Source organism: Pimephales promelas, chromosome 1, assembly GCF_988280905.1.
Source record: "Pimephales promelas chromosome 1, fPimPro1.hap1.1, whole genome shotgun sequence".
NCBI lineage: Eukaryota > Metazoa > Chordata > Actinopteri > Cypriniformes > Leuciscidae > Pimephales > Pimephales promelas.
Genome location: NC_142769.1, coordinates 11,182,168 through 11,243,115, shown reverse-complemented (window position 1 = coordinate 11,243,115; position 60,948 = coordinate 11,182,168). Strand labels below are relative to the sequence as shown.

The 60,948-nt window shown below is 42.2% G+C and overlaps 1 protein-coding gene across 1 annotated transcript; it reads right to left on the bottom strand.

Annotated features, from left to right (window-relative positions):
* Positions 1-1,793: 1,793 nt before the first annotated feature.
* On the bottom strand, positions 1,794-20,805 carry btr12 (bloodthirsty-related gene family, member 12). Its single transcript, XM_039652641.2, has 7 exons — positions 20,759-20,805; positions 14,267-14,907; positions 13,575-13,670; positions 4,003-4,236; positions 3,650-3,797; positions 3,523-3,549; positions 1,794-2,569 (listed from the first exon to the last, which is right to left on the bottom strand). The coding sequence occupies exons 1-7, from the start codon at positions 20,763-20,765 to the stop codon at positions 2,025-2,027; spliced, it is 1,698 nt and encodes a 565-aa protein (XP_039508575.2). The 5' UTR covers positions 20,766-20,805; the 3' UTR covers positions 1,794-2,024.
* Positions 20,806-60,948: the final 40,143 nt, after the last annotated feature.

The window sequence follows — 60,948 nt, the reverse complement described above, 5'->3', positions numbered from 1 at the left end:
AGCAACATGCAGTGGTCTTTGACACAGAAAGACTTCAGGAATTTGTAAAGCCTGGCTATTCATAGAAGATTATCATCACTCCAAAAATACTAGGCTTCCCAGACTCTTGCTTCTGGTCCTATCTCATAAACAACACCTGCATGCGATTTTTGGATCTACATCACCATTTTGTCTTCAGTTTTTAATAGCTGTTTTTTAAACACATTTTTGCAGATAAATTATTATTCATTATTAGTAGTTGGACATGTTCCAAGTTGATTTCAGCATTTTATTAGCAAATGTGTCCTTTTCTATACATCTTGGCTATGCATTTGATGAAATGACATGCAGAACATGCAGTTTCCTCAATCATCTTCATTCATCCAAGTGTTTTGAAAGGAGACTCACCGGCTGTCTGTTGCAGCTGAATGCCACTGACCACAATGACCGTCCTGGACTGGACAGCAGTGACATGTGGCACAGCTGACAGCCTCCGTTACCCTGAAATATCCCCCCTTACCCCTCCCCCTTAGCCCAGTTTCACTTTTACACCTTAGACTACATGGGATCTCAGGAAATATTAACCATTCACTGTCTGTAGAGTTGTTTGTCTTGTATAGCAATTAGGGTATCCCCCAACCATTCAGTGATGTTTCTTTTTTTCTTTTTCTTTTTTAAATGTCCCATAACATTTAAACGCATTAAGCCCATTTTTTATTCAACCACCTAGTTAGATTACATTTGATGGAATAACAAAAGATGTGTTATTCAGACCATGGCAACTACACTAAAGTGGCAAGCGATTCCTCCTGGAGGCGTTTTACCCCACAGACTAGGTTTGAAAAAATCTGTCACTCTAAAAATATAATTATACTTTCCTTAAATAACATGTACTCCATTACTACAGGCCTTTTCATATCATATATAACTGTGATGTTTTGAAAAACAACAAGCTTTAAAAAGGTTTTCTGAGGTACATGATCACCATTGTAAGCGTCATAGTGGATACTTTTACATCACCACTCTGATTCACATAGAGAATGTATAACTATTATCTACTAATTAAAGACGAAGCAAATTAATGTTATTTATTAATTTTATTCAAAAGTTCTGGAAAACTCATAGAAAACCTTTATCCAAACATTATTACACCCAAAGATTTACACAGGAAAATACAAATGATCTGATCTGTAAAGTTGATATATTCTTCATTTAGCTTATGTAAATTGTAATATTATCCATCTGTTTTAAAGTAAAACAAATCTAGATGTTTAAACATTTGGGATATAATCTGGACTGTAGCAAGTTATTACAATTAATATCTATTCATAATAAGTGGAATGGTCACATACTGTAGCCATACCAAACATGAATCAAAGATCACTACCGTTCAAAAGTTTAGGGTGAGTGAGATTGTTTTTTTTAATGTTTTGAAGTGTCTAATGCTCAGCTGCATTGATTTGATGAAAAATACAGTGAAATCTTTAATATTGTGAAATAAACCATTTTTTTATTTTAATAGTGTGATTTATTCCTGCGAAGTCAAAACCATTACTCCAGTCTCCAGTGTCACATGATTCTTCAGATATAATTCCAATATGCTGAATTGTTGCTCAAGAAACATGTCTTATCAATGTTGAAACTTATTTCAGGATTCAAAATAACAGCATTTATTTGAAATACAAATATTTTGTAACAAAGTATTTCTACTTTATCTTTTGGTTTAATTGAATGTGTCCTTGAGGAATAAGATTTATTTATTTATTTATTTTTATTATTTTTTTACTGACCTGAAACTTTTGAATGGTAGTATATTGTTTTTTTGTAACTATCTTCATCTTTGAAAGTAACTTACAGTCTTTTTACACAAAATGCATGTGTTCTAAGATCACACTCCTCTGCATACATTTACAGAGTGAACTCTTATAAACAAAACAAAAAAGAGTATTATTTTTCCAGGAAAGTCTTCATTTTTTGTGAAAATCAGCAAAGTATTCTGTCCAACCCTGAAACCGTAAGAAAGGCCCTGAAGTGAGTATGCTGTCTCAGCTGTGTTTGACGGTGGAGATGACCAGTGCTTCTTGGTTCTTTCCATCTTGGTTTATGCAAGGGCTGAAGATAGGGTAGACACTCTCAGTGAAAGCATCGCTAAACGTGTAGAGATGAGAGCGCATCTTCACGTCATAGAAGGACACCTGGCCAGCTTCATAGTCCAGAAAAATGCCCAACTTCTGAGGCAGAGTGGTGATATGAAGAGGAACTCTGTGCCCAGCAAGGGCTTTCACTTCTCCGTTTTTCAGCCATAAACACCAGAAGCCGCCCTCTGGACTGAGGCGGATCTCTCCTTTGCGTCGTGCCGTCCCTCGGGCCACTCCTACGGTCCAGGCTGTCTTGTGTCCGATGTCTACCTCCCAGTAGTGTCTTCCAGTGGAAAGACCCTCGCGTGCCAGCACAAACAGTGCTGGGCTGAAGCGGCGCGGTGTGTCGGAATATGTGGAGCTCTTGCGCTGCTCTTCATAGTGCACCTGCCTTCCGTCCTCAGAAAGACAAAGGTCACGCTGAGCTGTGGCAGGATCCAAGATCACCTCACCTACAGAGAAAACCAAAATCATGTGTGTTGAACACAAAAATAGACACACAGAAGTGTTTCAGTTGATTTGATAAAATACTGTATACAAATACATGAATGAAGCAGTCAATGGAATCCACTGCAGTGTAAAATGAAGGGCGTCTCAACAGCTACAAAAGCTGCATCCTTGATATCAAGAACATATTTGAACACTTTCCTGAATGGAATTTAACTTCTATGGTTGATGATGTTTGGTTCTTTTCAATGGTAAATTTCCAATTATACATTTGTGAAACGTTTGGTGCAAAATTAAAATCAGAATTTAATTAAATAATTTACATTTGCCATTTCACACACTAGTTTTAATATGTAAATTGAATCCATATATTAACCCTTTATTAGTTGCAAAATTAAAATGAAAATGTATTACAGAAATTATTAATTCGTTTAACATGTTAACAAGCAAAAACTATAGCAAAATTATAATTTAATGTTATTTTTCTTAATTTCATTTACACTCACAGTTACAGTAAGACACTTGCAGTTGCATTTCCATTAAGTGTCCAAAATGAATGTAGCAAAAATCAATAAGAAATTTGAAAATACATTCTAAGCCGATTAGGTGCCCGTCCCGTCCCCCTATCACTCACATGATTAAAGTTGAAAAAGTGAATTAACTAGATATGAGGGCATGACTTGTCTTGTTAGCTGGGTATAATGGGAACCAATATTTTTAGAGTTTTTAAGTCATGATGACCTGTGAAATCTGTTATTTTGTAAAGAAGATGTGAGCTCTGCTTGTTAATTAATGGTTCATATTGTGCTGGTATGGGTTTGCTTAGTATTTTTGGGTGGTTTCTGGACAAAAACCTTTGATATTCTGATTTGAAGATATTGCTCGACTGCATATTTGTCAAAACACCACTGAAAAAAAATGTATCTTCAAAACTAATGCTTATATAAATAGCACTTACTTGCATAGTTTTGCAGCTTTCTGAGCTCTGCAAGGGAAATAAACAATGCATGATTACTGAGATCATGTAAATTAGTTGATAAATGTTTAAAGTACAGTGCATGGAAGAACTAGACATGGTTCTTCACCTTTCCCATAAAGCTGTTTGACCTCTTGCTGGAATTTGTCAACCAGAGAGCAGACTGACTTCCTGATGGTACTGAGGTACAGATCTGTGTTTACAGACACCATCGACCAATCAGATGGCTCCGGTGGAGGAGGGAGAGATGGGAGGAACTATGAGGGATGAAATATTAGGTGAAATATTAGAGAATACAGCTCAAATGCACACACTTGTTTGTGTCATGCTAGGGACTTTCCATTGACCTTATCCTCATGCTATTTTTAATATTACGACCAATCAAACATTTTGGGTCAGGAAGCTTGTATAATGTTTTAAAAAAATTATTTTCTTTCAAAGAAAAAAAAATAAAATACTGACCTGTAGAAAGAGAACACTGTCCTGTGTTTGAGCCAGTGCATCCAGCTCACTGCTCCTCTTCCTTAGTGTGCTGAGCTCATGTTCCAGGCCACTGGCGAGATCTCTGGACTGCTGCTCCACTTGTTTCTGCCGTGCCGTGATGAGCTCCAGCAGCTCAACTTGCGACTGCTCTAACAGCCGCTGCAGCTCTGCGTAAACAGTCCAGCTCTCCTCTATCTCCTTCTGACTGTTCTCCTGAATGCAGACAGGATGCCATGCTTTATGAATTATCATACCACAATTTATTCTGATTGCATCTGACTGACAAGCTACCGCTCTCAAATAATCTACCAATTGTTTAATAATCAAACTCTCTTTTACAATTAAACGTTCCTGGTGAAGACGTGTTGCGTGAGCATTGACCTCAGTGATGCTGAAGACAAATTAAAGTATGTGGGACTGAGAATGAGATTAGAGAGCTACAGCAAATGTTCAGTAAATAGCACCATACATTTTGCCACTGTCTAGCCTGAGTGATAAAAAAAGCATGTTTGCCACCCCCTGGCAGTACAAAGCCTCTCCATCACCAAGATTGCTTTTGTGCCTGGAAACTGGACATCCTGCTGCTCCAGCCTAAATAACAGTGGATCTCGAAGTTGCTGAATCCAGGTCTATTTGAGGGTTAAAGTTTTGGCTTTGGTGTGAATAATAGGCCATTGCTCAAAGATTGAAACTCTGGGTAATGCTTTAGTATTGGGAACACAAATTCACTATTAACTATGGCTTTTGCCTCAATAAACCACAGTTAATAGTAGTAAGGTCGTTTTTGTAGGCTTAAATTTAGGTATTGAGTTGGATTAAAGGGATAGTTCACTTTGAAATTATTTTTTGATATGTTTTAGCTTACCTCAAGGGCATCCAAGATGTAGGTGTCTTTGTTTCCACAGTATTTTCAATTTTGACATTTTTCAGTCAAACCGTTGTCGTCTATCAGTCATACACTGGAGGCTAAGGGGGTCCACCAAAAAGCATGCACAGAGAAGTTCAAATTAAACATGATTTAATGACTCGTAAATGTAAGTACACATTGATGGCCTAAGACACGAAACGAGCGGTTTTTGTGAGAAAACGAACAGTATTTATATAGTTTTTACCTCGTGTAATCACAGTGACGTCCAAGTGATCTGAATCAGTTGTGCAATGTCCAACTGAACCGAACTGAATCAGTTCAATGTTACGCCGGAAGTAATCGCTTGCGTGTGACGTCACTCAATATTTACACAGAGATTTCGGAAGTTTTACCTTTTACTAAACAAGTAAACATATTTACATACTCTTCCGGCGCATGCTCAGACCGAAGTGCCCGTGCCGTCAGATCATTTTGTCATGGCTATGAATACAAGAGGTAAAAACGATATAAATACTGTTCGTTTTCTCACACAAACCGCGCGTTTCGTGTCTTAGGCCATCAATGTGTACTTACATTTATGAGTCATTAAATCATGTTTAATTTTGACATCTCTGTGCATGCTTTTTGGTGGACCCCCTTAGCCTCCAGTGTATGACTGATAGACAACAACGGTTTGACTGAAAAATGTCAAAATTGAAAATACTGTGGAAACAAAGACACCTACATCTTGGATGCCCTTGAGGTAAGCTAAAACATATCAAAAATTAATTTCAAAGTGAACTATCCCTTTAAGGGATGTAGAAGATGGTCATATAGAATACGGCGTTAGTATGTGCTTTATAAGTACCAATAAACAGGCAAAATCCAAGTAATATGCATGCTAATAAGCAAAGTTAATAGCGTGAATTGAACCCTTGTAATGAGAATGCGACTAATTCCGTTGAGTGCAAAACTGTAATGCTTTACTCAAACAATCACGTCCTGTCATTTACTGCTAGTCTGTAAACCTTCATTAACAACAGCGCCCTCTTGTGTCATGGGGATCTTATATCATTACATCTCCCCTTTTCTAAAGAGATTTAACAGAACTATAGGGCAACCGTACTGCATAACATGGAACCTAAAATGTCAGCATTTCAAATCAGGATATTCTGGTAACTTATTCCTTTAAATGAACAACGTTTACAAATGAAAGGTTAAACAAAAGAAAACATTACGTAAGGACGTTCACATGAACCTGTAAGGGAATAACAATGTTAAGGGATAACTGTTCTAGGGTATCAGAAATTCAGTTGGGTTCATTCTCTCTGTTATAAGTTCAGTCTTTCTTTGGGTTTGGGTTTTCTGAATGGGTATCGTCTTTCTTTTCTCTCAGTGTTCTCTCTTTTCTCCTCTGTACCTGCAGGTGTGTCTTCCTCTGTTTTGATGATCTCTCTTCTATTTCGCCTGTACTGTTGTCCGTTTGCTTCCACTAGGTATGACCGTGGCTCGGGTGTTGATTTTATTACTTTAGCTGGTCTCCACTGCTTGCCGTCCCTTAACCTCACTGTGTCTCCTGGGCTGAGGGCTGGCAGCATGCGTGATCCTCTGTCATAGTAGTGTTTCTCTCTGTCTTGGTTGACCTTCATTCTATCCTGCACTCTTTCCATTGTTTCTGGTTGCAACAGGTTTTGTGTTGTGGGCAGTCTTGTCTTAGTTCTGCGGCCCATAAGAAGTTGTGCAGGTGAGGGTAGTCCATCCAGGGGGGTATTCCGATAGTCCAACAGGGCGAGGTGAGGGTCTTGTTTGTCAGCTTTGGCTTTCTTGAGTAAGCTTTTTGCTATCTGTACTCCCTTTTCAGCTTTCCCGTTGGATTGGTGGTGCGTGGGAGATGATGTGGTATGTTTGAATCCGTACTCCTCGCTAAACATCCTGAATTCGGCGGAGGAATACTGTGTGCCGTTGTCAGAGCAGACTTCATCGGGTATACCATGTCGGGAGAATTGCTGCTTACAGATATTGATGACTGCCTGGCTTGTTATGGTGTTTAGTTTATTTACTTCGACGAAGTTCGAATAGTAGTCCACCAAAACGAGATAGTGTTCTCCATCAAGTTCGAAAATATCAGTAGCTACTTTTTGCCATGGCCTCTTTGGTATTTCATGCCCAATCATGGGCTCCTTTCTGTTCTGTCGTCTGTAAGTGTTGCATATGGCACATCTTGAGACTGTGTCAGCTATCTGTGCTTGCATTCCCGGCCAGAATATGACATCCCTTGCTAGTCTCCTCGTTTTTTCGATTCCTTGGTGACTGGAGTGCACTTTTTTTAGCATCATCCTTCTCAGAGTGCTTGGTATCACTAGTTTGTTGCCTCTGAATATCAACCCATCTTCTACAGTCATTTCACTCTTGTAGTCCCAGTACACTTTGGCCTCGTCTGGTGTTTCTGATCTTTTATCTGGCCAGCCCTGGAGGATGAACTTTTTTACTGCTGTGAGGGTTGGATCCTTCTCCGTTTCTGTGAGTATTTCCTGGAGTCTGGCGGGTGCTATGGGTAAGCACATCACTGCACACACTTGTACATCATCCATGTTTTCATTTTCATCTGTGTCTTTTAGAAAGTTCCTGCTCAGGGCATCAGCCACGTAAAGTTCTTTTCCTTTTTTGTATTTCACTGTCATATTGTATTTCTGGAGTCTGAGGAGCATTTTCTGGAGTCTTAGCGGGGTCTCTGCCAATGGTTTTTTCATTATGGTTTCCAAGGGTTTGTGGTCTGTTTCAACTTCGAACGCCCGTCCGAACAGATATTGGTAGAACTTGTCGCATCCAAACATGATTGCGGCCAACTCCTTTTCTATTTGAGCATATCTTTTTTGTGTGTCGGTAAAAGCCTTTAATGCGTAAGCTATGGGACACTCATCTTGAAAAAGTACAGCTCCTATTCCGCAACTCGAAGCATCTGTGCTCAGTTTGACTGGTTTTGATGCGTCGTAGTATTTTAGTACTGGAGCTTCTGTGACCATCTTTTGCAGCTTCTCAAAACTTTTGTCTTGTTCCTCCATCCAGCTCCATTCTGCAGTCTTCTCTAGCAGGATTCGAAGTGGGGCAGTTACAGTAGATAGCTGGGGTGTGAACTTCCCCAAATATGTTACCATCCCTAAATATATCTGTAACTCAGTCTTGTTAGTGGGTTTTTGCATTTTCCTGACTGCCTCTACTTTCTTGGGGTCTGGCTTAAGTCCATCAGCTGTTAGTATGTGTCCCATGTATTTGACTTCTTGTGTATTGAATGTGCATTTTTCTGAGTTGAGTTTTATGTTCTTTTCTCTCACTCGCTCCAACACCCTTCTCAACCTCTGGTTGTGCTGCTCTTCGTTTTCTCCCCATATGAGGATGTCATCAACAATTACCTCTACTCCTTCCATGTCTTCGAACATTTCCGTCATGCGTCTTTGAAATATTTCTCCAGCTGTATTTATTCCAAAGGGTAGCCTTTTGTATGCGTAGCGGCCGAAGGGGGTGTTAAAAGTGCACAGCGCTGAGCTTTCTTTATCCAACTTGACCTGCCAGTATCCACATTGAGCATCTAACGTGCTGAACACTTTAGCTCCTGCCATCCGAGCCATCACTTCTTCGATCGTCCTCATTGGGTAGTGTTCCCTTTCAATAACGGCGTTCAAGTCCTTTGGGTCCATGCATATTCGGATCTTCTGTTTTTCCGGTTTCCATACAGTGACCATGCTGCTTACCCACTGCCTGGGTTCTGTTACTTTTTCAATGACGTCCAGATTTTCCATTCTTCTAAGTTCTGCCTTTACTTTGTCTCTCAGGGCCACGGGGACCTTCCTTGGAGCATGTATAATGGGTTGTGCGTCTGCTCTGATCTTGATGTGCTGATTTCCTTCCAAACAGCCCAGTCCATCAAACACGTCTGCATACTCCTCCTGTATATCTTGACTTGGCCATGTCTTTACCTCACTGATGCGTTTTATGAGGCCGAGGCGTACGCAGGTTGTTAGTCCTAGTAGTGGTGTCGCACTCTGATTTAAAACCTGGAATTCGACGTCGTGGAATTTTTTTTTGTATTCTGTCAGCAACAGGCATTTTCCTATTGGCTTTAAACATTGCCCTCCATAAGTCACTAACTTTGCTCTCGACTTCCCAAGTTGTGCACGAGTCTGTCTGTGGATTGATTCCGGTATGATATTGCATTGAGCTCCTGTGTCTATTTTAAATCTTATTTTCCTGTCATTTATTTTGAGGTCTACTTCCCAGTCTTCACCATTTTTTGATTTTACCATGTCAATAAACATTTCCTCCGAATCTGAGTCAGACTGTTCTTCTACCCTGTGTACTGGCTTTTTTGATGCATATGACAACGCTTTGGACATGCACTTGCTTGAAAAATGATTCATTTTTCCGCATTTTTTGCATTTTTCTCCATAGGCGGGACATTTCCCTTTCTGGTGGTGTCTGCCACAGTATTTACAGTCCTGTATCATGTTTTGCCTGCGTGACGTGACAGATGACGTTTGACATTCTTTTGCGCGCTCCCTTTTGACTTCATTTACGACGCACTCGGCTTGTGTGGTTTGCAATTTGTCCATTTGCATGCGGCTCGCCTCGGCAGCGCGACATATTGATATAGCCTTGGGTAGATCTAGATCCTTTGTTCTCAATAACTTGGCTCTTATTTGATCATCCCTTATTCCCACGACTATTCTGTCTTTTATTAGACTGTCACATAACTGTCCGTATTCACATGATCTTGCCTTTGTTCTTAAGTCAGTAACAAACTGGTCTATGTTCTCACCGGGGGCCTGAACACGAGTGTTGAACACATGTCTCTCAAACGTTACATTTCTATGGGGGGTAAAATGTTCATCAAATTTATCCAGCAATACCTTGAGCTTTATTCTGTCCTCCTGCTGCGTGAATTCAAAGGTGTTGTAAATTTCAAGGGCATCGTCCCCAATGATGTGCAGTAACGTGCTGCTTTGTACCTTTTGAGCTTTTCGTTCAATGCCTGTAGCGGTCATGTAAAGTTCGAATTTTTGTTTCCATTTCTTCCAGTTGTCTGCGATATTTCCTTCCAATCTCAGAGGGTCTGGTGCTTTTAGTGCTTCCATTTTGGCGAAGATTTGTCCGTTCTGACACCATGTAATGAGAATGCGACTAATTCCGTTGAGTGCAAAACTGTAATGCTTTACTCAAACAATCACGTCCTGTCATTTACTGCTAGTCTGTAAACCTTCATTAACAACAGCGCCCTCTTGTGTCATGGGGATCTTATATCATTACAACCCTAAAATAAAGTGTTACCAAATTTTCTAGCAATGCATCTGTAATTTTCTTGAACCAAAACTCAACCCTAACTCACATGGTACAGGTGATATTTGCAGGGTCATCCATTCAGAAATGACAGGATGGGGAATTATTTTGAGACCAGTATGAGGCAGAATTTTCCATTTTATTGTTGTGGAAATGCACAGAATATTACCTGGACATTGCCCAGAGAGGAGCCCTGATGCAAACACATGCAGTATGACTCATGAGATTACATGTTAACAGCAGCATGAAGCATTTCACTGTGTTTTAACAGGGCAGACCGGTTGAACCGGTAATACTTATACTGAAGAACTGTGTTGTTTCACCATCAGTTTAGCTCATCTGCCATCATATAATACCTATCACCTACTATCTGCTCAGACATCTTTACCTCTGTATAAAGTACATACTGTAATGATTAAGGTTCTAATAAGTCTAATCTGAGTTATTTCTGCCTGCAGATCTTTGTATTGTCTCTTTCTCTCCCCCCCTACTCTCTAACCACTATGTAATTGGACCCAATTGTATTTTTAAATGTGACTCATGGTGGCCCTGTGCTCTGTTTACAGTTATTGAACAAGCAAAACAGTGACATGCTGATATACTGTAAATACAGTTCCAGGACAGAGACCAGATAGTTTATTTAATTTTATCCTGAAGTGCTTGTGCTGTTCTGCATTTGCTGGAAAGTTGTCTCGTATCATAATGTGGGTTTTGTGTCTTGTCAGTCATGTTCAGTGGTTCCATGTTTCTCATTTCCCACACCCCCTTGTTATTCTTTTAGCTCGTTTGTACTTGATTATTTAAGCCCTGTGTTTCTGCTCTAAGTTTGTGAGTTGTTGAATGTTTGATGTCAAAGTTGATCGTTCATGATTCTGAGTCTTTGTCTAAGTTTGTCTAAATAAAGCCTGCACACTGCGTTTGGATCCAGCCTCCTTCCCGTGCTTCTACCGCACCACATTATCTATGTTACATCTCGGTTAAAGTAGGGTACTACTGTTTGTGTTGTTTAGCATTTGCTGGAAAGTTGTCTCCAGAGGGGTGTGACAGCATGGGCAAATATTTGCAGTGTTCTTACTGGTTTTGTCAGATTAACCAAACAGATATTCTCAACAAAATAAGCTGAAGCATTTACCAGCATGTGTGTGTAGTGGGAATTTTTCAATTGTTTAGTTTACTGGATAAGGATTTAAAAAAAATAATCATTTTAAAGAAACATAGATTGCAAATAGCGCTTTCTTACCTATGGACTTTAAAGAGCTATGCATAACTGTGTAAAAAAACAACAACAAAAAAAAGTCACTAACCAGACAGCAAACTGACATTGAATCAACGTGGAAACGACGTCTCTCATGACATTGAAACAACGTTGATTTTGCTCATCGAATTAACGGTGAACCAACGTCAGACGCGGCATTCTTCAAAGCTTAATGAAAATCGAAAATTGGTTTGCTTTCATAACGTTGAAACAACGCGTTGATTTCAAGTTGATTTTCCGTTAGTTTTGAAAGAATGACGCGTCTGACGTTGGTTCAACGTTAATTCGATGAGCAAAACAATGTCAGATCAACGTTGTTTCGATGTCATATTTCCACGTTGATTCAATGTCAGTTTGCTATCTGGGTATGATTTTTCCCTACCTACTACTTTTTCCCCCCAAACCATCCCAGGCCTAGAAATCACAACTTTTACAAAAACGGAAAACACAAATTCGTAATTTCCAGGCTTTGCATGACTATAGGAGCCCTGCTGAACTCATTAGCCTGTACCATTACAGGGGATTGACATGAAGGTGTAAAGATTGGTCTGCATATGGAGACGAAAGGTTCAATTTCACTGGCTTGTCATGTTAGTGAAATAATATTGTGGCGAGTAGGGTGAGGCCGAGGGACAGGGACATGAGAGCGGCGCAAGGCCCTTGGCTTGAGTGATTAATGAACGACACCTGTGAGACACAACGGTGTTGTGATTTTATGTTCTGCTTTGTGTGGCAGCAGTCATCCGTGAGGGGCTGCTGGCTTATACTTTCATTTTGTGTTTATTTATTATTAAACTTGTTGAACGTTCGCCAGTTCACCGCCTCCTTCTTCACATAACAACTGAACACTGTTACAAATGTAATGATTTGAGGACCAATTTTGTAGTCAAAGTATGGGCAGGCCTTAGTCAATGTAAAGCATATTAAACAAGCACAACTTACAGGTCCCACCCTCTTGCTCTCTCTCTGCTGTACTACAGCCCTCCCTCCACAGCTCCTCCCCCACAGCGGAGCCTGCCATGAATGCGCAGGCAAGTAAGCAGGGCCATTGATGGCACATTCTAGTTGGGACGAAACAACATACTTTGACTACAAACTTGGTCCTCAGATAATTACGTATTTTGCAGCTGGTGCTCAAAGAACCATATAGACCCAGAGTCATGTGGAATATCAGTGGTTCTCTCATACTGGAGCTGTTGGATGCGGGCCATTCCCCGTCCATGCTCAAAGTGTATGTGGCAGCTATTGCAGCACACCATGGCATGTTTTGGTGGCTGGCGAATCACTAGGAAGTTGACCCCTCCAGACCTCCCTCTGTGCCACCACGGTCCTGGGGGACTTTGAGGGTCCACCATTTGAACCGCTCGAGTCAGTTTATCTCTTAAACTTATCTCACTGAAGACCGCTTTCCTGTTGGCATTGGCATCTACTGTATCAAGCAAGTGGGGGATCTGCAGGCTCTCTCTGTGAGCCTGGCAGGTCTGGAGTTTGTTCAGGATAACTCAAAGGTCATCCTCAAGCCCAGACATGGGTATTTGTCCAAAGTTCTCCCAACACTGTTCAGAGCACAGGAGGTGACGTTATTGGCTCTTCCCCCCTTCTACAGAGGATAGGGAGGTCAATCTTCTCTGCCCTGTTAGGGCACTGAGAATTTATCTCAGAGAATTTAGCCCATGGAGCGCCCAGACACTCAATGGGCTAGCTGTGCAGCTGCAAATGCGTTTTACATATAGGTTTCAGTAAATCAAGAAAAAGGAGTTTTCCCACTGCTAAGTACGTAACCTCAGGGAACTGAGGTTACCTGAGTAACCAAGTAGTTCTTACTTTGAGTTTTCTGCGTACAGATTGTTAAAACGATCCCCTTTCACATGGATCCGAAACCCTATATTCTGTTGCCAGGCCATTAGACGGTGATGAAACACTGTAGATTTAACATGTAATACGCATGTGCATGATGTCATTGCCTTCAAAGATTCGCCTTTTTTGTTGTTTACACACAGACCGTTTTCAAAAACGTAAACTTTGAAACTGTCATATACAGCTGAAAAAATAAAAGAAATACGATCAAAGACCATCCTTCGAGAAAAGAAGCACCACAAAGTATAAATATAGACTCACTTTCACGACTTTGATAGACTGCTTGATCTCCTCGAGTTTCTTTTCTCGCTCCTTAATCAGATGTTTTAATTCTGACCTTTTCTTTCCCAGTTGACTCTGTGAATCAAACAAGATCCAGTCACATTTCCAGAATTGTCAAGCTCAGTAATAATACTGCCATTCAATTTGACCCATTTTGAATTTTGAGATGTCTGAAGTACTTCAAAACAAGTGATGTTCACCATGACTATTCCTCATTTGGGTCATGAGCATGCACTGTTTTGCAATGCGCATACATAATTCATAAAGCAACTTACATTACATTAAATGCATTTTTTTTTTCCCAGTTCACACATTCCCCCCTTGGTATGTTTAGTGCTATTCACTACAATTTGAGATAAGGTTTATGAAAAAAAAAATGTGTATATATAAATATAGCACTAATATCACAAAAAAATCTTAAAGTGTGTTCTTTTTTCAAACATTTCAGCATGCTTTATATTGAGAAAAATAACTGAGAAATTATTGAGAAATGTATTGAGAAACGTGTCCTAGAGACTGTAAAAAAAATAATAATAATAACAGGAAATTTACTGTTTTACCTGATTCTTCAATAGTCTGACTTTTGATGAACTGTACTGAATCCAGTTATGGTCAGAACCATTAAGAGCGTATACGTTTAAAAAAACAACATAATACAAGTGTTAACTCACCATTTTTTTCTTCCACTCTCGTTCGGTGGAGACAACATCATGCGCTTTGTGTGAGGACTCTGCGCACTCCTTACACACGCACACATGTTCGTTTCGGCAGTAGGCATCCAGTAGACGTTTGTGTACCTTGCACATCTTGTCCTTCAGGTTGTGAATGGGCTCCACCAGCTTGTGTGAGGTCATCGCCTTTCCCTTCCTATGGTGCCGCAGGTGAGCTTCACAAAATGAACCAGGGCAATTCAGGCATGACTTCTTGGCCTTCATCTTCCTGCCAATGCAGGCATCACAGGGCACCTCTCCCGCTTTAGCAAAATCTCCCCAGTCGTCTTCTTTCTGTAAGCTTGGGGAATGTGTTAAATCAACGTTCCCCTTGTCACTTTTGTTGGAGGACATTGTGGATAGACCCTGGAACTGCTGGGCAATCTCAGCTAGCACACAGTTGATGCTGAGCTCTGGTTTTCTGGAGAAAGCTTTCTTGCACATGGGGCACACAAACTTCTTGCTGTGATTCCAGAAGCCCTGCAGACATGCCTTGCAGAAAGTGTGACCACATGGAGTTGAGACAGGCTCGACGAATACCTCCAGACAGATGGAGCAGGAGAACTGCTCCTCTGACAGGATTTGTCCGGGAGATTGTGGGCCTGCAAAGGTTAGGGTGAAGGAGATGGAATTAGATGGGTGGCAGTAAAAAGTGGAAGAGGAAAGTGCAGGGAGATGGAACATGGAAGGCCATGGTATCAAGACACAATTATGTCTTAATATAGTAGGCATGTTTCGTGTAATAATTTCCCCCGATTGGAATGAATCGATTTTATATTCTGCAGGGTTTTTTTTATGTGAACCCTAAACATTGCAGTCTGATTCATATTAGTTTACATCTGCATTACATATTCCAAACAAAACCTTACGGTTTGCTCATTCAGAACCGAAGAAAGTGACTTGCAAATATAATTGTTATTTTTGTTGAGATGTCTAAAAAGAAAACATGCACATTACAGCACTGCTCATGCAAGTTTTTATCCAATTGAAAAGATAGTTTACATGCTTTATTATTTTCCTGTTGATCAGAATATTTCAGATCTACACCACCCCTTGCAAATCCTTTCAAATTGAATTCATATCCAACTCAATTAGATCAATGTTTACATGAAGGTTTTGAGTCCAATAAAGCCATAATTCTGATTACTAACGGATTATTTAGATGCATGTTGTAAACGTAGCGTTACTCAATACTTTTTCCATGAATCCCATCACTATGGAAATACATGAAGCCTCAGTCTTTCTGAGCCATTAATCTGATTACTAACATATTATTTGGGGGTATGTTCCCCATCCCTGTCAAAGTACATGCTTTCAGTTCATTGTATACATATGCAAATTTAGACACTGCCTTTGATTTTGAAACTTCCAGGTAAACAATATTATTTCAGTCTAATTTACATTTGCTTTTACAACATCTCTATTAGATTTTCAGCTATGTTTCCATCTAAAGGTGTGAACTGTGAAAGATAAGGGAAATCGTCTCTGGTTACGTATGTAACCTTAGTTCCCTGAAGGGAACGAGACGCTGCGTGTAACCGCTATGGGAACGCCCCTGCGTGATGAGTCATGAAGCACGTATGAAATCAGTCCAATGGCGAGACGGAACGTCATAGGCGGGGTGACGTATCGACCAGGAAACTATAAAGCACCCTAGAAACACAAGCGCAACAGCTTCTGATAAGACTGAAGCAAGTGCTCACGGGCATGCTGGGAGTATGGCATGGACACCCAGCATCTCGTTCCCTTCAGGGAACTAAGGTTACATACGTAACCAGAGACGTTCCCATTCAGGGAACTTCGAGCTGCGTGTAACCGCTATGGGAACGCTAATACCAACACCGCCATGCGAGCAGGTGTCCGTCGTATGAAATCAGAGCGCACATTCTGACGAAAGAACCTGCGCCCCCGGAGTGGAGCTGAAGTCAAGATGATACAATTTTACAAATGTGTGCGGTGATGACCATCCTGCCGCATCACAGATGTCATTCATAGGAACTCCTGATAACAACGCCTTAGAGGCGGCCATAAGGGGAAGGCGTCCAAAGGGGAAGGCTGACCGGCGGACTCATAAGCAAGTGAGATGGCCTCGACCACCCACTTACTCAACCTCTGCTTAAACGCGGGAGAACCTCTCTTAGGAGGCCCAAAACAGACGAATAATTGTTCCGATTTCCTCCACAGGGCAGCTCTGTGGACGTAAGTGTCTAAAGCTCTCACAGGGCAAAGCAGATTTAGCTTCTCCTGGTCTGATGTTAGAAACGGAGGAGGACAGAAGGCCTGTAGCACGATAGGTCTGACAACGCTAGTTGGAACCTTAGGAACGTATCCCGGTCTAGGGAGGATGAAAGCCTTCGCCATACCAGGAGCAAATTCCAAACACGAGGGGGAAACCGACAGCACCTGAATATCTCCAATTCTCTTTAAAGAAGATATGGCTAGAAGGAAGATAGTCTTAAGAGTGACAAATTTCTCAGGCACCTCTTCAATGGGCTCGAAAGGAGCTAGACAGAGCCCCTCCAACACAACCGCTAGGTCCCACCCTCGTTTGCATTACTGGCCTCAGCCTCAGGATACCACGAAGGAAACGAGCCACGACCTCAGTCGAAAGACCTGATTCTACGAGCTGGGCCCCCTCAGAGGCCAAGCCCACAGCCTCCACAGCTCTGGGCGGGGATGAAATACCGCCCCGCCTGCTTGAGACAGAAGGTCCCTCCTGACTGGAATCTCAAGAGGAGGACCCTCGAGAAGAGAAATCAGGTCCGCAAACCATACTCGGGTCGGCCAATACGGGACTACCAGCAGTACACTGACCCCTTCCCGGCGAACCCTTTCCAGAACCCCTGGGAGCAGAGCAATCGGGGGAAATGCATACAGGGTGACCTCGGCCACTCCTGTACCATCGCATCCAGCCCCAATGGAGCTGGTGGGCTCAGGGAAAACCACAGCGGGCAGTGTGAAGTTTCCCTGGATGCAAAAAGGTCCACTTCGCCACGACCGAAATGCCTCCAAAGGAGCTCCACCACCTCGGGGTGAAGTCTCCGCTCCCCGGGCCTCGGCCCCTGCCTTGACAGGATGTCTGCCCCCTGATTTAAGTATCCCGAGATATAAATCGCCCTCAATGACAGAAGTCTCCCCTGGGACCACAAAAGGATCTGGCGCGCCAGCTTGTATAATGGACGTGAGCGCAGACTTGTCTGACCGGACAAGAACATGGTCACCTCTGAGGTCTGGGAGAAAATGTTTCAGAGCCTGAAACACCGCCATCATCTCTAGACAATTTATGTGCCAAAGAAGATGATGGTCTTGCCACAGCCCGCGGGCCGAGCGACCACTCATGAACGCTCCCCAACCCGTGAGAGAGGCGTCCGTCGTTACTGTTACCCGACGACACTGAGCTCCCAGCGCAGGTCCCAGGGACAGGAACCAAGGTTCTTTCCACATAGCCAGGGCACGGAGACCAAGTCGCGTGACCCTGATCTTGTGGAGTGGGTTTCCCCTCGGGGAGAACCCCTTGGTCCTGAGCCACCACTGTAGCGGTCTCATGTACTGCAGGCCGCACGGTAACACGTTGGACGCTGCTGCCATCAGACCCAGAATTTTCTGGAACTCTTTTACATTGAGTGACTGGCCTAGCTTCACTTGTTTGACGGCTGAGAGAATCGAAGCTATACGAGCCGGCGACAGACGTGCCTGCATCGTCGTCGAATCCCATACCACGCCTAGAAAAGTCATACACTGAGCTGGCGAAAGCACACTCTTCTTGGCGTTGAGTCTCAACCCCAACCCTCTGATATGGGCGAGGACGACATCTCGATGCCGAATCGCCTGATGCTCCGATTGAGCTAAAATCAACCAATCGTCGATATAATTTAGAATGCGAAGGTCCACTGTCCATGCATTTTGTAAAGGTTTAAAAATTTTTGCACAAAAATTAAGTGCAAATTTTATTTTCACCTTAAAGTTTCGACCCAGTGTTTTTTCAGGATTTTTTTCCCCATAAAAATACTAAATGGAAATTGCTAAATGGCTATTGAACCCAAGACTTTCAGGTTCCTCCAACTATTCAAAGGACTTTCAGGGACAAACCAACACAGTCTCATGAAGATGCGTATATATACCACGAATGTCATTTCTCGTGGCATTTATACGGCAAAAATGGTTTTTGCGTGCTTAAGCTACGCACTAAAAAACAATGGAGTAGGTTTGGGGGGGGGGGGGGGGGTGGTAGTTCATGCATATTATACACCGAAAAGTGCGTATCATATGCACGCGAAAAACGGGTACCATATAGACGCAAAAACTGTTTTTGCCGTATAAATGCCACGAGAAATGACATTCGTGATATAGATACGAACTTTCATGAGATCGTTCTCAGACAAACATATTGATGAAAGCAAACAAAATTTAAACAACAGAAAAACAGTGAAGAAAATGCAGTATATTATTATAACATTCACAAAAACAAACAAAAAGGTAACACTTTACAATACGGGTACACTAATAAGCATTAATTCGTGCTTAACTAATGCACAGATAATACTGAATTAATGTCTAACTAATGATTATTTAAGCTACAGTAATGATTACCACATTAGGAACTAATTAAGAGTCTGTAAGGTTAATGTATTAGTTCATACATACATTTTTATTAACTAAATATGTGATTGTGGATTAATTCCATAATAACTTTTTTTTTTAACTAATAGTGTTAATTAATATGTTAATTACCAGAATGAGCCAAAGTCTTGTATTTAAACTTCCAGATAATATGACAGGTACACTAATATGCATTAATACATGATTAATTATTACATTGTTAGTGCAAATTCATGTGCAAATTACTACAATTACTAAATGAATACTTAATAATGATGTGTCCCAACAAGTAAAGTCATAACATAATGATACCTTTGCACATCATTAGCTAATGATTAATAAAAAGCAGATAACTGGAAGTTGAAGTGCATAGCTTTGACTAATTGTGGTAATTAACACATTAATTTACACTTTTAGTTAATAAAATATGTTATTAATGAATTAATACACAATAACACATTGAATTAATAGCAATTCATGTATTACGTAATCTATTAATCATATAGACTCTTTATTAATTCCTGATGCAGTTATCATTAATTAATGGTTTAGTTCTTCATGAGTTATACATTAACTCATGATTATCTGTGCATTAGTTAAGTATGAATTAATGCATATTAGTGCACCCGTATTGTAAAGTGTTACCAACAAAGACATACATAATAATACTGACTATTGAATGAAAAAAAAAGTGAATAGAAACAGCTCGAAATGTTGACAGTATCAGAGGAAAGGCCTGGCATTAAACAGGGTGTGTTAGTGTAGACGTTAAGCATGTGAGCTTTTAACACAAAGGTCACATGTTTAGTTTCAGGCAAAGGTGGCCAATTATTCGAAGAGTTACTGAAGCCCTTGGTCCGCATTGTGTTCTTGAGCAAAGTACTTTAGCTTTCAAATGGTGAGAAGATTTTAGCAATTGCTGTGTAGGAATAAAGACTGAAACAATGAAACAAGGGTCTTTAATGGAAGGGGAAATGCAACATTTTAGGAACCAGCCACTGACAACCCCATATTGTTTTCTAATGAATTAGCCAAGCACAAGCACATTTCAAGCACTTCATAATGCACAAAACTGCAACAGATTTACAAGCCCGGTGGATTCAATAGCCAGTCACTAACAGCAACAAATGAGAGACCAGATTTACGGCTTATATAAGCACAAACTCAGTCACAGATTCTTATCGGACGTGTGAAGGACGTGCAAATAGCTAAGCACAGAGGAATGTTGTACAACGGGGTTTTCAACTTCAACAACATTCAAATCCAAACAAATGTCTATCCCCATTTGCTCTTTTACTTGTGTCCAAATAAATATAAAAACTAAAACTGTTGATACAATTTAGTAGGACTTAAGTACATCTTCGTATCTTTATAAGCATTTATAATAAACAAAAATGTTATGTCATTTTTTATTGAAACTTGCATGTCATATATTTATATATTTCACATTTGTAATGGTTTTTTTTTATTATTATTATTACAAATTGGATATTTTAAGAGCTTAAGATTGCTTAAGTGTGTTAAGAAACAGTCATGGAAGTGTAACTTAAGTGTCATTTTATTTTATTGGTATAGCCAATTATCAGCAAGTAGTTTTTTTAAAATGTTTTTAAGATTAGTACACAACAGGTGCATTTGGCTTCATCAAAGCAACAAACAATAGCAGATTCATACATTAACTGTTTTGATTTGCTTAATAACAAATGTTAATAACAATTTACAGTAAATGTGCTTCTTACAGCCACCATATTTTAACTTTTCATTAATTTCTCAATAATTTCCAGTCATTTAAAATAGAATGATAAACCAAGAATAGACTATGCGTACTGTGAATAAACAGAGATTGTGACTTACACTGCATGATGAAGGATCTTGTTGTATTTTCTTTCAATGCTCTCCTGGCTTGTGAAGGGTGCGTGAGAATAAAACCTGAACAAAACCTGTTCTCTCACTCATTCTCTCTCATATGTTTGCTGTGTGGGTGTGTCTTCAGAGCACCTGTGACTGGCTGACTTGCAAATGAACCTTGTATTTTGAATTCACATTTTGTTTTTAAAAGGTCTTAACATCTTTGATGAAATTTGTAATCAGCAAAGAACACTTTGTACAAGTTATTATTATGATTATTGATACTATATGATTATACTGGTAAATGAAATGATGAGTCATGATGTAAGATTTTTTTATGATTATGGGTTGAGGTTCAAGCAGGGTGTGAAATGCAAACAGTTGTAACAGAAGTTTGGCGTTTGAGCTGCCTAATGGTGTAAATTGGTACCACAAGCAGGGGTCTTTCTTTGAAGAATGAGGGTAGATGTTGAGAGAAACTTAAGAAAAAAAATGTGTTTACACAAAGCAGAGAAAATCTAACAATTTTGTAAAAATACCCAGGAAGGTCAAAGCAGTACTAATTGGCCGAATGATCTTTTAATGGCTGCTCTATTTAGTGCCTAATTAATTATACAATATACATACCATCACACACGGCATTACAACTGTCCCACTCTCACCACAGTGGCTTATTTCCAGAGTAAAAATGGGTACTCTGGAAATAAGGATTTATTATTTCCAGAGTACCCATTTTGATGTAGGGTTTGATGTAGAACAAAAAATTATCAGTGACCACTAATAGCAGTAGTCAAAAAACACACAAAGACAACCCACCTGCAGCACATATAGCATTATAAAGCCCTAAAACACCAAGGGCCACTAATTTGAGAGTACACTAGTGACTGATGTGAAACTCAGGAAAACATAGGTGATGTAGAGACTCAGCATGCACAGTCTGGCCAATGCAGACAGACCTGGTTCTGCCGGGAGGACAGACTCTGCTTCCAGTGCAGGGGTGCGTTTCCTGTACAACTCCTTGCTTAACTAACACGCACGTGGTGGAGTAGGCTAATAACTTCTTTTCACATCTACATTTTATTATTATGGTTAAGGTTATGCGTACTTGGCGTTCTGTCCGGGTGGAGGGCTCCGAGTTCTAAATTTCTGCCCGAAACCAGAGTACTCCCCCCGTTGGTAAGAGTAGATGGAACCAGAGATGGAACTAAAAGTGAGGTGATGGGGTGGAGGTGGGATGCTGATAAACTGTCAAGGAAAAAAGGTGGGTTCTGCTGTTATTTATCTTGTCCTTAGCTGATTACTGATTGGGTTTATAGGGCTTGGCCACCGTGACTTCATTACTTGGCATGGCCACCATATTGACAGCTTGCTTTACTTCTCCTCGGACTATTGTGGACTGCTGTTTCATACTTCAACGTACTATTTCAACCATGGTAACCTGTTGCTGTATTGTGGGGTGTAACAGCGCAACACATAATCAGCATGGGGAAAAGGTGAAAAATGGAACAACTTTCCACCTCTTTCATGCTTGGAAGCGCACCTACGGAGATCAGGTATCTGAGATAACAAAGAATCGTCGGCTCGCTTGGATCTCGGCTGTAAGACGACCAAACATAACCTTCCAGAGTATCTCTGTGTCGATGAGAGTGTGTATGTTCCCTGCATTTTCATTCTTGTACATTAAAGAAGGTGTACAATTTTCTTTTTATACATTGTTTCTTTCCTTCAACCGCAACACTACGCACAAACACAACACAAATATATCACACCATTATGAACTATATGTTTTCAACACTTCTGCCATGGGATGATAATTTTGATTGTGTTACCAGGAAAACCAGCAAATGAAATGTTCAAGTCGCATCCGGATTAGGCACCATCACTAAACCTAGGCCACACTGAGAAGAAGGCCACAAAGACTGAACGCTATGTAAGGCAGGAAAAGAAAAAAAAACAGCAAAGGACTGACAATATACAGTACCTGCGATGGATGAGACAGTTATGGATGACCTTGTTCCACCAGGTAAGCCTTACAAAGCCAGCAAATACAAGACCTTATATTGTTTTTGATGCTGATGCAGCTGCATGTGGCACATTTAGCTAAAATGGGATTCTGGACAAACTGTTTCCTGGGGATTTGGTGTTGGCTGATCACGGCTTAGACATACAGGACAGTGTGCGACTTATGTGTGCCAAGGTAAAGATCCCTGCTTTCACGAAAGGACACTGTCAGCTGGATGCGAGAGATGTGGAGAGCACAAGAAAAATCGATCACCTCCAAATTCATGTGTAAAGGGTCACTGGAACCGTCAGCAACAAGTACACTATTTTGTCACAAAAAGTACCGATTCACATGGTGTTACCAAGCAAGGATGAAGACGTGGCATTCCTCGATAAGATTGCCTGTATGTTGTGTTCTGACAAACATTAGCCCTAGTGTTGTGCTGAAATAAATGTGCATTAAATACAACCATAAGTGTCTGTTGAATCCATACCCACAATCTTCAAAGTAAACATACTAAGATGCATGTGTCTTATGAACAAGAAGCAATAACAGTTTGATGTACAAAAGTAAAAAGTGTCGCACAATCAGATTTTTTTCAGTGTTTATTTGCAAGTAGTGCAACCTGCAGAATGGTGCAGTGCAGTTGGAATGCTTCAAGATAAAAGTTTACAAATAAAAAAGGGACACAGATTTCTTATTTTATAATTTCTTATAAAACAATAATAATTACATTTTTATAAATTCTTTATACTATAAATAAATAGGTATCTATAAAATAACAAAAATGGACACAGAAAATGGAGGTAGTGCAAATTATAAATATAGTAAACAGCAACAATGCAATAACAGATTAAAAAAATTAGGGAAGTGCAATTTCTTACATAACAATAAATACACTTTATAAATTCTTTCAATACTATAAATAAATAGGTATATATAATATAACAACAATGGACTCAAATAAAACGAATCGGTTAACTAACGTAACCTCGGTTCTCTCTAGATGAGGGAACGAGTATTGCATAAGCTAGCTTACACTACAGCAAAGATTCATCTTTTCTGAGAAGTTAAAGCCAAAAAATTATCCTTTAATTTTGTATCCATTGTCAACGCAGTTCATCTGTAGCAGACCATGAGCGGGCTAGCTAGCAGCTCATTGGTTCGCTCAGGGAGAACTGCTACAGCCTATGAGGGAACTCGGTTGAACTCTCGGCCAATGAGAAGCTGACACGCTCTCATTGCGTCAAAGCCCGCCAAAACGGCGTGGCCCGAGTCTATAAATTGGCGAGTTTCCCGCTGTTTTCCGGTTTTCATTGAATGAAGCGAGAACACTAGTAGCGCAAGCATGGCCGGGAACGCAATACTCGTTCCCTCATCTAGAGAGAACCGAGGTTACGTTAGGTAACCGATTGGTTCTCTTACGAGAGGTTCTCTCGTATTGCGTAAGCTAGCTTATGCTACGGGAACACCTGGTCAACGCCGTGCGCGCTAAGCATCCACAATGAGTCCCGGGGGACCCTTATAAGCGGGAGTTAATAATGTATGTGAACATGAAAGGGCCAGCAAGTGGGCCAGGATTGTGTAGTACATAAGTACGAGGGAAGAACAAGCAGCACGCTGGTTGTATGAGTGTGACTCCCAATAGTGCAGCTCAAAACAGAAGAGCTGAAGCATACTAGACTGCAAGTAGTTTAGCCTGCTGGGCGGGTACTTCCAGATTGTAAAATCTGACAAAGGTGGAAGGGGAAGCCCATCCCGCTGCCACGCATATGTCTTGAATGGAAATGCCGCTGGACCATGCCCACGATGAGGCCATGCCTCTAGTGGAATGAGCCCTGATGCCCAGAGGGCATGGCAGGTTTTTAGACGCATAAACAGAAACAATAGCGTCCACTATCCATCTGGATAGTGTCTGTTTAGAGGCGGCCAGACCTTTAGTGCGCCCACCGAACGAAACGAAAAGCTGCTCAGAGCGTCTGAACGCGGCAGCGCGTGTAGTGTACAATCTCGGAGCCCAAACCGGACAAAGGAGATTGGCGTCACATTTTTTAAATTTTTTTGATTTATTTGATATGGACATAACAACAGCATTGGACAAACCAGATGCATTGTTTTTTAGTGTTATAGCAAAACAAAAAGCAATAATTGCTGGAGATTTTAACATACACGTAGATAATACAAATGATGCTTTAGGGGCTGCATTTACAGACTTATTAAACTCCTTTGGGGTCAAACAAAACGTCAGTGGTCCCACTCACCGTCTAAATCATACACTAGATTTAATTATATCATATGGAACTGATCCAACTGATATAGATATTATACCGCAAAGCGATGATGTCACTGATCATTACATGGTGACTTGCATAATACGTACTGCTGAAATATGTCATGTTGCACCACGTTATAGACCAGGCAGAACAATCCTTCCAACTACTATAGATGGATTCTCAAACAGCTTACCTGATCTATCTAAGCTGCTAAGTGAACCCAAACAAACAGATGAATTAGAGGAAATGACTAGCAGTTTAAGCACCATTCTTACTAGTACATTAGATGTTGTTGCACCAATTAGATTAAAAAAGGTTAGAGAGAAAACTAAAGCACCATGGTACAACAGTGCTACGCATGCTATCAAGAGAGAATTTCCAAACTTAGAGCGTAAATGGAAACAAACTAATTTAGAGGTCTTTAGAATCGCGTGGAAAGACAGTATGTCACGTTATAAAAAGACACTAAAAACAGCCAGGGCTGAGCATCTCCGCAAACTAATCGAAAATAACCAAAATAATCCAAGGTTTTTATTTAACACCGTGGCTAGACTAACAAATAAACAGACATCACCAGAGCAAAATATACTGTTACAGTTTAGTAGTAATGATTTTATGAATTACTTCAATGAGAAAATAGAAAGCATCCGAAACACAATTATAAATGTACAATCCTCTAATGGTGTCTTATGACTCAGCTTCAATTATGGCCCCTCTAGAACAACTACACCGCTTTACAACTAGGAAGAGCTAAATAAACGTATCATTGCTTCTAAACCAACAACATGTTTATTAGATCCAATACCCACTAAACTACTGAAAGAACTATTACCTGTAGTGGAAGAGCCTCTCCTCAATATTATTAACTCGTCTTTATCTTTAGGTCATGTTCCAAAAATATTCAAGCTGGCAGTAATAAAACCTCTCATTAAGAAACCGCAATTAGATGCAAATAACTTGGCAAATTACAGACCCATTTCAAATCTTCCATTTATGTCCAAAATACTAGAAAAAGTTGTATCCGGTCAATTGTACTCTTTTTTTGCAAGAAAATGATATCTATGAAAAATTCCAGTCAGTATTCAAACCGCATCATAGTACAGAAACTGCGCTAGTTAAAATTACAAATGATTTACTTTTAGCTTCTGACCAAGGCTGTATCTCAATACTAGTCCTACTTGATCTTAGCGCTGCGTTCGACACTATAGATCATAAAATAATCTTGGATCGACTACAAAACTACACTGGTGTTCAGGGACAGGCATTAAGCTGGTTTTATCGGACCGTTCTCATTTTGTCTGTTTAAATGGGAAAAAATCAAAGATAACGTCAGTATGGAGTACCGCAAGGATCGGTTTTAGGCCCTCTGCTATTCTCAATATATATGCTGCCACTTGGTAATATTATAAGAAAACATGGAATTAATTTCCACTGTTACGCTGACGACACTCAATTATATATTTCATCACGACCAGATGAAAACACTAACTCATCTAAAATGACACCCAGATAGCAAACTGACATTGAATCAACGTGGAAATATGACATCGAAACAACGTTGATCTGACATTGTTTTGCTCATCGAATTAACGTTGAACCAACGTCAGATGCGTCATTCTTTCAAAACTAACGGAAAATCAACTTGAAATCAACGCGTTGTTTCAACGTTATGAAAGCAAACCAATTTTCGATTTCATTTAGCTTTGAAGAATGCCGCGTCTGACGTTGGTTCAACGTTAATTCGATGAGCAAATCAACGTTGTTTCAATGTCATGAGAGACGTCGTTTCCACGTTGATTCAATGTCAGTTTGCTGTCTGGGACAGAGTGTCTCAAAGATAAAAAATTCTGGATGACGCGTAATTTCCTGCTATGAAATTCAGATAAAACGGAGGTATTACTTATTGGTCCAAAAAACTACTCACAAAACCTCTTACAGTACAACTTTAATATAGACAGATGTCCTGTTACTTTATCCACTACAGTAAGACCTGGGTGTTATACTAGACCACAACTTGTCTTTCGAAAATCATATTTCATATGTTACAAGAACAGCCTTTTTCCACCTTAGAAACATTGCTAAGCCACGTAACATGCTATCTGTTTCTGATGCAGAAAAATTAGTTCACGCATTCATGACCTCGAGACTAGATTACTGTAATGCTTTATTTGCCGGTTGTCCTGCATCCTCAATAAACAAGCTACAGTTAGTACAAAATGCAGCTGCTAGAGTTCTTACTAGGTCAAGGAAATATGATCATATAACACCGATTTTATCATCTCTACACTGGTTACCTATTAAGTTCCGTATCAATTACAAAATACTGCTACTAACCTATAAAGCCCTAAATGGTTTAGCTCCTATGTACTTAACGGACCTTCTCTCGCCCTACAATCCACCGCGTTCCTTAAGATCACTAAATTCAAGGCTTCTGGTCATTCCTAGGATATCGAAGTCCACTAAAGGAGGGAGGGCGTTCTCGCATTTAGCTCCAAAACTCTGGAATAGCCTTCCCGATACGGTCCGAGGCTCTGACTCGCTGACACAGTTTAAAACTAGATTAAAGACGCATCTCTTTAGTCAAGCATTCACATAATGCTTACCTTTTAGTCCTCTGTTATGCCGTACCGGAACCGTTTTCCACTGAAACGCATTTCCGCGCCAGTGGGGCTCGACAGCCTTAGTCAAACGGGTCGGCGCGTATTGTTGGGTTGCGGAGAGTTCAGGTTACGGAGAGTCTGTGAGATAGTGGTTTCTAACACCGACTCCCGTATAATGGAAATCATTATGAACATTAGCTATGCTAATTATTTCCCATCTGCCTTTCTGCTGTTATCTCGGGACGCTTGTCCCGAGAAAAATGGCGTTCGTCAGGTCCAGTTTTGTCTCCAGCCTCTCACGGGGATTTCGGATGCTCCAACGCCTGTGATGAGAAGACCAACGCCTGTGAAGAGAGGACTCAACGCCTGCGATATGTTATGGCGCCGTTTTATACATAAACAATATTTATATTTAATATTTATATATAAACAATATGAATGTAAGCCAGAGGAGAACTGGCCCCCGACTGAGTATGGGTTCTCCCAAGGTTTTTTCTCCATCCAATCTGATGGAGTTTTGGTTCCTTGCCACTGTCGCCTTACTTTTGGCTTGCTCAGTTGGGGTTATTTAGTGTTTAGCAATGTTGTTGATCTGTGTTGTGCTACTTTCATGTTATCACTGTGAAGCTGCTTTGATACAATCTGTATTGTGAAAAGCGCTATATAAATAAATGTGACTTGACTTGACTTGACTTCAGCTTCACTGAGCTTGAAAAAGCTTCAGCTCCAGGCAAAAATGTACAGGTCACAGTGTAAACGTGATAAACCACGTATCGTTGCCATCAACGTTTGGTGCTACAGTATTTACATGAATCATTCAGCACAATATTGTTAACATTTGTTATCTCGGTGTAGGAAGTGGGTTTTGATGCTCCACTCCCTGGACGTGGTATGGACCAAGATAAAAATGATGGCCCAACTCGCAAATGCACTATGGTGCAAAATGATAGTTTATTTACATTGAGGTGAAACTTATTTACAAGTGAGTCCTGAGGGCTGTTTCACAAAACCAAGATAGCGGATTAAGCCAGGATTTTCCAGATATCCTGGCTGAATTAAGCCGGGACTCGTTTTCACGAAAGCAGTAGCACATAAGTTACCATAGTGATTTATTCTGTGCAGCTAGCCTGCTCCAGACCAGGCTAACAGCCAGGCTTAGTCAATCCTGGTGCCTTATCTGTTCAGTCAGAGGTCACGCCGATCAGAAACCAATGTGTTTTGTCAGTTATTCCGTTTTGTCATCTATGTGTTCAGCACAATTTTTATCAGCCTGCATTAAAATACCTCAGATACATATTGGAATTCAGTCAAGTAGCCTACTATTATTACTGTAACATAATGGTAGCCTACCATTATTAACTATAATAATAATTATCCATATGGGCATTACTGTTCAATTGTGTTTTTGAAGACTGCTTAATTCTAAGTTTGACAGATTGGTCTTTAATAGGCTATTGTATGTGATGAGGGAATTAGAGAAATGGCTGATAAAGAAGCAAACGTTTTGTCAATCAAGTCAGGCAATATAAGTAGCTCTAAACACATGTTTCGTCCTTTACAATGGCATGCCCATTTTTGGATGACGTCGTAGATGATAAGGCACTTATATTGAGAAGGCCTTTCCGACCCATTGGCTTTTCCCGACAATTACCTGCAAGAGCGTTAGCCTACTGCTTTTCTGGGGATGGCATCCGCTACCTGTGCAGACTGCTGGGTCCCAAAATTTTATCAGACACTTACCAGTCTGCAAAATGTTCTTATATTTGATCTTGACCTGTTGCCAGGTCCTCTTTGGTCCAGTCATGTTTGTTCTGTATAAATATTGATAGGATGTGTAACAAAAAAGAGTAAATTAATCAGCTGCCAGATTCACACATGTTACATCATTGACTTCCATTGTTCATTTTTAAGTTTACAGTTATACATTTGAGCAAATGACAAGTAACTCCTTGAATGTATAATTATGACGTTTTCAGTAGCGCATTCAGTCGATCCGCTATTGTTTGCCATGCCCTCTCTCGCTCCTTTATAATAGCGGCAGTGTTTCCTTTTCTGAGTATGATGTGCTTCAATTCCTCGTAAGTCTCCATTAAAAGATGTTGCTCATTTGGTGTGAAGTATGCAGTGTTGGGTAACTAGTTAGGAGTTAACATGTTTTTCACTTTAAAATAATGGGCCACATCACTAGTAGTTCCTGCGAGATGACAAGGTAACGCTTAAGTAGTTATTGAGGAGTTAACATGTTTTTCACAAATGATACAATAATTTAATTTTATATTTGACATGTACTGTACAGGTTCTGTGAGGCACTAATATTCTAACAAACACTGTAATCTGGAAGATGTGGTTTTGGGCTTATCGTAACATAAATGCAGCCAATTTCTTCATTAAAGATACTAATTGTTTTTGACAAGTGAACATCAATGTTTATATTCATGTCCTAAAGAGAAGTCCTCCTCAGGCAGCTACTGTAACATAAAGTTATAGGTCTTTGGAGTCTGAGATATATGTGACTGACATTCAGTAGAGCTCATAATAATGAACTAATCCAATCATGAGAGTGTCAGCATCACTTCCTAATTATTTAAGGTTTATTTTTTAAAAACTGTCATTATTAGTATTATTTTATGTTTAAGTTTTAAATAAACAGAGAACATGCGTCCATCCTGGCAAGAGTAGTGGTCACAATCTCAACCTAGCTAATGTATTTGGGGGGGATGTATAAACTTCATAAACTGGTTTCCACAAAGAACCCATTTGAGGCACATGCTTCTGAAATGTTATGACTATGTTAAGAGTATAAAACCCCCACAATTGTTCACTTTTTAGACATGTTACTTTTGTGATTAGTAATTAATTGGCTATTATTTCTTAGTTCACAAGTAGTTCTCAATGAGGATATATTTCTTTAGTAATACTCAAATAGCTACCAAGGAACTACCTTTGTACTAAATTACTATTACTTAATGCTTAGTTAATATTGCTTCCATATTAGTTAATTCGGTGTTAATGCAGTACTACCTATTACTTCCTGCATAGCTACTTGTTAACTACGGACCATTATTTTAAAGTGTTACCCTAATTACTTAGTAATTAGTTACACCCAACACTGGAAGTATGGCGCACGCAACTCATCCATTGTAGCATCAATGAATCTGTGATGGACTGTGTGGTCTGTTGAAGAAAGCTGTTGACACCCACTTATCTGAATTTACACCTAGCTTGACATACAGTAACCGCTCCTCCTGAGCCTGGTTTGGCCTTTGTGAAACTGATAAAGCCAGGATGCACTGATCACACTAGGTCAAGCCCAGCTTTATCTCTTATCCTGGATTTTTTAAATTCTGCTTTTGTGAAACAGCCCTCTGAACTATACAAAAATAATCAACTATTCCACCGGCAAAAATATGAAACTAAACAAAATAAAAATAAATAAAACCTTGTAAACACATATCCACAATACACGGTTTCATCACTTCATTATTTAATTTGTTCGTGGCACCACAACTGCACACTCACGTATCAGCCTACCAAGAGACCCTGAATGAATAATCAGCCACTCTTTTATACTGTTGGCTCCTCCCCTATTGGAGCCAACCATTTACCAAAAACCAGGGGAAATATGAAATTTTACAGGGCTTAAGTACTACATAAACTTGCACTAATAAACATTAAACATTAATATATACCCATAAAATACATACCAACATCAAGTAATATTCTTTTAAGACATAATTTAACTATGCACACAAAAACATTTCCCACATCACATGACACATAGCTACCCTCTGTTCCGGGTGACGCCATTATTAGAGACGCGACAGTGCGCTATAAATAGCCCACGATACCAACAATCACGTTCAATCTGTCTCTTCCACAACTAACATCTACTCATCATGAACAGGTAAATCTATTTGAACATATGTACGCGTGTATATGCGATGTGAGCTTATTGTAACAGGACGAATGTTTGAATGATCAAATGCTATGTGTCTCGTGTGCACCTGGTAATAGGAGCGGCAAATTTGAATGTGTGTGTGTGTGTGTCATCAGCATTTGGTTGTCATACCTCATCAGCATTTGGTCGCCTTCGTATTAGGGTTTTTGAAAACAGAAATTTGAGGGTCAGCACCAAGGTTGCCGTCTATAATACTGTGTGTGTCTCCACCCTGCTTTATGGGGCAGAAACATACAGCCGACACATCATTCTTTTGCAATCCTTCCACATCCGTTGTCTCCAGAAGATCCTCGGCCTCTCCTGGATGGACCGAGTCCAACATGCAACACTTAACTTAGATCAGATGTAGACATCCTTGTTCAATTTATCCATGTTTAGTTGGTGTTGTGGTCTACCGCATAACTTAATCGTATAACTTAATCCAGAGCAGACACTTATCATGAGGCTGAATCTCGGTTGAGATGTGGCTTGGGAAAGGGTAAACAAAAATACACACCGTCACCCAGCCTCTCGGGAACCTAGACCTAGTACCCCATGCACACCGTTGACTATTTTAAACTTAAAATGACAAGAAAAAACGAATGAAAACAGACTAACTGTCGTTCATTTGACTGGAAGCAGAGAATGTCCGAGTGTATTGGGTTAGCTGCGCACTGTGATTGGCTCATCGCGTTTGAGGGCATGGTATAGCCATAGGTCAATTGCAGAGATTAGTTGAGTCTTGGGGTCAGAAAGCGAAGAAAAAAAAACCTACATCACCACATGTTGTTTGGGAGGGTTTCAAGAAAAATCATCCTTGCTCAACCAAGAACAAACTCCAGCAAATTCAGGTGTCAGACATGACTGGATCTTCAAATGGCACAGGCTTCTGGCTTTCTTCTCCAAACTTATCAGGCATTATAGGAAAAGACTCAGAGCTGGTATCTTGGCAAAAGGAAATTGCAAAAATTATTTAATGAAAGGGTGCCAATAATTGTGGCCAACGTGTTTTGGAGAAAAACATTTATTTTATAATGTGATTTCCCCCAATTTCAATTCTTTTACTTCAATGAAAGGTTCGAATTTTGGCAATTTTTTAAATGAAAGATCAAAAGGATAAACAATCTAGATGTACTTTTTGTAGCCAGTTTTGATCATATTTACCAGGGGTGCCATCAGTTTTGACCATGACTGTATGTATATAATGTATAGCGAGGTGGTTGTTACAGCAAATATAACCCCCTCAGGGCAGGCTAACAACTGCCTCGCTATACATTATCCCTTGCATATGTCGCTATTAGCTGGCACATAAGCACTATTAGCTTACAACTTGTGCAATATTGATCATTTGTTGATAGATGCATCGCCATGGCGCGATCTATTTTGTCCAGCAAAACTTTTTTCGCAAATGTTTGCTTGAATGTTGTGCGATTCTGTGCGAAAAATAAATGGAAACAACTTAAAATGTCTCAAATCAATTCTATATAGCAATTTGATCGCAAAACGTGACGTCATTACACACAGGTTTTTATTTGCTTTAAAGCCGTTTTTTAACTTCAGATAATTCGATTGACAAGTGGATGGAAACTTGGCTATTGTCCAGCTAAAGTTAGTTTTGATCGATTCACTTCCATTACAAAGATCATTAGTTAACGGGCTGCTTACACGACACTGCCAGAAAACCCTTAAAGTGTAAATTGCAGGTTAACCACTGTCATGATATTGAGACGTCAACTCGATGATGAACTCAGTCTGCCTTTATTCACATGCGCAGTATCAAACAGAAACTCACAGACGTTCTCACCCCGCCCCCGTTGCCCAGCAACCTGGACCCTTAAGCTAACAGTCAATCCCAACTTGTACAAATATCACCACATCTCCCCTCTTTAAAGTACTACTACCTCAGCATTATAATTTCCTGGAACAAAGAAAGAGGCAGATTATTTATAACACAATTATGTAAGATATGGAACAATATCAAGTGTTAACAACAACCAATCTCTTTAACATAACCTGTCAATAAAAAAAACATGTTATAGCATTCATTAATTCCCATTTTCCTCCTGTACTGAGCTTACAGTATGTTATAAGAATTAACATGCAAGAAAACTCTCTACATCCACATTATCACCAGCATCAGAATGGTAATGTGACGGGGCGCATAGCTATCGTCACGGCAGCGATACGCTGCCTATTCTTGTACACAAAGACTGTGTGTAAATGTGATCCGTATGTTTGTCTAGCACGTTAAGGTTTTTTGTTAATCTTTATACTGTCATAAATTAGCGGTTAATCTAGCCTTTCATGACAAAAACTCATATATCCCGTAGCTTTTGGTGTGCACATCTTTAACAGCTAATACTGCGGTGATTTAAATGCTATAGCTACTTCTATCAATACATATCTTGCTGTTTTCAAGAAAATTATGTCATTTACATCACAGTTATATGCAGTTACAATAATCACACAATACATGTTTTCAATAGGTATCTGTTTATTTAGTTTAAGAGAAACATTGTCTTCACATACCATCTTTGTTGTACTCACGTCTCTGGTTTGTTTGAGTAAAGGAAAATGTGCCGCTATTGTGGGGTTTAAATGACGCTATGACTTCCGGGTCAAGAGAAAAATGACCCGGAGTTTGAGTTTAATTAATTCGTAGCTGTTAATGTGACTTTTTGCTTGCCAATTGTCAGCTGAAACTGTAGAAATAATATTCTGTAATTTTCTAGTTTTATAGAGGTTGTATTTCATGCTGTTTTTAAGCATTTATGCTGTTGTCATCTGAGTCACCCCTGTATCATAATCATGTGTTGGTATGTTCCAATTCCATGGGTGAACTCAGGTCTATAAAGGCTAGTATTTTCATTCTGTTATGGGAGCTTGGGGTAAAATGACATAAGTCTGTCCTTGCTCTAATATACTGACTTGTGTTAAGGTCAATGTTTGAACTGTTGCAAAAGTTTTTTTTTATGTATTTATTTTGACTCTCATGTCAATTTACTTTGTTTATTCAAAAGTATTTTTTTTGTTATTTTTTTTTTTTTTTGCTTTTCATTTGCCTTAATTATGGATAAATAAAAATCCCATCTATGCAAACTCATCTAAATTCTCCTGAGTGCTACATCTGCTCATGACCATTCAGTCACGACTCCCCATAACATTTGGTGGCAGCGGTTTCCGGGTAAACAGTGTCTGAGCAGCACTCGGGGATTCAAGATGAATAATCAAGGCAGTGGTGCAGCACCCCCTAGAGATGGATCGGCTATGAGTACTAGGCCAAAATCTACTGTGTCATCCAAGCATCCTACTCCGGTGGTGGAAGACAGGACAGACCGCTTGGAGAGGATTGTAAAAACTATGGCGGAGTCTCAGCAGCATCAGCAGGACCAGTTGGAGGCAGAGGCGCTTCGGCAAGAACGGAGATGGAAAGGTATGGAGCACCAATTCAAGCAACTAGTGAGTGGCGACACAATATTAACACAGTCGATGGGCCAACCACTCGCCGGACGGCAGCAGATGTACCCATCCAGTTCACGCACTACGACAGCTTTTGATCTGCTCAACATGCCATTCCTGGATGTACCAACTCCTCAGCCACATCCAGATCAGCACCCAGTACCAGGGATGCAGAGCTCCCTCAACTCTACAGCTCTCGGCCTTGCAACACCGATGAACCTCCAACGGGGGTGGAAACCCCCTAGGATGTCCGCGTATGAAGAGGATGAAGATATTGAACACTATTTGACTACCTTCGAAAGACTCGCAGCAGCAAGTCAATGGCCCCAGGAGACTTAGGTATTGTACCTTGTGCCCTTGTTGAATGGTAAGGCCAGATCAGCCTATGTAGCCATGTGCGTTGAAGACAGCCAAGATTACATGAAAGTGAAGCAAGCCATTCTTAACAAGTTCAACATCAGTGCAGAGACTTACCACCAGCGTTTCCGCTCCAAGTCTATCAAGGAGGGGGAGACGGCGAAAGAACTTCAAGCCCGGCTAAAGGACCTGATGGAGAAGTGGCTAGTTCCAGAAACCCAAACCAGGGACCAGGTGTGTGACCAAATCATGTTGGAGCAATTTCTGGGCATGCTGTACCCTGAGTTGCAAGTATGGGTGAGGGAGCGCACCCCGGGGTCGTCGGCGCAAGCAGCAGAGCTGGTGGAGACCTTCATGGCGGCCAGACAAAACAGAAGAGGCTATCATCTGGGTCCACAACAACAGGACTGGAGAAGACCCTACCAAGCAGCCCAGAGAGAGCCAGAGAAGACAGTTCCTGGTAGGTCTGCGGGTGGTAACAGTCGTGTGGTTAGACCATCTAATAGTCCCAATGTTAGCCCCACACCAGCAGCAACACATAGAGTACCTATATGTCACGGTTGTGGTCAGCAAGGTCACATTAGGCCCAATTGTACACTGAAGAAAGTGTCTGATTCTAGACTATGTTACCTACCTGGCCCTAGCAAGCACTTACCTTGTGTTTCTTCTGATGTTACTGTCCTTGTGAAGATAAATGGAAAGATTGTACAGGCTTTAGTTGACTCAGGAAGTAGTCAGTCTTTCGTTCTTCAATCTTGTTTGAGGTCTGATTTCCAGCCCGTGAGTAAAGTGAGGGTCCGTTGTGTGCATGGAGATGAGACAGAGCACCAGACCAGTGAGGTTCTCATAGAGATTAATGGCCAAAAATATTTGTTAACCATAGGGATTTTAGACAAATGCCCTTACCCAGTGATTTTAGGCCAGGATGTGCCAGTTCTTACAGAGCTATTGCAAAGTGTTAACACAGTCAGTGCCTATGTTACAACTAGAGCACAGGCCAAGACCAAAATGTACTCTAATGTGTGGTCAGAGTTACCATTTGAGAATTGTCCGGGTGATAAACCTAAAAAGTCCAAGGCAGAGAAGCGCAGAGCAAAGGTGGCAGGTACATTGGTGCAGGGAAGCCTGTCCTTTCCACAGCTAGAAGACATTGAAGCCTTTGTAGACTTCGAGAAGCTTCAACAGGAAGACCCCACACTTAGCTCTTGCTTTTCTTCTGTCAAGACTGATGATGAGGCTAGGGATGCAATGAGGGAGGGTGACCGGTGTTTTGTTGTTAATAATGGGAAATTGTATCGGGTGAGTACGGACACTGAACATTTGGTGGTTCCTAAGACTCTGAGAGACAAAGTGTTACACCTAGGTCATAGTATTCCATGGTCAGGACATCTAGGCAGGGAGACGACTGAAAAGAGAATCCTGCAAAGATTTTATTGGCCAGGTGTTAACAGGGACATAGCAGAGTACTCTAGGTCTTGTCCAGAGTGCCAGTTGTCTGCTCGCTCCAAAAGAGGTTTAAAAGCTCCCCTCATCAGTCTCCCAATTATTGACATGCCTTTTAGTCGAATCGCTATGGATGTAGTTGGTCCCTTGGAGAGGAGTAAGGCAGGGCACCGTTATATCTTAGTAATTTGCGATTATGCAACACGTTACCCTGAAGCATTCCCCCTCAGAAATACTAAAGCAAGGCAAGTGACCAATAGTTTGATTCAACTTTTCTCCCGTGTTGGTGTCCCCAAAGAAATCTTAACTGATCAGGGAACTAATTTTACCAGCAAGATACTGAGACAGGTCTATTCCCTGTTAGGAATTCGGGGCATTAAAACCACACCCTACCACCCGCAGACCGATGGAATGGTTGAGAGATTCAATCAGACCCTGAAGTCGATGTTGCGGAAGTTTGTGTCTGAATCAGGAGCTGACTGGGACCAGTGGCTTCCATACCTATTGTTTGCCTACAGAGAGGTACCGCAGGCATCCATCGGGTTCTCCCCCTTCGAACTCTTGTTTGGACGGGAAGTGAGAGGCCCACTGGACATTCTCCGAGAGAGTTGGGAGGGGGACGCTTCTCATCAGCCAACCAACATTGTGAGTTATGTCCTGAAAATGCGAGAGAAGCTGGACCAGCTGAGTTCCAGGGCTCACCAACATTTGGCTCAGGCTCAAACAAGGCAGAAAACGTGGTATGATCAGACAGCACGTAGTCGCACCTTTGTGTCCGGACAGAAAGTGCTGCTACTGTTGCCTTCATCAGAAAGCAGTTTGCTGGCAAAGTGGCAAGGCCCTTTCAAGGTACTTCGCAAGGTCGGTGAGGTTACCTATGAAATCTCAATGCCAGACAGACGTCGCTCTAAACCGATCTTCCACGTGAATCTCTTAAAACAATGGATTGATCGACCATCTTCTGTACAAGATCAGCTGTGGGCGCGGACTGTGGAAGAGGAAGAGGAGCCGTTGGAGCAGTATTTTCCGACTGTGGGCGGCGAGTCAACCTACCCCTCTGTTACCCATTTGACAAATGAACAGCAGGAGGACCTAAAGAGAATCATCCCAAGAGGCCTGTTCCGAGACCAGCCAGGGCGAACCGACATCATCACCCATGACATCCGGCGCTGAAGCAGGAGGTGGTGGCGATGCTGGAAATGGGGGTGATTGAGACTTCACATAGTGAGTGGTGCAGTCCTGTGGTCCTGGTGCCAAAAAAGGATGGGGGGCTCCGCTTCTGTGTAGACTTTTCGAAACTGAATAACATATCAGCTTTTGATCCATATCCCATGCCTCGTGTAGACGAGTTGGTGGAGCGCCTGGGAAAGGCTGAGTTCCTCAGCACCTTGGACTTGTGTAAAGGATACTGGCAAGTGCCACTTAACACCCAAGCACGAGAACTGACCGCCTTCAAAGCTCCATCAGGATTGTTTCAGTTTAAGGTCATGCCCTTTGGCCTTCATGGAGCTGCAGCAACATTCCAGCGTCTCATGGATGAGGTGCTGAGGGGCGCTGAGGACCATGCCGCTGCTTACATTGATGATGTCATTATTTACAGTTCGTCGTGGGAAGAACATCTTCAACACCTTAAGCCTAGTTCACACTACGTGATTTTAAGCCCGATTTAAGCCCGATTTGCAAATCGTTGAGTCGCCGACAAGTCAGGGTGTTATCGCGTGCAAATCGCGGGCGATTAGCGGACGATTAACGCTCGCCAATCCGTTAGTGTGAAAGAGCCAACAACGCACCAAAGACAGCTCGCAGACACCTCGCAGACAGGTCACCGAGCTCAGAAAAATATCTAGCATGCTAGATATCTCGAGCAGTCGCGCGACTCAATCTCAGTGATGTCATGAGTACAGCCAATCATAGCAACGCATAGGTTGAGGACACCAGGTAAATCTTACTTTTTCTTTTTTGCATTTTTTTTTCTCAGAGCAGATCGTCGAGCAAACAGTGTGCAGCACTAGTTTCTGTCTGACGTCCATATTCGCGTGTTGTGTTCGTCTCTGCAGTTTCGCGTCATTTCTGGTTCGTTTTATTGCGTGGTTTTTCGTGACAAAACATGGTTTCTAGACCAGATAGAATCGTGTTGTTGTCAACTCGTTATTTGTTTGATTATTTTCAGGATTTAGACCGTACTATAGTACTGAAACAGCTCTCATTGAGTCACAAATGATTTGCTCTTATTATCCGATCGTGGTTGTATCTCTATGTAGTGCGTTGTTAACTCGTGTAGTGAGTTACCTCCTGTTGTGGATCAATCACGTTGTGTTGTGTGGTGTGAACAGCTAAATAACTTGAAAACTCATGATTTCACTGAGAGCAAGTCATGTAGTGTAAACTGCACAGTTCAGCCCGACATTTTAAAACCATGTAGTGTGAACTAGGCTTTAGTGATGTCTTTCGAAGGATTCGGCAGGCCGGGTTGGTAGTAAATGCCAGCAAATGCCAACTTGCCAGGTCTGAAGTATGCTACTTGGGATATGTCCTGGGTTGCAGTACTATACGTCCTCTGGTCAGCAAGGTGGAAGCCATACGCAACTCCCAGCCGCCTACAACCAAGAAGGGGGTTAGATCTTTTCTGGGGTTGGTCGGATGGTACCGGCGCTTTATTTCCAACTTTTCAAGCCGAGCAGCTCCCTTGTCAGATCTCACTCAGGTCGTCTGGACTGCAGAGTGTCAGGCAGCTTTCCACGACCTCAAGGAGAGCATGTGCCACGAACCAGTGTTGCAGAGTCCTGACTTTTCCTTACCCTTCACGGTGCAAATGGACGCTTCTGGCATTGGACTAGGAGCAGTGTTGCTGCAGGGTGAGGGGGAGGACAAAAGACCTATACAGTTTGTGAGCCGCAAACTTTTCCCTCGTGAGACTCGGTACACCACCATAGAAAAGGAGTGTCTGGCCATCAAGTGGGCGCTGGACACTTTAAAATATTACCTTGTTGGCAAAGAGTTTGTCTTGGAGACAGACCACAGGCCCTTGCAATGGCTACATCGTATGCGTGACTTTAATTCCAGAATCACCCGATGGCACCTTGTCCTTGCAGCCATACAGGTTTACAGTGAGGTATAGAACGGGAAAGGATAACGTTATTGCTGACTTTCTTTCACGTCAGGAGATGGACCTAGACGTTCTCTCTTAAGGGGGGGGGGGGTGTGACGGGGCGCATAGCTATCGTCACGGCAGCGATACGCTGCCTATTCTTGTACACAAAGACTGTGTGTAAATGTGATCCGTATGTTTGTCTAGCACGTTAAGGTTTTTTGTTAATCTTTATACTGTAAATTAGCGGTTAATCTAGCCTTTCATAACAAAAACTCATATATCCCGTAGCTTTTGGTGTGCACATCTTTAACAGCTAATACTGCGGTGATTTAAATGCTATAGCTACTTCTATCAATACATATCTTGCTGTTTTCAAGAAAATTATGTCATTTACATCACAGTTATATGCAGTTACAATAATCACACAATACATGTTTTCAATAGGTATCTGTTTATTTAGTTTAAGAGAAACATTGTGTTCACATACCATCTTTGTTGTACTCACATCTCTGGTTTGTTTGAGTAAAGGAAAATGTGCCGCTATTGTGGGGTTTAAATGACGCTATGACTTCCGGGTCAAGAGAAAAATGACAGGAGTTTGAGTTTAATTATTTCGTAGCTGTTAATGTGACTTTTTGCTTGCCAATTGTCAGCTGAAACTGTAGAAATAATATTCTGTAATTTTCTAGTTTTATAGAGGTTGTATTTCATGCTGTTTTTAAGCATTTATGCTGTTGTCATCTGAGTCACCCCTGTATCATAATCATGTGTTGGTATGTTCCAATTCCATGGGTGAACTCAGGTCTATAAAGGCTAGTATTTTCATTCTGTTATGGGAGCTTGCGGTAAAATGACATAAGTCTGTCCTTGCTCTAATATACTGACTTGTGTTAAGGTCAATGTCTGAACTGTTGTAAAAGTTTTTTTTTATGTATTTATTTTGACTCTTATGTCAATTTACTTTGTTTATTCAAAAGTATTTTTTTTTTGTTATTTTTTTTTTTTTTGCTTTTCATTTGCCTTAATTATGGATAAATAAAAACTCCATCTATGCAAACTCATCTAAATTCTCCTGAGTGCTACATCTGCTCATGACCATTCAGTCACGACTACCCATAACAGGTAATTATTACCTAACCCAACACATAATCCTGAAACTTTGCAGGCTGCTTTACTTCTCTGCCAGCAAGGGTTCTTTTACAGGTGGGTGTATGTGGTGTGGTACTAGACCCATTCTCAGAGTTTGTGTATAAATCAGTCTCGAGAGAGGTTCCATCAGTTAATTCACTGTGCCCATGTACAATCTGTCTATCAGGTGTTTCAGGTATCTCCGGAACACTCTGGATGTGTCTCCGGTTCCGACGAGAGATTGTACCTTCCTTTGTTCGTACAATGTATGACCTCGGTTCGGGAGCTTTTGCAACGACTGTCGCCGATGTTTTCCATCCCTTTTCTCCATCCAACTTGACTTTGACACTTTGTCCTTGATGTAAGTCAGGTAAACCACGTGCTGAGTAGCGCCGGTTGTAGAAGTACTGATACGCCTGCTTGGTTTGTTTATCCTTCCGTCTGACTTGTTCATAGTCAATTGGACTTGGTAGCAGGTTCATTGGCAGCATCGGAACTGTTGTTCTGATCTGACGTCCAATCATAAGTTGAGCTGGGCTCAGTCCAGTAGCACTGCTGGGAGTAGAACGATAGCTCATCAGAGCTAGCTGTGGATCTGGCTGTCTGAGCATCCGCTTTGCAATAGCAACACTCCTTTCAGCGGCACCGTTAGCCTGCGGATAATGAGGGCTGGAAGTAGTGTGAGTGAAATTGTATGTCGTTTTAAACTCTGCAAACTCAGTGGCTGTGAATTGAGTAGCATTGTCTGTCACAAGTTCATATGGGATCCCCCATCGAACAACCATGTTTTTCAGATGTGTGATTACCTGCTGGCTGTGTGAAATCAAAGGATTCAGGTGCGCTAAACTTCGACATTTTCCTTCCGTTCTCCTTCGCTGATCAGAGGAGTGCGTGAAGATCTTTCAATTCTGACACCATGTCATGATATTGAGACGTCAACTCGATGATGAACTCAGTCTGCCTTTATTCACATGCGCAGTATCAAACAGAAACTCAAAGACGTTCTCACCCCGCCCCCGTTGCCCAGCAACCTGGACCCTTAAGCTAACAGTCAATCCCAACTTGTACAAATATCACCACAACCACCACAACCAATTAATGTGTAAAGTGCTCGATATGTATTTATATTAAAACAATTCTGTCTTAAAATGTGTTAAAATAACATTAATTGTTTCTTCAAAGGTAGCAGTTTTTCATCTGGGAGATGACGTCATAAGAGGGAGCGCAGGCGGTAATGCACTCACTCTGTGTGTGCAGGTTGAGGGAGAATAAAATTATTTGCAAACTAGAAATATCTATGAAAAAAACATAAAAGCTAATATATTTTTATTAATCTGTTGCAGAAAAAGGAACAAGAACAACAAAATAGAAATGATTTACAGGCCAGAGTTTCTATTTATAACATGTTTGTAGCATTGAGCGATGTAACCAATCACAGACATATGTGTTGATTTCTAGGAACGAAATGGCCAATCAGAAGCATTTACGATAGACTTCCCTCACCGCTCAAAACTGACGTTTGTTCAGTGATGAATTCTGTATGCTGGCAGATCCTCGAGTTATAACAAACAAAGTGTAGATATTATGAAAAATTCATTGATAATAACAGAGATGTGTGAGATTGTGATGAACTGATTATTGATTGCTAGCCCTAACTGATTACTGAATTATTATGGGAGCGCACTTTGCAGGCAGTCATGCCAAACCATGCATGATTGTAAGTGCTTGTTTTTATACTTTAAAGGTGCAATGTGTAAAAATGTTGAGGATTTATTAACAGAAATGCAGTATGACATCCATATGTTTTCTGTGGTGTATAAAGAACTTATTTAATAAACCGCAATGTTTTTATTACCTTAGAATGAGACATTTATATCTACATAACCGCGGTCACCCCCTTCTGTGTAGGTCGACATATTGTGACGTCATGTTTTTACCGCAGCCAACAGCGAACAAACAGCGCTACAGAGCGTGTTTTGTCACTACCTTGAAAGCAAAGCCACAGAAAGCTAGAAGCTAGCCATAAACACCGTGAGTAGTGATTTTTCCCTTGTCAGTGGTGTAAAATATGTAGTTGGATTGTTTCATGTAACTTAGTTCTTCTCCCTCAGTGTGTTATGGCTTTGTAGCACTAAGAATGTAAAATGGGACAGATATCAAAGCACCCCCCTTTAAATTTCAAACTGTTCATATTATCATTAGTTACTTGTATGACTTTCATTGTGTTCAATTTGGTGAGACTCGGAGTCGCCAGCAGGGGGCACCCGGGAGTTGCGCGGCGCATGAGTGGCTGACTAGTTAGCAGCATAGAAGTAGTCCAGCACGAGATGAAGCGCGAATGTGCAGAGAAATGTGCTCCTTGTTTGAACATTGCATTTTCTTGTGTTTCATACAGGTAAGCTGACAATAACCTTACACTGGTATATGTATAACAGTATTATATTCTTATAGAGCCATAGTTTGTGCCTGAAACGTTAACAAAAGTGAAGTTTTAACGGTGATTAAGAGTTATGTCGTGAAATGGCGGACGGGAGTGTTAACTATTTAATTAGTAGAAAACTAGTAACTCTTAACGTGAGCAAAACGGAGTAATAAAGGTTTAGAAGCATATATACTCGACGTGAGTGTGGGATGAGGCATAATTAACCGAATATATGTGTATGAACATTGATTGAAATGCGTGTAGAGACAAGTCTGGGCAATTGGAGTTAATGAGGCACACGTGACTGTTCTTAGCCCTCGTATATACACGTGACCCTCATTTAGCATTGCTTTGTCAGCCATTACATGTAAAAATAAAGGACGTTCATACTGTTAAATTAAGAACCATAGTCAGATTGAGAGGTAAAACAGTTTATTAATAATTTTGTGAGTTCATAGTGATAACACAGTAACTGTTAAATGGTTAAAATTTAGTTCATAATGTAGTCAGGTCATTAGCATATTTCATGGAAGAGTAAAAAGATTAAAGACAAGTTAAACAGTGATATGAAAGAGTATTAGGAATACACGTGCAGTTATCAATGTTAGAGTAATGTGGGTATAGACTGAACTATTGCTGATGCCTGAAAATCTATTTTAATTCCAAATACTATTCACATGCTTGTTTGAGTTTAAATGTATGACTCATAGAGTTTATTGTACTTTAAAGATGTTATTTTTCAGACCTTTTCCTTTTATATCAGTTTAATAACGGGCATAGCACATGTTTAGATCCATGTTAATGTGTTTGTGTAAAGAACATGTATTTTCTGAAAATGGAGTATTGTAAGGAGTCTAGTCTAGTGTGACGTATCAGCCTAGACATCAGTCATGCGAGTCAAGATAATTTGTGAATATATCACAGGATAAGAGTATAGAAGTAGTCCAGCACGAGATGAAGCGCGAATGTGCAGAGAAATGTGCTCCTTGTTTGAACATTGCATTTTCTTGTGTTTCATACAGAAAAATAAATGTGTTGCACCCGGAAGTGACATTGCCTCTTTCCAAAAAGTGTAACATATTTTGGCGAGCCAGCCAGGAGGAGGCGATAGAGTGACCAACACCATTAACCCCCTCCTTCCCAACGAGTCGATCCGGAAACAAGATGGACGCCAGTCAGATCCTGCGTGATCAAGTGAGTGCAGCTCTGTGGCAGCTAAGGGAAGAGTCTCTCTGGGAGGTCTGCAGGTACATGAAATGTGATGGCCTGGACAGTGAAGAGTCCCGCAGCAAGACACGGAGGGCGCTCATCAAGATGGCGGAGTGCGTATTGGATGATCTAGAGGAGAGCGAAGAAGGTGATCAAGTTAAACAGTACTGTGTTGATTTATTGACATACATTGAAAGACAAAGTAAAGAAGGTCGTCAACCAGATGCAGTGAAGCCATCAGAGAAGCCAGCTCCAAAGGAAGAAGAAAAAAAGCGTTTTGCACCACCCAGTCCCCCTGTAAAGAAGGCAGAGTCCTCGCTCAGGAGCCGACTAGAGCCAACTCACCCATTGCCTGAGGTAACCATGCGAAGAGAGTTTAAGATCTGTGGTCAAATTGGAGAGGGTGGTCAGAGGGATAAATTGTCGTACCCCAGTTTAGTTCGACAGATTGAGATGGGAATAGAAAAAGGGCACACGCAGACTGAAGTAGTCGAAGCTGTGATCAGGGCTGTCAGTCCAGGGCTGCCTTTGAGAGACATGCTAGAGATTAAACGTGGTCTGACCCTCAGTTCACTTCTCACCATCCTGAAAGGCCACTATCGTGTAGATAGCTCCACTGAACTTTACCATCAGCTACTAAACATCTCTCAAGAGCCCAAAGAAACTGTCCTGAACTTTGTATTCCGTGCAATCGAGCTGAAAGAGAAGCTGTTATGGAAAGCAGCAAATGAGGACACAGATGAACAGTACAGCCGAGCCGTCATTCAACGCAAGTTCCTCCGCTCAATTGAAACTGGACTGTTAAGTGATTCTGTGAAATTCCAAATTCTGCCCTACCTCAGTGATTTGAGTATTTCAGATGAAGAGCTTATACAGAAAGTGGATGAGGCGGCCAAAGTCGAAAGTGAGAGACAAGAAAAGCGCAAGAGATCCACCGCTGGTAAGACGCCCAAAGTGCAGGAGCTTCAAGCAGATACTCAGGTAAAATCCAAACCTGCCCAGAGCCCCTCTAAACTTAAGGAGTCCAACCCAGCAGCAGAAATCACAACAGTAAAAGGGAACGAGACTAAACCTGACAGCATGAATGTACAGCAGATGATGGAAGAACTTCGTAAAGAGATGAAGCAAATGTTTCTGGCTGTAATGGAAGCGAACCCCCGTTCTCCTGAACAAAGGCCGAGAGAAAAAGGTTGCAAGAAATGTAGGGATGAGAGAACAGGTGAGAGCTGTTCACACTGTTTCAAATGTGGGAAGGAAGGCCACTTCTCTCGCGGATGCAGAGCGTTGTCGGGAAACGGGCAGGGGCTACTGAGATGGGGCCAGCAGTAGTCCAAGTAACAGCGCCCCAAAATGAGCAGCCACCACCCAGCTCAGTCATTCAACCGACAACAGCCCTGGGAAAGAGAGCATCGGGCGCCTCACCTGCTGTAAGTGTAGTTCACTATATACCACCTCGACACCAGCCACAGTTAGTAAGCCTTGTAGGAAGCCGATGTATGGTGGACTGTTTCATGGACAATCGACCAGTCAGAGCCCTGTGGGACACGGGAGCACAGTCCAGTATAGTGAATGAGCCCTGGCGACTGAGCTGCCTTCCTCACACTATTGTCAAACCCATCTCAGAGTTGTTGGGAGATGAGACCCTGACAGTCTTTGCTGCCAATGACACGCCCATTCCATATATTGGCTGGATTGAAGTCAGTTTCAGATTAGGCAGTGACCCCACAAAGATGAATGAACTTCAAGTACCAATGCTTGTGTCAAGCGACCCAGCAGTTGCCAGCGACCCCATCATTGGCTACAACGTCATTGAGGCGATCATTAACCGCAACGAGGAAAAGACGAAAATTGAAAGAAAGCAGTTGGCACAGAAAGTGAGTAGAGCCCTTGCAATAACAGTGAAAACTGCTCATCAGGTAGTCAAGTTGATGCAGAACGGTGATTCAGATTCGGAGATTGGTGTAGTTCGTACCTGTGGAAAAAAAGTGCCCTTACCAGCTAACCAAGTCACCACTGTCTACATAAGAGCACATGTGAGTTCACGAACCCAAGGTCAACATATGTTCTTTTCACCTGACTTACTTAATCCTCCTCCAGAAGGTGTTATTTACAATGATGTACTGGTCCAGATCCCAGAAAGGAGAGTTCCATACATACCCATCTCCATGACCAACACGACTGATCACACCATCTGTCTGGACCGTCACAGGGTGATTGGATATCTGGAACCGGTCAAGACCGTATACACAGCGCCTATAAAGATTAATGAGAATGAGACAAGGGCTGAAATGAAGGACAGCACAGTGACAAAGACCAGTGAAGCAAGTAGCACACCACAACCAGATAACACTCAGGCGAGTAGGCCAACTTCATGGGACCCTCCTGTGGATCTCTCCCATCTCTCGGAAGGACAGCAGGAGGTGGTAAGGAGGATGTTGCGGGAGGAATGTGAAGCGTTTTCCTTTGACAGTGACGATGTGGGTTGTATACCATCACTCAAGATGCATATCACCCTCCACGATTCGAGCCCTGTACAAAAGACCTACATGTCTGTACCCAAGCCTCTGCACAATGAAGTTAAGGAGTACCTACAGGATCTGTTGAGAAGAGGGTGGATCACACCTTCTCGATCCCCTTATTCATCCCCAGTGGTGTGTGTCCGTAAGAAGGACGGAAGTCTTCGTCTTTGTGTTGACTTCAGAGAACTTAACCGTAAGTCAGTCCCCGACCGCCATCCGATACCGAGGATTCAAGACATGTTGGATGCTCTAGGTGGGAGCTCGTGGTTCTCGGTCTTAGACCAGGGTAAAGCGTACCACCAGGGTTATCTGGATGAGGAGAGCCGCCCGCTCACAGCTTTCATCACACCCTGGGGGCTCTATGAATGGGTGCGCATACCCTTTGGCCTGAGCTCGGCACCCGCAGAGTTTCAGAGGAGCATGGAGCATTGTCTGACTGGGCTGAGGGACACAAGTTGCCTCCCGTACCTGGATGACAACCTGGTACACAGTTGTAGCTTTGAGGAACACGTGGAGCACATCCGTCTTGTTCTCCAGCGCTATAAGGAACACGGTGTGAAGCTGACCCCAAAGAAGTGTGAGCTGTTTAAATCGAGTGTGAGGTTTCTTGGCAAGTTGGTGACTGGAGAGGGGTACACAATGGACCCTGCAGAGGTGGCTCCGGTGCAGGCGTTAAAAGAGAAGACCCCTGCCACAGTGGGTGATGTGCGCCAGATCCTTGGGTTTCTCTCTTACTACAGACCCTTTATTCCCAATTTCTCCCGCGTGGCTCACCCACTCTATGACTTACTCACAGTCCCTAACCCTGAGAAAGGCACTCTAGACCAGACCATGAAGAAGCCATGTAAGACAGGAAAGAAAAACAAGGGTCACTTACCATCGCAGACACCTATAGAGTGGAACAGCTCCCATCAGGAAGTATTGAATCAGCTGGTAGATGCACTCACGAAGCCGCCTGTCCTCGGATATCCAGATTTCACCCAACAATTTGTATTGCATTGTGACGCATCCCAAGTTGGCCTGGGTGCGGTGTTATACCAGAGACAGCAGGGGAGGATGAGAGTGATTGCCTATGGCTCCCGCACCTTGAGTACAGCAGAGAAGAGGTACCATCTGCACTCTGGAAAACTGGAGTTTTTAGCGTTGAAGTGGGCCATCTGCGAACGGTTTCGGGATTATCTTTATCACTCCCCATCATTTGTGGTATATACAGATAATAACCCGTTAACGTATGTGCTCACAACCGCAAAACTCAACGCAACAGGACACAGATGGGTGGCGGAGCTGGCCGATTATAACTTCACAATCAGGTACCGCCCAGGCAAAAACAACTCCGATGCAGATGGCTTATCAAGGATGCCGTTGGACTTTGAGGACTACATGTGTAGCTGTACGGCTGAGGCCAGTCAAGATGTCATCAGTGCATCTATGGAGAGAGTTACAGCGGAAAAGACAAGCCCTTGCCGGGGTGTTGGGTGGATCCAGGTCAGTGCTTTGAGCTTAGTGAAGGACCGGGAGACCAGCAAACCTCTTACCACAGATCAAATCCGCAAAGCGCAGGAAGAGGATGAAATCCTGTCCAGAGTCCTCTGGTACAAGTCACAGAACAAGAGGCCAAGTAGATCTGAAGTGAAAGCAGAGAGCCCCGCAGTGGCCATATTGCTGAAACAATGGCTCAAGGTTAAAGTTGGTCCAGATGGCGTCTTGCGCCGCAGAACTTCCCGTCGAGAACAACTGCTGCTCCCCAAAGCTTATCATCCTCTGGTCTTCAAAGAACTGCACCAGGACATGGGTCACTTGGGGGTCGAAAGGACACTCGACCTGGTACGAGAACGATTTTACTGGCCACAGATGAGCAGGGATGTTGAACATTTTGTCAGTAAGGTGTGTGAATGCCTCAAGAAGAAGAAGCCGAGTAAGCAGAGCCGTGCACCTCTGGTGCCCATTCAGACCACTTATCCATTTCAGCTCGTCTCGATAGACTTCTTGCATTTGGAAAAATGCAAGCATGGCTATGAGTATATACTGGTGGTCATGGACCATTTTACTAGGTTTGCGCAGGCCTACGCAACAAGGAATAAGTCGTCCAAAACAGTAGCTGACAAGATTTTCAACGATTTTGCACTCAAGTTCGGGTTCCCAAGCAGACTACATCACGACATGGGCAAAGAGTTTGAGAACAGACTGATGGCGAGCTTAAAGAAACTCTCTGGCATCCAGGGCTCACACACAACGCCATACCACCCCCAGGGTAACGGGCAGGTGGAAAGGTTTAACCGTACCCTGTTGTCCATGCTGCGCACCTTGGAGGACGAGGAGAAGGAGGATTGGAAGGAGTCCCTCGCGAAAGTTGTCCACGCGTACAACTGCACCAAGAACGAGGCAACGGGTTACGCGCCTTATTTCCTTATCTTTGGACGTTCTCCTCCCCTGCCCATTGATCTGTTCTTTAGTCTTGAAAAAGATGAGGCCCACGACACCTATGATGACTACGTGAGTAAATGGAAGACAAGAATGCAAGAGGCATACGAGATTGCGGCTAAAACAGTGGTCAAAGGAGCAGTTCGTGGAAAAGTCCTCTATGACCGGAAAGTGCAGGGAAGAGACCTCCAGCCAGGTGATAGAGTCCTTCTCAGAAATCTCACTCCCAGAGGCGGGCCTGGAAAAATTCAATCTTACTGGGAAGGTCAGGTGTACAGAGTGAAGGAGAGGAAAGCTGATGGGAGTCCCGTTTATGAGATCAGTCCAGAAAATGGCAAAGGAAGGGACAGAGTGGTTCACAGAAATCTTCTGTTGCCCTGTGATTTCCTACCTCTTGATCAGCCACCAGCAGGGCTTCGTCAGCCATGGAAAGACTCCCGGAGCTCCTCAAAGAAAAGAACCAAACCACAACAACAGCAGCAACCAGAGCCAAGTGACACCTCTGACGATGAAGGCAGTGGTCCCTACCAATGGAATCTGAGATCTGGCAGCGGGAGACAGCAGAGACCCACTCCACTGAATCCTCTGGCAGAACCCTTTCACCCACTACAAAGCGAAGAGGATGTGCCACTACAAAGCGAAGAGGATGTGCCACTACAAAGCGAAGAGGATGTGCCACTACAATCTCAGAGACCTGATTTGAGTTCTGACAGGTCTGAGAATGTTGAGTCAGAGGCCGATCCGCTGGTTCGGACGCTAGGAGAGCGACATGCGGTAGGACCTCGACCCCAGAGACTGAGACGTCAGCCGGTTGTACTGAGTTATGACACATTGGGTCAACCGTCCTTGGTAAATCGAGACTGTAAGGTAACAGAGAATCAGGTAACGCAGACGAAGGGTTACTGGAGGCCTTGGATGGCTGAGGTTTTCTAAAGTAATGTTCCCTTGTTCTGGGAAATGTCAGGAGACATTTAATTTTGTGGGGGAGAGTGTAGCACTAAGAATGTAAAATGGGACAGATATCAAAGCACCCCCCTTTAAATTTCAAACTGTTCATATTATCATTAGTTACTTGTATGACTTTCATTGTGTTCAATTTGGTGAGACTCGGAGTCGCCAGCAGGGGGCACCCGGGAGTTGCGCGGCGCATGAGTGGCTGACTAGTTAGCAGCATAGAAGTAGTCCAGCACGAGATGAAGCGCGAATGTGCAGAGAAATGTGCTCCTTGTTTGAACATTGCATTTTCTTGTGTTTCATACAGGTAAGCTGACAATAACCTTACACTGGTATATGTATAACAGTATTATATTCTTATAGAGCCATAGTTTGTGCCTGAAACGTTAACAAAAGTGAAGTTTTAACGGTGATTAAGAGTTATGTCGTGAAATGGCGGACGGGAGTGTTAACTATTTAATTAGTAGAAAACTAGTAACTCTTAACGTGAGCAAAACGGAGTAATAAAGGTTTAGAAGCATATATACTCGACGTGAGTGTGGGATGAGGCATAATTAACCGAATATATGTGTATGAACATTGATTGAAATGCGTGTAGAGACAAGTCTGGGCAATTGGAGTTAATGAGGCACACGTGACTGTTCTTAGCCCTCGTATATACACGTGACCCTCATTTAGCATTGCTTTGTCAGCCATTACATGTAAAAATAAAGGACGTTCATACTGTTAAATTAAGAACCATAGTCAGATTGAGAGGTAAAACAGTTTATTAATAATTTTGTGAGTTCATAGTGATAACACAGTAACTGTTAAATGGTTAAAATTTAGTTCATAATGTAGTCAGGTCATTAGCATATTTCATGGAAGAGTAAAAAGATTAAAGACAAGTTAAACAGTGATATGAAAGAGTATTAGGAATACACGTGCAGTTATCAATGTTAGAGTAATGTGGGTATAGACTGAACTATTGCTGATGCCTGAAAATCTATTTTAATTCCAAATACTATTCACATGCTTGTTTGAGTTTAAATGTATGACTCATAGAGTTTATTGTACTTTAAAGATGTTATTTTTCAGACCTTTTCCTTTTATATCAGTTTAATAACGGGCATAGCACATGTTTAGATCCATGTTAATGTGTTTGTGTAAAGAACATGTATTTTCTGAAAATGGAGTATTGTAAGGAGTCTAGTCTAGTGTGACGTATCAGCCTAGACATCAGTCATGCGAGTCAAGATAATTTGTGAATATATCACAGGATAAGAGTATAGAAGTAGTCCAGCACGAGATGAAGCGCGAATGTGCAGAGAAATGTGCTCCTTGTTTGAACATTGCATTTTCTTGTGTTTCATACAGAAAAATAAATGTGTTGCACCCGGAAGTGACATTGCCTCTTTCCAAAAAGTGTAACATATTTTGGCGAGCCAGCCAGGAGGAGGCGATAGAGTGACCAACACCATTAACCCCCTCCTTCCCAACGAGTCGATCCGGAAACAAGATGGACGCCAGTCAGATCCTGCGTGATCAAGTGAGTGCAGCTCTGTGGCAGCTAAGGGAAGAGTCTCTCTGGGAGGTCTGCAGGTACATGAAATGTGATGGCCTGGACAGTGAAGAGTCCCGCAGCAAGACACGGAGGGCGCTCATCAAGATGGCGGAGTGCGTATTGGATGATCTAGAGGAGAGCGAAGAAGGTGATCAAGTTAAACAGTACTGTGTTGATTTATTGACATACATTGAAAGACAAAGTAAAGAAGGTCGTCAACCAGATGCAGTGAAGCCATCAGAGAAGCCAGCTCCAAAGGAAGAAGAAAAAAAGCGTTTTGCACCACCCAGTCCCCCTGTAAAGAAGGCAGAGTCCTCGCTCAGGAGCCGACTAGAGCCAACTCACCCATTGCCTGAGGTAACCATGCGAAGAGAGTTTAAGATCTGTGGTCAAATTGGAGAGGGTGGTCAGAGGGATAAATTGTCGTACCCCAGTTTAGTTCGACAGATTGAGATGGGAATAGAAAAAGGGCACACGCAGACTGAAGTAGTCGAAGCTGTGATCAGGGCTGTCAGTCCAGGGCTGCCTTTGAGAGACATGCTAGAGATTAAACGTGGTCTGACCCTCAGTTCACTTCTCACCATCCTGAAAGGCCACTATCGTGTAGATAGCTCCACTGAACTTTACCATCAGCTACTAAACATCTCTCAAGAGCCCAAAGAAACTGTCCTGAACTTTGTATTCCGTGCAATCGAGCTGAAAGAGAAGCTGTTATGGAAAGCAGCAAATGAGGACACAGATGAACAGTACAGCCGAGCCGTCATTCAACGCAAGTTCCTCCGCTCAATTGAAACTGGACTGTTAAGTGATTCTGTGAAATTCCAAATTCTGCCCTACCTCAGTGATTTGAGTATTTCAGATGAAGAGCTTATACAGAAAGTGGATGAGGCGGCCAAAGTCGAAAGTGAGAGACAAGAAAAGCGCAAGAGATCCACCGCTGGTAAGACGCCCAAAGTGCAGGAGCTTCAAGCAGATACTCAGGTAAAATCCAAACCTGCCCAGAGCCCCTCTAAACTTAAGGAGTCCAACCCAGCAGCAGAAATCACAACAGTAAAAGGGAACGAGACTAAACCTGACAGCATGAATGTACAGCAGATGATGGAAGAACTTCGTAAAGAGATGAAGCAAATGTTTCTGGCTGTAATGGAAGCGAACCCCCGTTCTCCTGAACAAAGGCCGAGAGAAAAAGGTTGCAAGAAATGTAGGGATGAGAGAACAGGTGAGAGCTGTTCACACTGTTTCAAATGTGGGAAGGAAGGCCACTTCTCTCGCGGATGCAGAGCGTTGTCGGGAAACGGGCAGGGGCTACTGAGATGGGGCCAGCAGTAGTCCAAGTAACAGCGCCCCAAAATGAGCAGCCACCACCCAGCTCAGTCATTCAACCGACAACAGCCCTGGGAAAGAGAGCATCGGGCGCCTCACCTGCTGTAAGTGTAGTTCACTATATACCACCTCGACACCAGCCACAGTTAGTAAGCCTTGTAGGAAGCCGATGTATGGTGGACTGTTTCATGGACAATCGACCAGTCAGAGCCCTGTGGGACACGGGAGCACAGTCCAGTATAGTGAATGAGCCCTGGCGACTGAGCTGCCTTCCTCACACTATTGTCAAACCCATCTCAGAGTTGTTGGGAGATGAGACCCTGACAGTCTTTGCTGCCAATGACACGCCCATTCCATATATTGGCTGGATTGAAGTCAGTTTCAGATTAGGCAGTGACCCCACCAAGATGAATGAACTTCAAGTACCAATGCTTGTGTCAAGCGTCCCAGCAGTTGCCAGCGACCCCATCATTGGCTACAACGTCATTGAGGCGATCATTAACCGCAACGAGGAAAAGACGAAAAGTGAAAGAAAGCAGTTGGCACAGAAAGTGAGTAGAGCCCTTGCAATAACAGTGAAAACTGCTCATCAGGTAGTCAAGTTGATGCAGAACGGTGATTCAGATTCGGAGATTGGTGTAGTTCGTACCTGTGGAAAAAAAGTGCCCTTACCAGCTAACCAAGTCACCGCTGTCTACATAAGAGCACATGTGAGTTCACGAACCCAAGGTCAACATATGTTCTTTTCACCTGACTTACTTAATCCTCCTCCAGAAGGTGTTATTTACAATGATGTACTGGTCCAGATCCCAGAAAGGAGAGTTCCATACATACCCATCTCCATGACCAACACGACTGATCACACCATCTGTCTGGACCGTCACAGGGTGATTGGATATCTGGAACCGGTCAAGACCGTATACACAGCGCCTATAAAGATTAATGAGAATGAGACAAGGGCTGAAATGAAGGACAGCACAGTGACAAAGACCAGTGAAGCAAGTAGCACACCACAACCAGATAACACTCAGGCGAGTAGGCCAACTTCATGGGACCCTCCTGTGGATCTCTCCCATCTCTCGGAAGGACAGCAGGAGGTGGTAAGGAGGATGTTGCGGGAGGAATGTGAAGCGTTTTCCTTTGACAGTGACGATGTGGGTTGTATACCATCACTCAAGATGCATATCACCCTCCACGATTCGAGCCCTGTACAAAAGACCTACATGTCTGTACCCAAGCCTCTGCACAATGAAGTTAAGGAGTACCTACAGGATCTGTTGAGAAGAGGGTGGATCACACCTTCTCGATCCCCTTATTCATCCCCAGTGGTGTGTGTCCGTAAGAAGGACGGAAGTCTTCGTCTTTGTGTTGACTTCAGAGAACTTAACCGTAAGTCAGTCCCCGACCGCCATCCGATACCGAGGATTCAAGACATGTTGGATGCTCTAGGTGGGAGCTCGTGGTTCTCGGTCTTAGACCAGGGTAAAGCGTACCACCAGGGTTATCTGGATGAGGAGAGCCGCCCGCTCACAGCTTTCATCACACCCTGGGGGCTCTATGAATGGGTGCGCATACCCTTTGGCCTGAGCTCGGCACCCGCAGAGTTTCAGAGGAGCATGGAGCATTGTCTGACTGGGCTGAGGGACACAAGTTGCCTCCCGTACCTGGATGACAACCTGGTACACAGTTGTAGCTTTGAGGAACACGTGGAGCACATCCGTCTTGTTCTCCAGCGCTATAAGGAACACGGTGTGAAGCTGACCCCAAAGAAGTGTGAGCTGTTTAAATCGAGTGTGAGGTTTCTTGGCAAGTTGGTGACTGGAGAGGGGTACACAATGGACCCTGCAGAGGTGGCTCCGGTGCAGGCGTTAAAAGAGAAGACCCCTGCCACAGTGGGTGATGTGCGCCAGATCCTTGGGTTTCTCTCTTACTACAGACCCTTTATTCCCAATTTCTCCCGCGTGGCTCACCCACTCTATGACTTACTCACAGTCCCTAACCCTGAGAAAGGCACTCTAGACCAGACCATGAAGAAGCCATGTAAGACAGGAAAGAAAAACAAGGGTCACTTACCATCGCAGACACCTATAGAGTGGAACAGCTCCCATCAAGAAGGATTGAATCAGCTGGTAGATGCACTCACGAAGCCGCCTGTCCTCGGATATCCAGATTTCACCCAACAATTTGTATTGCATTGTGACGCATCCCAAGTTGGCCTGGGTGCGGTGTTATACCAGAGACAGCAGGGGAGGATGAGAGTGATTGCCTATGGCTCCCGCACCTTGAGTACAGCAGAGAAGAGGTACCATCTGCACTCTGGAAAACTGGAGTTTTTAGCGTTGAAGTGGGCCATCTGCGAACGGTTTCGGGATTATCTTTATCACTCCCCATCATTTGTGGTATATACAGATAATAACCCGTTAACGTATGTGCTCACAACCGCAAAACTCAACGCAACAGGACACAGATGGGTGGCGGAGCTGGCCGATTATAACTTCACAATCAGGTACCGCCCAGGCAAAAACAACTCCGATGCAGATGGCTTATCAAGGATGCCGTTGGACTTTGAGGACTACATGTGTAGCTGTACGGCTGAGGCCAGTCAAGATGTCATCAGTGCATCTATGGAGAGAGTTACAGCGGAAAAGACAAGCCCTTGCCGGGGTGTTGGGTGGATCCAGGTCAGTGCTTTGAGCTTAGTGAAGGACCGGGAGACCAGCAAACCTCTTACCACAGATCAAATCCGCAAAGCGCAGGAAGAGGATGAAATCCTGTCCAGAGTCCTCTGGTACAAGTCACAGAACAAGAGGCCAAGTAGATCTGAAGTGAAAGCAGAGAGCCCCGCAGTGGCCATATTGCTGAAACAATGGCTCAAGGTTAAAGTTGGTCCAGATGGCGTCTTGCGCCGCAGAACTTCCCGTCGAGAACAACTGCTGCTCCCCAAAGCTTATCATCCTCTGGTCTTCAAAGAACTGCACCAGGACATGGGTCACTTGGGGGTCGAAAGGACACTCGACCTGGTACGAGAACGATTTTACTGGCAGATGAGATGAGCAGGGATGAGCAGGGATGAGCAGGGATGTTGAACATGTTGAGCAGGGATGTTGAACATTTTGTCAGTAAGGTGTGTGAATGCCTCAAGAAGAAGAAGCCGAGTAAGCAGAGCCGTGCACCTCTGGTGCCCATTCAGACCACTTATCCATTTCAGCTCGTCTCGATAGACTTCTTGCATTTGGAAAAATGCAAGCATGGCTATGAGTATATACTGGTGGTCATGGACCATTTTACTAGGTTTGCGCAGGCCTACGCAACAAGGAATAAGTCGTCCAAAACAGTAGCTGACAAGATTTTCAACGATTTTGCACTCAAGTTCGGGTTCCCAAGCAGACTACATCACGACATGGGCAAAGAGTTTGAGAACAGACTGATGGCGAGCTTAAAGAAACTCTCTGGCATCCAGGGCTCACACACAACGCCATACCACCCCCAGGGTAACGGGCAGGTGGAAAGGTTTAACCGTACCCTGTTGTCCATGCTGCGCACCTTGGAGGACGAGGAGAAGGAGGATTGGAAGGAGTCCCTCGCGAAAGTTGTCCACGCGTACAACTGCACCAAGAACGAGGCAACGGGTTACGCGCCTTATTTCCTTATCTTTGGACGTTCTCCTCCCCTGCCCATTGATCTGTTCTTTAGTCTTGAAAAAGATGAGGCCCACGACACCTATGATGACTACGTGAGTAAATGGAAGACAAGAATGCAAGAGGCATACGAGATTGCGGCTAAAACAGTGGTCAAAGGAGCAGTTCGTGGAAAAGTCCTCTATGACCGGAAAGTGCAGGGAAGAGACCTCCAGCCAGGTGATAGAGTCCTTCTCAGAAATCTCACTCCCAGAGGCGGGCCTGGAAAAATTCAATCTTACTGGGAAGGTCAGGTGTACAGAGTGAAGGAGAGGAAAGCTGATGGGAGTCCCGTTTATGAGATCAGTCCAGAAAATGGCAAAGGAAGGGACAGAGTGGTTCACAGAAATCTTCTGTTGCCCTGTGATTTCCTACCTCTTGATCAGCCACCAGCAGGGCTTCGTCAGCCATGGAAAGACTCCCGGAGCTCCTCAAAGAAAAGAACCAAACCACAACAACAGCAGCAACCAGAGCCAAGTGACACCTCTGACGATGAAGGCAGTGGTCCCTACCAATGGAATCTGAGATCTGGCAGCGGGAGACAGCAGAGACCCACTCCACTGAATCCTCTGGCAGAACCCTTTCACCCACTACAAAGCGAAGAGGATGTGCCACTACAAAGCGAAGAGGATGTGCCACTACAAAGCGAAGAGGATGTGCCACTACAAAGCGAAGAGGATGTGCCACTACAATCTCAGAGACCTGATTTGAGTTCTGACAGGTCTGAGAATGTTGAGTCAGAGGCCGATCCGCTGGTTCGGACGCTAGGAGAGCGACATGCGGTAGGACCTCGACCCCAGAGACTGAGACGTCAGCCGGTTGTACTGAGTTATGACACATTGGGTCAACCGTCCTTGGTAAATCGAGACTGTAAGGTAACAGAGAATCAGGTAACGCAGACGAAGGGTTACTGGAGGCCTTGGATGGCTGAGGTTTTCTAAAGTAATGTTCCCTTGTTCTGGGAAATGTCAGGAGACATTTAATTTTGTGGGGGAGAGTGTAGCACTAAGAATGTAAAATGGGACAGATATCAAAGCACCCCCCTTTAAATTTCAAACTGTTCATATTATCATTAGTTACTTGTATGACTTTCATTGTGTTCAATTTGGTGAGACTCGGAGTCGCCAGCAGGGGGCACCCGGGAGTTGCGCGGCGCATGAGTGGCTGACTAGTTAGCAGCATAGAAGTAGTCCAGCACGAGATGAAGCGCGAATGTGCAGAGAAATGTGCTCCTTGTTTGAACATTGCATTTTCTTGTGTTTCATACAGGTAAGCTGACAATAACCTTACACTGGTATATGTATAACAGTATTATATTCTTATAGAGCCATAGTTTGTGCCTGAAACGTTAACAAAAGTGAAGTTTTAACGGTGATTAAGAGTTATGTCGTGAAATGGCGGACGGGAGTGTTAACTATTTAATTAGTAGAAAACTAGTAACTCTTAACGTGAGCAAAACGGAGTAATAAAGGTTTAGAAGCATATATACTCGACGTGAGTGTGGGATGAGGCATAATTAACCGAATATATGTGTATGAACATTGATTGAAATGCGTGTAGAGACAAGTCTGGGCAATTGGAGTTAATGAGGCACACGTGACTGTTCTTAGCCCTCGTATATACACGTGACCCTCATTTAGCATTGCTTTGTCAGCCATTACATGTAAAAATAAAGGACGTTCATACTGTTAAATTAAGAACCATAGTCAGATTGAGAGGTAAAACAGTTTATTAATAATTTTGTGAGTTCATAGTGATAACACAGTAACTGTTAAATGGTTAAAATTTAGTTCATAATGTAGTCAGGTCATTAGCATATTTCATGGAAGAGTAAAAAGATTAAAGACAAGTTAAACAGTGATATGAAAGAGTATTAGGAATACACGTGCAGTTATCAATGTTAGAGTAATGTGGGTATAGACTGAACTATTGCTGATGCCTGAAAATCTATTTTAATTCCAAATACTATTCACATGCTTGTTTGAGTTTAAATGTATGACTCATAGAGTTTATTGTACTTTAAAGATGTTATTTTTCAGACCTTTTCCTTTTATATCAGTTTAATAACGGGCATAGCACATGTTTAGATCCATGTTAATGTGTTTGTGTAAAGAACATGTATTTTCTGAAAATGGAGTATTGTAAGGAGTCTAGTCTAGTGTGACGTATCAGCCTAGACATCAGTCATGCGAGTCAAGATAATTTGTGAATATATCACAGGATAAGAGTATAGAAGTAGTCCAGCACGAGATGAAGCGCGAATGTGCAGAGAAATGTGCTCCTTGTTTGAACATTGCATTTTCTTGTGTTTCATACAGAAAAATAAATGTGTTGCACCCGGAAGTGACATTGCCTCTTTCCAAAAAGTGTAACAGCTTTGCTATGTGGGGATAAATGTGCTGGTTACGTTCGTGAGACCGCTGATTCGTACTCCTGACATTGACCATAAAACAGTAATGTTACAGGAATCACCAACCCGTTGATCGTGGTTGACAAGTCGATCCTGGAAGCATTTTAAGCCGATTGCGTAGAGTTTTCAAAATCAGAGAAAGTGGTAAATGATGTCTAGGGGATGCGGAAGGGCGTGTGCTGCTACAATCATGTCAATTTTGCTGTGCGCACCTTTGGGCTCATGTGGACACGTTGAGTTTAAACATGGCTTTATGCTTTAACCAGCTCAGCCACAGTAACAGCTCATATTAGCCAGCTAAACTTTTACTACCCTGTTAGAGAAATATATAGCTGCATATTTTCATGTGGTTCTTCTCCCTCACTGTATTATGGGTTTGCTATGTGGATAGAAATGTGCTGGTTACGTTTGTGAGACAATCAGCTGATTACTATTATTATATTGTATATTCAGACTAGGGCTGAACGATTTTGGAAAATAATCTAATTGCGATTTTTTTAACCAATATTGCGATTGTGATTTAATATGCGATTTAAAAAAAAAAAGTTATTTACCTTCTGTATTGGTCGACAAAGACAAGCAATAAATCATTGTACAGTAGGGATGGGAATCTTTAGATAGCTCATGATCCGATCTACTTTTTTTCTTATTAATTAATCTTAATAACTCTTAAAATATATGTATTTAATTACATGTGTAAAAACACATACTTTAAAAAATAAATATAAAAAAACATTTAATTAAACCAATTACATGTTAAGAATTTTAAATATGCTATATAAAATAATATAGCTTCAAAATATAAAAGCTAGTAAATAAAGAGAAACAAAAAAAAACATTACAAGCAATAAACAAAGAGTGGTCTCAGTATTTAAAAGTAGGCTGTCTGAATGTTTTTCAGTGAGTGATTTCCCCTCAGTTTAGATACGATAAGCTGCATTCACACTAATGCATATATCTCTTTTGAAATTGTAAATGTGGTTTGTCCTGTTGGTTTAAGATATAACTGACCGTGTTTACATCAATTTCGCGTCATAAAAGCATTTTGACATGCAAGAACATTTACCAATGAGTCGCTCACAGCCGCATGCACGAGCGCTCTTCACAAAGCACGCGTTAGTATTTTAAAATGAAAGCAGCCTTCTCAGTGATTTTCATGGTTTTAATATAAGCCCAACCCTGTATCACACGAAATACGTTCTGAGGAAACTATTTTGCAAATCGCAATTACGTTACATGCCAACATATAAGCAGTGCTATTACGTTGGTCCTTAACGTGTCTCATTGTTAATACGTAGATTTAATACGTTATTTTCAAAGCTATGTAACGTACGTTTTTGTACGTTTGGATAGATGCTAAAACGTATAATATGGACGTATTTGCAACATTTAAACGTAACCTTATTACGTTTTTACAGCTACAAAACG

Excerpts from the sequence above, each read along its gene's own strand:
- btr12 (XM_039652641.2), bottom strand. Across the intron at positions 13,671-14,266 it reads GAGAGTGGAAGAAAAAAATG|AGTCAACTGGGAAAGAAAAG; the intron begins GTGAGTTAACAC and ends TTTGATTCACAG. Across the intron at positions 2,570-3,522 it reads AAAGCTGCAAAACTATGCAA|GTGAGGTGATCTTGGATCCT; the intron begins GTAAGTGCTATT and ends TTTTCTCTGTAG.